Source organism: Choloepus didactylus, chromosome 4 (genome assembly GCF_015220235.1).
Source record: "Choloepus didactylus isolate mChoDid1 chromosome 4, mChoDid1.pri, whole genome shotgun sequence".
Classification (NCBI taxonomy): Eukaryota; Metazoa; Chordata; class Mammalia; order Pilosa; family Megalonychidae; genus Choloepus; species Choloepus didactylus.
In genome coordinates, this window is record NC_051310.1 from 109,690,524 (window position 1) to 109,762,612 (window position 72,089).

At 39.0% G+C, this 72,089-nt stretch overlaps 1 pseudogene; it reads right to left on the reverse strand.

Annotated features, from left to right (window-relative positions):
• Positions 1-22,042: 22,042 nt before the first annotated feature.
• LOC119532763 lies at positions 22,043-58,870 on the reverse strand (annotated as a pseudogene).
• Between the last annotated feature and the right edge of the window lie 13,219 nt (positions 58,871-72,089).

The following is a 72,089-nucleotide window of genomic DNA, read 5'->3' on the forward strand; positions in this document are numbered from 1 at the left end:
AAATGCCAAAACGGGGTTACAAAATTCATGGCATATTTGAAATGTTTACATTTAACAAGTTGTTCCTTTTAAAACATCCTCAGAATACATAATTCATCATAATCATCATATCTACAGGATATTTACAGGATTTATAAAAATAGTATCTCACCAGGCTCTATGGACAGTGTTTCCACTAATGGGACACAAGGTTAAAGCTGTAACTTGAACAGCCTCTTCCTCTATCCTTGTTGGTGTAGCTCAGTGACTAGAGATACAGAAGCTGTGTTGGTTGTAAGGTCCCAATTCTAAATCTAAGGCCTTCTATGAATTTGAGGCACATGATGCAGTAGGATCTGAATGGAGGAAAATATTGAAGGACAACCTATCATTAAGCAAGCCCATCAAAACTTTGATATCTTGGGAGAATTGTCCCAGGAAAGTTAGAGAAAGCCTCTGACAGTAACACTGGTCCTGGGAATAAAATCTGAACTAGAAGAGTTAATTTACCTTTGTAGATAGATATAACACAGATGCCATATACTAATTTGTCCTCCTACCAGAAGGTATAAGAAAATAAGTAAAACCAGCAGGCTCCTCTGTGAGCCTTCATAAATCATCCTAATCATTGTCAGGGCAGAACATGGACTTCAGAACCAACCAGAATTTAAATTGTGCCTTCTCTATCCCCCTTACTAGCTGTGAGACTCATTAAAGTTTTAAATCTCTCTTGGTTTGTCCCCTAAATTGTAAGGGAAAGGTAACTCCTATCTCATAGGGTTGTTATAAGGAGTAAGTGAAACAAGGATATAGGGAAACTTCTGGTAGATAGTAGGTACTCAGTAAATACTGGTGCCTTTTCTGAATAGTGATCATAATTTTCAAGTTTATTAATGAATATTAAAACTCTTTGTAAGAGAGGGATGTACCTATTTACTGTTGGTGGGGAAGTAGAATGGCATAGCCTATCTGGAGGACAATGTGGTGGTTCCACAAGAAGCTAACTTTGTGGGTGCCGTAAGGCCCTGCAACCTCATTAAGGGGCATATACTTGGAAGGTCTGTGATCAGGGACACAAATGGGCATATGCACACTGGTGTTTATGGTGGCAATACTCACAGTTTGCAATGGATGGATGCAGCTTAAGGGTACATCAGCTGATGAACAGCATGGTTAACTGGTGTATGCATACAGTAGAATATTGAGCAGCTGCAAGAAGGAATGAAGCTGTGAGACATGCAACTAGGTTGAATGGATCTTGAGGACAGCATTTTGAATGAAGTATGCCAAAAACGAAAAGACAAACAATATATCGTCTCACTAGTATGGAATAACTATAATGTGGAAACTCTGAGAATTGAATCTGAGAGCACAGGTTATCAGGGCAAGGCTTATTGCAATGGTCTCCAGATTGTAAGCTCTTACAGCGTCACATCTATTCCTGAGTTGTAATGGTTATCTCTAAATTCTGAGATACTGAGCTCTTTTTGTATAACCTGGTCAGTCTCTGGAACTTTGGGTATCTGTGTGACACCTGAAACTCAGGAGTAGAGCTCGGCAGCTATGAACGTCAGTATTACCTCATACAACAACTGTTTAAAAAGCTGAAAAAAGTTCAGACCTCAATTAGAGATATGAATGAGGCAGATCTTGTTAGGACTAAGGCAAATCAGGCCAAAGGGTAAAGGATGATATTGACTGTGTTTTAAAACTTCAACTTCTGTGTGAGACCAAGGGAAGAGATATTTATTTGGTGCGGGATCTATATTTTCTGCAGCACACTAAATAATTTAACTTGTGTGGTCAGTTTATTCAAACACCATAATTACATGGAACTTTGAATAGGAAGTGAGATCTGGTAGATTTGTACAGGTTAGTGTGAAATTCCGATACATTCCAAAGTAATTTGGACAGAGAATGAGGACATATTTGCAGGGGCACCATGGGGAACTGGGGAAAAATGTTGAAGTGTTGGACTTCCCCACCTGGTTTATTACTGATATTCTCACAAACATTGAGGACTAACAATTTGATGGGACAAGCCGTTGATCTTGAGGCATGCCCTTGTGAAGCTTGTGGCTACAAAGAAGAGCTGAGCCTACCTATAATTGTGCCTAAGAGTCTCCCCCAGAGAATCTGTTTGTTGCTCTGATGTGGCCTCTCTCTCTAAGCCAACTCAGCAGGTGAACTCACTGCTCTCCCCGCTACGTGGCACACGACTCCCAGGGATAAGCCTGGACCTGGCATCATGGGATTGAGAAAGACTTCTGGACCAAAAGGGGAAAGAGAAATGAAACAAAGTAAAGTTTCAGTTGCTGAGAGATTTCAAATGGAGTCGAGAGGTCACTCTGCAGGGCATTCTTATGCACTATATAGATATCCTTCTTTAGTTTTTACTGTTTTGGAATAGCTAGAAGGAAATACCTGAAACTATTGAACTTCAACCCAGCAGACTTGATTCTTGAAGATGATTGCATAACTATGTGGCTTACATTGTGTGACTGTGTGATTGTGAAAACCTCGTGGCTCGCACTTCCTTTGTCCAGTGTATGGACAGATGAGTAGAAAAATGGGGACAAAAACTAAATGAAAAATAGGATGGGATAGGGGGTGGAATGTTTTAGGTGTTCCTTTTTACTTTATCTATTTATTTCTTTATTTATTTAGAAGTAAAGAAAATGTTCAAAAGTTAATTCTGGTGATGAATGCACAACTATATTATGCTACCGTGAACAATTGACTGTACACTGTGGATGATTGTAGGGTATGTGAATATATCTCAATAAAACTGTATTTAAAAAAAAAAAAACTGTGTGTAGCCCAAATGTATAAAGGTTGGTGCCATAATCCCACAGAGAGAAACTATATCCCAAGTGACTTTAAACACAATTTATTTGACTATCCATCCTTGTTGGGATATCCTTAGTGTATAAGCAAAAATACAAAAGAAAGAAAGAGAGAGAGAGAGAGAGAGAGAGAGAGAGAGAGAGAGAGGGAGGGAGGGAGGGAGGGAGGGAGGGAGGGAGGAAGGAAGGAAGGAAGGAAGGAAGGAAGGAAGGAAGGAAGGAAGAAAAACTCTTTTCCATAACCATATTGTTGGTGGTGGTTTGGGTATTAATCTGACACTGTGTGTATGTGTGTGCATATACATGTTGTAGAATAAAGCAAATGAGTAATTGCATGTTCTGACACAACCATCTCTGGAGTCATAAGAAATGGGATTCTCACATGAAAGAAAGAGGATAGACATGTAAGTTAGAAGTGTCATAGCAACTAATAGCAATGTAGACCTCATTTGGATTGTGATTCAAACAAGCTGTAAAATAACAACACGTGAAGCAACTGTAAATGTGAACAGCGGCAAGATATTTGATGATATAAACGGATTTTTTATTTTAATGGGTATGATAAATAGTATTGTCACTGGCTTTAAAGGTTTTTGTGTTTTAGAGACAATATTGAAATAGTTACAGATGTAAAAATAAAACATATTTTATTTGTTTCCAAAAAATACAGAAAGAAAGAAGTGGTGGAATACAGAGAAGCACAATTGGCTTGAAACTTGTTGAAACTGAGTAGGGCATACCTGGAGGTTCAGTACCCAGCGTTTCTCCAAGTATCCATAGAGAACAACAAAAATCTGTGTTTGTTATTTTCAGTTTACAGCAGACTGATACTTTTTCAAAATACAATTTAAATGAGTTTTTAAAAAATCAAAGGAACCAGAAAGTAAGGAAATTCTCAAAAAACAATGAGAGTATAGCAAAGGTTTACAAGAGTCAACAGAAAGAGCACCCTTGAACAAAAATGGAACAAAGTGAGCAACTAAATAAAGAAAGTGGTATTGGATTATAACCCCAAAAATTAAAATAAATATTCATGAGTCCATACTGATATAAATAAGCAATTGAAAAAATAAATAATTGGAGGAAAAGAGACAAATGTGACATGCAGAAAAATTCCAAATAATTTGTATAGATCCTCCCACCTCAAGAAAGTAGAGCCTCCATCGTACTCCTTAAGCATGGGCTGCACAGAGTGGCTTCCTTCCAAAGAATGCGGTATGGAAAAGGAGGAAAAAAGGTAACTTCACAGTGAAGAAACTGGGCAAATCCTAACTCAGCCAGCTGATCCACGTCAGAGCAATAGTGACAAGTCATGTTGGTAGTACGTACTCTTGATGGATGTGATGAGAATGGCACTTTACCTGTGTGGTCTTCCTCCCCCAAACCCATAACCCCAGTCTAATCATGAGACAAACATCAGAGAAATCTCAATCAAGGGGTATTCTGTATTATCTGACCAGTACTCTTCAAAACTGTTGAAGTCATCAAAAGCAGGCAAAGTCTGAGAAACTGTCACAGCCAAGAGGAGACTATGGAGATGTGACAACTAAATGTAATATTTTGTCCCGGACGGGATTCTGGAACAGGAAAGGGGCATTAGATAAAAACTAAGGAAATCTGAGTAAAGCATGGACTTTAATAATAATGTATCAGTATTGGTTCATTAATTGTGGCAAATGTGCTATACTAATGTAAGGTATTAATAATAGGGGAAACTCAGTGTGGGCTGTACGGGAACTCTCTGTACTATCTTTGCAACTTTCTGTAAATATAAAACTGTTCTAAGATCAAGTTTATAAAAAAGAAAGGAAAAGAAACAGACATGCAAAATACAATCTCCAACTTTTATTAAATTCAATGGACAAACATATTTTAATAAACATAATCAGAACGAATAACGTGGAAAAAGAAAATGATTATAAAATTGTGCACATTATTAAAGGTATACATATGGACAATTCATATAGAGAATCATTATTACACTCATAACTTTTTGTCATTTCACCATTGTAACTATACAAAATTTATGAGAAATAAGAATTTCCTATATTTACCACCTGTAAGGACACTTTCAATGAACACTATGGATGTCAATATTTATAGTTTTTTAATGTGAGAAATGAGCTTGTTCTTGTTTATAAATGTACCCAAACTAGATTGAATTAGTGACCAACTCTATTCACAGAGGTTAACGTATATGTAAATTGTTTCTGTGTTTTGTTTTAATAACACTCATTTTAGAGGACCCAGACTCACAGAGGCATGTTATGGGGAAAGGAAGAAAAACCTTTTAAAGCAATTTCAGCAAGCTAAGGACATTCATTTTTTAATGTTATACAAAATAAATCTTTTCCTTCTACTTCCACTTAGGATGCAGAAAGCTGGAAATAATGTATGTCCTACCATAAGAAGAGAAAAAGCTAGACAAACTATAAAATCACAACTTTCCTTGAGTCCATCAGAGAGCTGAAGTTTACCAGCATTCCAGAGAGGGACAAGCCCCAACCAAGGAGCCAGGGCACAAAGCACAGGTCTTCAAGGAGATGGCTACCGTGCAAGCGGATGAGAAGAAATCAGCTAAAATTTTAGGAAACTATTAAAGGCCAAGTGTGAGCTAGTCTGTCTACTGCAACAGACAGTCAAAAGCTCTTTTTCACCAAGCGCTCACAAGAAAGGTTGGGGGGACAGGGGTGGGGGGTGGCCAGGAGGCAGGGCTGAGACTCCCCATTCCCCTAATTTCAGTTCACCACTCAGATAAATTTTGCTTGGGAGTGAAAGTCTTGAATGTTATTTGGGATCTGGACAGTCACACTATTAACGCCAAATACAAAAGAGTTTATTGGAGGAAATCGTGCATGTCTGGAAGGATCAGAGGTCCCTAGTCCCCTGAACTCTCATTATTCCATGAGAGATGGGCTTGGAGCAGGCCAGGCTGGATTGGACACTCTCTGGGCAGCCTCTTAGAAATGAGGGACCCTGCCTCATAACCCTCCACATACCCAGAGGGCCAAAGCAACAGGTAACGTCCACATCTCTATGGTACTGCAGAAGTTGCCCAGTTGAGGAAGAGGCTATGTTAGAAAGGGGGACCCCTTTCAGAGCACAATGACTGGGATCAGTCTGTTTTATCATTGAGCTAACTCAGACCCGTAGACTTCTTGCACTTTGCTAAGCTATGGAAAGGACAGGAAATGAATATCCATGATCACCCAAATTCATCCCTCCTCACATTATTCAGATATCACTTCAGAGACCTGCAACCCTGGGTGCTCTCCTCACTGTGATGTAGGGTGCAGGGCACTGTCCCAGCAACTGAGTTGTTTGTGCCATGGACACGGAAGATTACTCAAATAGGGAATGGTGTCTAGCTCTTGTTCTCATTCCTATTTGCTCACCTTAAAGAAGCTCTTTGGAAAATACTGCCCATCCCCAAATCTGGTTGAGGATGTGGCAATAAGATAACCTGACAGTTGCATGTATTTGCTTTAATGTTAACTTTTTTTCTATTCTGTTTCTAAGTCTTTTCACTCATCTAATTCTCATGATAGTAAAGTGTGACCCAGGTTGCAGCTCTGCCATTTTACAAATGGAATTTGAGGCACAGAGAGGTCAAGTGACTTGCCCAAGGTCATACAGTTAGAAATTAACTGTGCTGAAACTTAAACTTTGTTCTTCTAACTTGGATGGCAGTACTTTTCCCTATTTCAAAACCATCTCTCACCATCTGTTCTTGTTCAGCTTCCTAGTGTAATTCAAGTTTTGAAAGGTTTAGGTCTATAATTTCAGCTGCAACTTGGGAGGAAAGAATTCTTGGTTTAAAAGTCAAAATGGCTTTCATGTGTAAAAAATTATTTTGCACAGAAGTAGCTGGAGTGCTCCCAAATGTTTTCTTTTAATACTTCCAAGTATAAATCAATGTCTGAACCCCTCCTGACAGCTCCCTTATAAACTGTGAGGTCCCTCTGAAAGGCTATTCAGTGAGCACAGCCAAGGTTTTGTTGGGAGGTAGAGCAGAAGCAGCAAACTTCAGGACCTAGTGCCCAGTCCCTGCAGGCTCATGGGCACCAGAAATAATCCCAAGAGTTAACTGCAAGGGATGGGAAGAGACCTAATGCAGATATTTGAACACTTTGCACTGATGTTGCATATCTGCAGTGCACATCTGTAGGCCTGATTCCATCTAGGTCCAATATTTATATAGGCCCTGGGTATTGTTACAGAGTTGTCCATTGTGCTAATGACAATAATGGGTGGAGTTTCATATGTCAAATGCAGGGATCGGTTACTTCAAACCTCCTGTTTTCTTCCCAGGCTAACTTCTACCCTTTAGTGACAAGCCATACCAGTATCATGGAGCACATGTTAGCACTCTCTGCTTTCAAGGACCGCCTCCCCCAGAGGGGAGGGAACAGAGAATAGCATATCAATACAAATTTTTTATATTTGCTATAGAGCATTTTCAAAAAATAGATATAATTTCTTATAATAAACTACAATTTTTTTCTGATGCTGAAAATGTCACACCTTGACCATGGTGATTTAATTTAATAGCAACAAAAATTCCACCCAAATTCTTTATTAAATGTGATAAGTAATCAAAAACTCAATTGGAAATCAAATGTATACAAGAATGCCCAAGAGATTTTTTTTTAAGCAATGGGTAAAGACTTAACTTTTTAGAAAGCAAAAGGTACTATGAAGATATCAAAATTAAAAGCACGGTCACAAGAAAATTATAGCAATGGAAACACATGTATTATGCCAAGTATATATAGTAGCCTGCTTTCTACTTCTCATGTTGGGGCTTGCCAGAGCCCCATCTGCCTCAGACACTTCAAACTCCAGTGGATATATTGGGTCCAAAAAGGGTAGGTGCCATTAGGGAAATGCAAATCAAAGCCACAATGATGGCTATGATACCCCCTAGGGTGGTTTTTATTTTTTTAAAAAAACTGAAAATAACAAGTGCTGACAAGGATGTGGAGAAATTGAAACTCTCATGTATTGCCGGTGAAAATGAAATATGGTGCAGCAACTTTGGAAAAGTTTGGTGTTTTCTCAAAGAGTTAAACATAGAATTACCTCATAACCCAGCAATTCCACAATTAGGGATATACCCCAAAGAAGTGAAAGCAGAGACTCAAAAAGATACTTGTACATCAATGTTTTAGCAGCATTATTCACAATAGCCAAAAGGGGGGAAACAACCCAAATGTCCAACAATAGAAGAATGGATAAACAAAATGTGGTGTATCCATACTATGGAATACCATCCAGCCTTAAGAAGGAGTGGATCCGAGACATATTCTGTTCACACTGTCAAATATGGAAGAGAAGGAGCAAGTTCTGAAAGCAGCAAGAGAAAAGCAGTTCACCACATACAAAGGAAACAGCATAAGACTAAGTTGTGACTACTCAGTGGCCACCATGGAGGTAAGAAGGCAGTGGCATGACATATTTAAAAGTCTGAGAGAGAAAACTTGCCAACCAAGAATTCTTTATCCAGCAAAGCTCTCCTTCAAATTTGAGGGAGAGCTTAAATTTTTCACAAACAAATGCTGAGAGAATTTGCTAACAAGAGACCTGCCCTACTGGAGATGCTAAAGAGAGCTCTACCGACAGAGAAACAAAGAAAGGAGAGAGAGACATGGAGAAAGGTTCAGTACTAAAGAGATTCAGTATGGGTACATTAAAGGACATTAAGAGAGAGAGGGAAAAAATATATCTGACAAACATAAACCAAAGGATAAGTTGGCTGATTCAAGAAATGCCTTCACGGTTATAACGTTGAATGTAAATGGATTAAACTCCCCAATTAAAAGATAAGGATTTGGAGAATGGATCAAAGAAAAAAAAAAGAACCATCAATATGTTGCATACAAGAGACTCATCTTAGACACAGGGACACAAAGAAATTGAAAGTGAAAGGATGGAAAAAAATATTTCATGCAAGCTACAGCCAAAAGAAAGCAGGAGTAGCAACGTTAATCTCAGATAAAATAGACTTTAAATGCAAGGATGTTATGAGAGACAAAGAAGGCCACTACATACTAATAAAAGGGGCAATTCAACAAGAAGAAATAACAATCATAAATGTTCATGCACCTAATCAAGGTGCCGTGAAATACATGAGAGAAACACTGGCAAAACTAAAGGAAGCAATTGATGTTTCCACAATAATTGTGGGGGACTTCAACACATCACTCTCGCCTATAAATAGATCAACTAGACAGAAGACCAGTAAGGAAACTGAAAACCTAAACAATCTGATAAATGAATTGGATTTAACAGACATATATAGAACATTACATCCCAAATCACCAGGATACACATTCTTCTCTAGTGCTCACAGAACTTTCTCCAGAATAGATCATATGCTGGGACATAAAACAAGCCTCAGTAAATTTTAAAAAATTGAAATTATTCAAAGCACACTCTCTGACCACAATGGAATACAATTAGAAGTCAATAACCATCAGAGACTTAGAAAATTCACAAATACCTGGAGGTTAAACAACATGCTCCTAAACAATCAGTGGGTTACAGAAGAAATAGCAAGAGAAATTGCTAAATATATACAGACGAATGATAATGAGAACACAACATACCAAAACCTATGGGATGCAGCAAAAGCGGTACTGAGGGAGAAATTTGTAGCACTAAAAGCATATATTAAAAAGGAAGAAAGAGCCAAAATCAAAGGACTAATGGATCAACTGAAGAAGCTAGAAAATGAAGACCAAACCAATCCTAAACCAAGTAGAAGAAAAGAAGTAACAAGGATTAAAGCAGAAATAAATGACATAAAGAACAATAAAACAATAGAGAGGAAACACCAAAAGTTGTTTCTTTGAGAAGATCAACAAGATTGACAAGCCCCTAGCTAGACTGACAAAATCAAAAAGAGAGAAAACCCATATAAACAAAATAATGAATGAAAAAGGTGACATAACTGCAGATCCCTAAGAAACTAAAAAAATTATAAGAGGATACTCTGAACAACTGTATGCCAACAAACTGGATAATGTAGAGAAAATGGACAATTTCCTGGAAACACATGAACAACCTAGACTGACCATCAAAGAAACAGAGGACATCAACCAACCAATCACAAACAAAGAGATCCAATCAGTCATCAAAATCTTCCCACAAATAAATGCCCAGGGCCAGATGGCTTCACAGGGAAATTCTACCAAACTTTCCAAAAAGAACTGACACCAATCTTACTTAAACTCTTGCAAAACATCGAAGAAAATGGAACACTACCTAATTCATTTTATGAAGCTAACATCAATCTAATACCAAAACCAGACAAAGATGCTACAAAAAAGGAAAACTACAGGCTTATCTCCCTAATGAATATAGATGCAAAAATTCTCAACAAAATACTTGCAAATTGAATCCAAAGACACATTAAAAAAATCATATACCATGACCAAGTGGGGTCCATTCCAGGTACGCAAGGATGGTTAAATATAAGAAAATCAATCAATGTATTACAACACATTAACAAATCAAAAGAGAAAAATCAAATGATCATCTCACTAGATGCTTAAAAAGCATTTGACAAAATCCAACATCCCTTTTTGATAAAAACACTTCAAAAGGTAGGAATTGAAGGACACTTCCTCAATATGATAAAGAGCATCTATGAAAAACCCACAGCCAGCATAGTACTCAATGGTGAGAGACTGAAAGCCTTCTCTCTAATATCGGGAACAAGACAAGGATGCCCGCTATCACCACTGTTATTCAACATTGTGCTGGAAGTGCTAGCCAGGGCAATCCAGCAAGGCAAAGAAATAAAAGGCATCCAAATTGGAAAAGAAGAAGTAAAACTGTCATTGTTTGCAGATGATATGATCTTATATCTGGAAAACCCCAAGAAATCAACAATACAACTACTAGAGCTAATAAACAAATTTAGCAAAGTAGTAGGATACAAGATTAATGCACATAAGTCACTAATGTTTCTATATGCTAGAAATGAACAAACTGAAGAGATACTCAAGAAAAAGATACCATTTTCAATAGAAACTAAAAAAAAATCAAGTACCTAGGAATAAACTTAACCAAAGATGTAAAAGTTATGTAAAAGAAAACTACATAACTCTACTAAAAGAAATAGAAGGGGACCTTAAAAGACGGAAAAAATGTTCCATGTTCATGAATAGGAAGGCTAAATGTCATTAAGATGTCAATTCTACCCAAACTCATCTACAGATCTGATGCAATCCCAATCAAAATTCCAACAACCTACTTTGCAGACTTGGAAAAACTAGTAATCAAATTTATTTGGAAAGGGAAGATGCCTTGAATTGCTAAAGACACTCTAAAAAAGAAAAATGAAAAGGAGGACTTACACTCCCTGACTTTGAAGCTTATTATAAAGCCACAGTTGTCAAAACAGCATGGTACTGGCACAATGATAGACATATTGATCAATGGAATTGAATTGAGAATTCAGAGATAGACCCCCAGATCTATGGTTGACTGATCTTTGATAAGGCCCTCAAAGTCACTGAACTGAGTCATAATGGTCTTTTTAACAAATGGGGCTGGGAGAGTTTGATATCCATATCCAAAAGAATGAAAGAGGACACCTACCTCACACCCTACACAAGAATTAACTCAAAATGGATCAAAGATCTCAATATAAAAGACAATACCATAAAACTCCTAGAAGATAATGTAGGGAAACATCTTCAAGACCTTGTATTAGGCAGCCACTTCCTAGACTTTACACCCAAAGCACAAGCAACAAAAGAAAAAATAGATAAATGGGAACTCCTCAAGGTTGGAAGTTTCTGTACCTCAAAGGAATTTGTCAAAAATGTAAAGAGGCAGCCAACTCAATGGGAAAAAATTTTTGGAAACCATGTATCTGACAAAAGACTGATATCTTGCATATATAAAGAAATCCTACAACTCAATGACCATAATACAGACAGCCCAATTATAAAATGGGCAAAAGATATGAAAAGAGAGTTCTCTGAAGAGGAAATACAAATGGCCAAGAAACACATGAAAAAATGTTCAGCTTCACTAGCTATTAGACAGATACAAATTAAGTCCACAATGAGATACCATCTCACACCAATTAGAATGGCTGCCATTAAACAAACAGGAAATTACAAATGCTGGAGAGGATGTGGAGAAATTGGAACTCTTATCCATTGTGGTGGGACTGTATAATGGTTCAGCCACTCTGGAAGTCAGTCTGGCAGTTCCTTAGAAAACTAGATATAGAGTTACCCTTTGATCCAGCGATTGCACTTCTCGGTATATACCCAGAAGATCTGAAAGCAGTGACACGAACAGATATCTGCTCGCCAATGTTCATAGAAGCATTATTCACAATTGCCAAGAGATGGAAACAACCCAAATGTCCTTCAACAGATGAGTGGATAAATAAAATGTGGTATATACACACAATGGAATACTACACAGCAGTAAGAAGGAATGATCTCGTGAAACATATGACAACATGGATGAACTTTGAAGACATAACGCTGAGCGAAATAAGCCAGGCACAAAAAGAGAAATATTATATGCTACCACTAATGTGAACTTTGAAAAATGTAAAACAAATGGTTTAAAATGTAGAATGTTGGAGAACTAGTGATAGAGAGCAATTAAGGAAGGGGGAACGATAATCCAATAAGAACAGATAAGCTATCGTGGGTAAATTTAACGTTCTGGGAATGCCCAGGAATGACTATGGTCTGTTAATTTCTGATGGATATAGTAGGAACAAGTTCACAGAAATGTTGCTATATAAGGTTACTTTCTTGGGGTAGAAAAGGAACATGTTGGAAGTAAAGCAGTTAGGTTAGTTGTCTTTTTCTTACTCCCTTGTTATGGTCTCTTTGAAATGTTTTTTTATTGTATGTTTTTTAAATTTTATTTATTTTTTATTTTGTATACAGTTGATTTAAAAAAGTTAATTAAAAAACAAAACAAAACAAACAAACAAACAAAAACAAGGAAAAAAATATGCAAAGCACCCTTGAGGAGCTGGTGGAGAATACAGGGGTATTGGGCTTCCCACCTCGATGGTTGCTAATGTGCTCACAGACATAGGGGACTGGTGGTTTGATGGGCTGAGCCCTCTACCACAGGACTTGCCCTTGGGAAGACTGTTGCTGCAAAGGAGAGGCTAGGCCTCCCTAGAATTGTGCCTAAGAGCCTCCTCCTGAATGCCTCTTTGTTGCTCAGATGTGGCCCTCTCTCTCTAGCTAAGCCAACTTGAAAGGTGAAATCACTGCCCTCCCCACTACGTGGGATCAGACACCCAGGGGAGTGAATCTCCCTGGCAACATGGAATATGACTTCCGGGGAGGAATGTAGACCTGGCATCATGAGACGGAGAACATCTTCTTGACCAAAAGGGGGATGTGAAAGGAAATGAAATAAGCTTCAATAGCAGAGAGATTCCAAAAGGAGCTGAGAGGTCACTCTGGTGGGCACTCTTACGCACAATATAGACAACACTTTTTAGGTTCTAATGAACTGGGGTAGCTGGTGGTAGATACCTGAAACTATCAAACTACAACCCAGAACCCTTGAATCTTGAAGATGATTGTATAAAAATGTAGCTTATGAGGGGTGACAATGTGATTGGGAAAGCCATATGGATCACACTCCCCTTTGCCCAGTTTATCGGTGGATGAGTAGAAAAATGGGGGAAGGAAACAAACAAACAAAGAAACAAATAAAGGCACCCAGTGTTCTTTTTTATTTTAATTGCTCTTTTTCACTTTAATTATTATTCTTGTTATTTTTTTTGAGTGTGTGGTAATGAAGATGTCAGGGATTGTAATGGTACTGTGAACAATCGAATGTACAATTTGTTTTGTGTGACTGCATGGTATATGAATGTATCTCAATAAAATGAATTAAAAAAAAAGGAGTGAAGTTCTGATACATGCTACAACATGGATGAAACTTGAAAACATTATGTTGAGTGAAATAAGCCAGAAACAAAAGGACAAATTTTGTTTGATTCCACTTATATGAAATACCTAGAATAAACAAATTCATAGAAACAGAAAGTAGATTAGAGGTTACCAGGGACTAGTGGTAGGCAGAATGGGGAATTACTGCTTAATGGGCATTTTGGGTGATGAAAAAGTTTTAGTATTGGAAGGTGGTGATGATAGCACAATATTGTAAAAGTAATTAAAATGACTAAAATGGCAAATTCATCTTATGTGTGTGTGTGTGTTACAACAATTAAAAAAAAAAAAAGACAAGGTGGCAGATTGATTTCACTGCAGCATCACGTAGCTTGAGAAACTTTTTTTTTCCCCCTCTGGGATCACTGAAAGTTGGCCAGCATTTGCTTCTCCAAAGGTGCCTGTAAAGTACTGTATCCTTGTCTAGAGTGTAGGAGGGCACAAGATGAAGTAACTTGTCTTTCGTTTGGTACAAGTATCCAATATAGCCCAAACTACTGGGCCCAGGAACTTTATTGATGTGGTAGTCCCTTGAATTTTCTTGGGATGCAGCTCAGAATGCATGTGCCTTACTAAGTCAGCCAAGGGACCTGCTCCTCCCTCCTCATCAGGCCCTCTTAGCATGGTGACATCAGGGCAGGGGACTAGCACTGTGTTCCGGGAGTTTGTAAGATGGTCAAGTTTCCAAGTACAAAACTGAAGCACAAAACCATGGAGCTGATGCAAGCCTGAGGCAAGATGTTGAAAGCATTCTTCAGTCCCTGCTCTACGAAAGCAAACTACTTCTAGTATCAACTGCTGTTTGGAATAAAGGGAAAAAGCACTTGACAAATGTATAATGACATATCAGGGACAAGGAAAAGAGACAACTCCTATAAAAGGAGATGCAATTAAAGTCTGGTTCTCCAAGAATTCTACATTGCACATCAGTGATATTGTCAGGTTACTTACAGATTTGATAGAAATCATCACTCCTGCATCTTTCAAGTTTTTCGGTGGTGGCACTAATGTCTGTGATTCTTCCAGGAATGCATTATTGCTTTTTGATTTGGTATAAAGGAGAGGTCCAGGTCTTTCACACCATAATAGCTCTCACTCCACTCACTAGGGATCCAGTGTTCAATTCTGCCAGTTTTTAAGTATATCTAATCCAACACTCAGGAATTTGGGATGGGTTCAAACCATCTTACCCTAGGGGGTTCTATAATTCCATTATTTGAGTAAAATAGAAGTTTACCAGCTTCTCTCATTTTCTTCTCCTCTCTCTACATATCTGTGAGAGTAGTTCATGGAATAATTCCTATAATGGGATTGCTGAGTCAAAAAGAAAACACTGGTTTCCATCCCATCAACAATGTATTGATTTACCAAACAGCTTGGTAAAATAGGTATCTTGTTTTAATCTTCATTTCTTTCACTTTTTTAATGACACAGAGGGCTCTACCCAGCCCCCTTCTTCCCCATCCCATACATCCTCGAATGTCTTTAGAGTCACCATCACAATGAGCCCACAGTGAAGTAGATTCGAACCAAAGCACCATCTATTCCCCAGCCCACCACGAGCCCCACCCTCACTGATGGACACAGTGGCTTTCAGAGCCATAATCCAGTAATCCCCAAAGATTTTGATATTTATTTTTTCTCAGTGTATAGTTACTTAATCAATGACCACCAGTTCCTTTGGGGAAGGCTTGAAGTAAGATGCTCAGTTCACCCTTGTGGTGCCATTACTGGGTTTTTCTTCAAGGGTTCCCAGTTTCCCCTTTATTCTGGATCTGAGAATTAACTTAGACCCGGAATTGACTACGGGACTCTCCAGAGGGGTGGTTTAAGACTGGTCTTCACTCACTAAATCCAAAGTGGTTATTGTTATTGTTGTTGTACCAATGAAGTAGAACCTTAGTGAGGTGTCCATTGTATGGTTAATCAGATGGGAATCATTAAATACCTGAAATGCACCCAAACTACATACTACTAATGAGAAATAATGAGGTTTATCTAAATGTACTGATATGTAAAGATCCCTCAATATAATGGAGTTTCAAAAATAAGTTGAAGGAAATCTTCAGAATGTTGGCATATATGTAAAAGACATAGAGACAACAACAAAAAACTATTTATTCCTGAATGTTCGTATTTGTATGTAAATGCATACATAAAATTCTGGGAGGATCTCTGGGAATGATTCTCTCTGGGCAGGATGTGGGATTGGAGGACAGTTGGGGATGGCAAAGAGAGGCTTTGACTTTTTTACCCTTTTATACTTGAGTTTTTTGCCAAAGTGTTTTCAGGTTTGGTTCTTATAACATTATGAAACAATAAATGTTTTTAATCTGGAAGCCTGAGAAAAGGCTCCCTTTGCCCTCAGCAGGATTTTTTCTACTACCTAATTTGCTGCAAATATTTTGGGCAGCACCTCTGGCTTCTCCCTGGTTCCTGCTGTCAACTGACACCTGGTTACACAATGTAATTTAATATCATACAAACTTTTCTCCTTTGGGTGTGTTTTGTTTCCTTTCATAGAGGAAAGTTCTCATACTTCGTAGCACACATAGTATCTAGCAATGTGCTCAGTGGGTGCTCAGTATAACTTAATAAATAAAACCTCATGCTATTCTTTCCTTAAAGCAGAAGGGCCTTCTCCCCACCCATACCACAAATCTATCAAAAATTCAGTTAATTCTTCAGAATTTTGTTCAAATGTCATATCGTCTAGGTATCTCCCTCACACACACTTATTTAATCACTATTATTTAGCTTTTCCTTTCTTCTCATAATACTTTCTTATACCTAATATAATATTATTTATGTCATTATAATTACTGTATTTGCAGTTGTGTGTCAGCCTTCCTCTCTAGACCATGTTGCTGGAGGGCAGGGAGCCAGGTCTAACTAAACCCTCACTCATAATGCAGTTCTTCATTTCTGCTGAAACCTTGCAACAGCAGGTGCTCAACAAGTGTGCTGAATTCACTTGAAATTAAAAGGATGGAAGAGGTGTTATACAGAAAGTTTTCTACACATGAATCTGCTTTACACAGTCGCACAAGGAGAGATCAATGGTAATGCAGCCACTGAGACAACCTGCCATCCAATGCTGACACCTCCTCTCTCAAAAAGAAACCTCTCCTCCTGAAGGGGCTATGATCCCATTATTTAAGCCCAGTGTGTTCCCGTTCTCTTGACTCTCCACATACCTGAACACATAATTCTCTAGGGTAACTTCCTAAGAGTGAATTTACTGGGCCAGAGTCACCAGCACTGTGTATTATCTGCCTCTGCCAATGCACTTGGTAAAACATGGCACCTTCTTGTTCTAATCTACCTTTCTTTGATTTTTCAGTCTCCATCTTGTCCTCCTTCTCTACCCACCTCCTCCACTCACCTTTGACTGTCCCTAGAGCCATCCCTTCCCTGTTGTTAATGTTTTCTCATGTTAACCCAATGGAATGAATAAGTACTTGTCTATAGTCAGCCTGGGATATGCTTGCCCGCTTGGGGAAGAAACCAGTGGCATGTCACGGAAGGCCTGGCTCCACTTCTAGGGGCCACTTGTCAAGGAAGGACAAGGATGAGTGGGGCAATTAGTTGGCCAGTTCAGTACGTCATCTGGCCTAATTTACTCCAACTCACTCTGCAGATCTCACTTCAAAAGTCAATTCCTCGGGGAACCTTTCCATCATTCCCAGATGAGCTCAGGCTGCCCTCTTCTTAACTCTAATAATTATTAGAGAATTGTGCAATTGTTTTACTAATAGATACATGTCCTAATTTACATGAGGACAGGAACTGGTCTTTTTTGGTCATCAGCGCCTTTCAGAGTGCTTAGCACATAGTAGAAACTCAAATATTTGTGAAATGAATCAATAAAAGTAATCAGTAATTTTAAATGAAATCTCTGCAGCATAGTGGTTCCGAAGCCTGGCTTCATACGAGAACCACCTTTGGAGTGTTTGGTTCGTTTGTTTGTTTGCTTGTACAATACCAATGTCCATGCCCTCCACAGACCTTTTATATCAGATTTTGTTAACGTGCAGCCAGCTTTGAGAAACAAATGACAAAAAAAAGTTGTTGGCCACCAGGGGGCGCCCAAATAACACCTATGGCTCGAGGAAGCTATTTTATCTGAGAACTTTCCTTAGTTGAAAGGTTCAAGACGGTCATGTTTTGCTTTTGTAGGACACACACACATTAGTCCTTTGAATAACAAATGTATAAAAGATCATGATGGTTATATGAATAATGATTTCAAAATTAATAGTCCACATTCTCCAAGTGAGATTTGCGGCAGACCAGAATGTCTAGAAAGAACTTTTCTACTTGCTCTTTTCTGTTACTGCTTACCATCTGCAGCAAGGCTGAGAATGGTCTTGGGCTGAAATTGGTTTATAATATTAAAAAAACTGGATGTGAACAGCAGAGGCAGGGTGTCTTTTATGGGTGCTGCCCACCTGAGTGAGGCAATGTGGGTTTCACGTCCCCTACTGCAGAACGCTAAACTGGGTTCTGGGGGCCACATTATTTCATGGTAACACATGAATGGTAGACGGCAAGAAATTCTTGGCTAGGAGAGGATGCAGTGAACAAGAGCTAGCCTCACTTCACTTAGTACTGGTCAGGGAAGCAACTGCCATCTTTCCGCCTTCAGTCTTAGCTGTTCAGTCTCAAAGTTTAAAGCAAGTCAGTGCTCAATTTATCACTTTCAGATGACAACTCTGCACCCAAATGTCTGGGTCCCAAACACCAGCCATCACTTTGCCAGCAGAGTTACTGTGTCAGAATACTCAACTCTCGTACATTCGGGGTTTCTGTGTGCGGGGCCCTGTGCATTAACTCAGTAGGAGTGACCACAATTCTGCAAAAGAGCCATTACTATTTCATTTCACAGATGAAGCTCGAACACAGAGAGGTTACGTGATTTGCCCAAGGGCACACACATCTTCTGATTCTGAGGACGTGGACGTAGGGAAGTCAGACATGCCTGGGATCTCATCCCAACACCACCAAGAAGCCATACAAAATTGCACAAACTGTGTAATCTTCCCAAGGCTCCATTTCCTCATCCATAGGATGGATTGTTGTGAAAATTAAACAACATATGTGAAAGCAGCCAAGTTAAAATACCTGAGCTCAGTAAGCACATCATAAATGCGAGTGGCTGTCTCTCTGCTGTCTTTCCTTCCTCCTTCATTCTTTCCAGATGGAGCAAGGTGGGTCATCATAAGACATTATTAGCTCTGAGAGGGACCACAATCCATCGTTCCATCTGCTTCTGAATCCTTCAGCTCTGAGGCACTCACTGCTGCAAGGAGCCACCTCTTTCCTTATGGGCACATAAAGAAGATGATTATTTGGAAGGGTTCCCAGATGGTAAACTTTCTAGGATACTGAAGTATTTTTACTGAAGGAGGAAACTTCTTCCCAGAAAATTCATATTTCATCAAGAGTTCAGTTGGGTTTAAAGGTCCAAGTGCAGGAGGTGGACAAAGACAGCCCTAGGACAGAGGTCTTCGAATTGTTTTGCTCAAACATACCCTAAAATAATTTTACATTTTTTAAAAGTCAACCTCTAAAATTTTTCATTAGAAGTTATTTCTTGTATCTCATAGGAATTGGCATTTTTAAAGGAAACTGTTATGTTCTTTTAAATCTATACAATGGGAAATAAATACTATGCAGTATGATTCCCACTGCTTTACATTTAAAATATTCATGAACAGTTCATCTTTTTTTTTTAATTCAGTTTTATTGAAATATATTCATAAACCATACAGTCATCCATGGTATACAATCAACTGTGAACAGTTCATCTTTAACAGAAAATGTACATCATTCCTTTTTCTGCCTGAACTCAAAAGTTTACATAAAAATACATCTTTTTGTTCAAAAGGTTTTTTTTTAGTTATTGTATCATCCTTCTCTGCAACTAAAATATTGGAAAATTGATTTTAATCTCTTAATTTCATATGACCATGTTTAAAAAATTCTAGATTGATTTATCATTGCAATTATTGACATAAAATTAAAACATAATTTAAAAATTTTATATTTATTAAACATAAAATGTTAAAATATATTAAATATATTTAAATTGCATTGTTATAACACATATTTCTTAATGAGATGACAGGAGCTTTTGTTTTTCAATGTATCTTTGGTAAATATTACTGATATTTAGAATGAGTCAGGGTTCAGCATAAATTCTATTCCTGTTTTATTTCTATATATGTAAGTACTTAGAAAACATGTTTATATATATCAGTGTATAGAAATGAAAGGAGTTTTATTAGACAAAATCATTCAATTCTTTTTATCTTCTTCTGAGTTATATGCCAAAAATCCCAAAATGACCTAACACTATGCTGATCCCTTAACACATGAGTATCTAAGTCAATGAAAAACACCAAGCTTACCTTCAGCTGATGGTGTTTGGATTAATACTAATCATTAACATGCCAGAGTACTTTTCATTTGGCACTCCTGAGGATTTTTACACCCCAGGTAAAAGCAGCATAATAAGATGTGAACTGGGTGACTGCCATATCTCCCTTTTGTAGAGTGAGAGAAGCAGGATTATAAAAGGGGGACTAGAAGGAAGTGCCTCATGGCACCCAGGACGGTGGGTTCATCACCAGACAGACATGGAGCTTCCTGTCTCCTGGAATAGCACATGGGGTGAATAATGTGTTCCTGTAATATGTAAAGCAAAAAATGGACAGAGTTGACAAGATAAACCCACGAGTACAATGGTAGAGTTTAACATACTCCTCTCAGTACTAGTAGAAAAAGCAGACAGAAAAAACAAAAAGGGATACAGATTTGAACAGCACGAGGAGCACACTTGAAATAATGAAAAGAACATCTGCAAAACATACATGCTTTACAAACACACATGCAATTTTCACAAAAATTGACTGTAAACTAGGCCATTAATAAAATGTCAACAAATTTCAAAGAATTGGCTATAATGCAGTTAAGATAGAAATCAATAATAAAAATGTAATTGGTAAGTCCATTCTTCCCAGGGACATGTTGAGAAAGCATAGCTGTTCACCTCAGGGATGTTAAAGCTATAACTTCTTTCCATTGGACCATCCTGGGTATCTGTCCACTTAGCCTCGACCCCAAATTCTTAAGTAATATCAACCCAAATCAATAAGGAAAGCAAAACCCAATGGAGAGATGGACAAAAGTCGTGAGGAAGCACTTCACAAAAAAAAAAGGAAACTCAAAAGGCTAATGAACATAGCAAAAGGTGCTCAACATCAGGAAAATAAAAGTAAAACCACAACGAGATATCACAACACACTGGCTAGCCTGGCAAAAATCTAAATGTCTGTCAACACCAGTTGTCAGTGATAATATGGAGCACTCTCATACACTGATGGTGGGAAGGAGAATTGGAGCAACTGCTTCAAAAAACAATTTAGTGTTGTTAGTACGTTTGGAGATACCCATAGCCTAGTGCCCAGCTGTTCCACTCACAAAGAAATGTGTACGCATGTGACCCAATATAAGGATATGTGTACAATATGTAAAAGAATGTACATGCTATTCTTGTAAAGTACAAGAATACATGTTATTCATAGCAACATCATTTGCAACTTCTCCAAACTGAAAACAACCCAAATGTCCATCACTAGTAAAATGGACAACTAAATTGTGGTGCATACATATGGGGAAATGCAATGCTACATTCAAATATGTGAATGCATCTTACAAACACAAAGTTAAAATGAATCCAATTTATTTTTTGTTAACTCCTCACTGAATCTAACATGACTCCAGAAAAGTACACAAATCTTCATTGTACATCTTGACAGATTTTCAAAAACTGATCACACCCATGTAACCAGCACACAAGGATCTATTTTACTTCTGAAAAATAAATACATTTCCTCACTAGAAAGTGAGTTTCTTTAAGGCAGCATGATCACCATACCTTTTGTTCACATCTTTACACAATAGTTGGCACAGAGAGTACACTCTGTAGAGCTTGTCAGATGGTATTCAGAGCGCTTTTGATTGGTGCCACCAAATCAAAACAAAGGCTACCTTGGGTACAAGGGGCCTTGGTATCTCTGCATTTCATTTTCCTTATATGCTTAATAATAATTTCTTATATTTTCATTATCTTTTGGCTTTATTGAAACCTTTCACATCTTCTATCTCATTTCACCCTTATAACAATCCGAGAGGTAGACTAAGCAGGTGGTACTATCCCTTTGTCATATTTGCAGAAACTGAGTCTCACAAAAGCTAGAAGACCGAGCCTGCCAGCTGGATACTGGATGGGCCACGGTGCAGATGCCCCAAAGCCTTTCCCTGAGTGCAGCACCCTTTCTCCTGTCCCACCCTGAACTGCCCACCTGGGCTCATCGGCCTCCAAGGGGCTTCTTCCAAAATCCCTTTATGCTTTGGGATCACCGACTCCAAAAAAGGGTTAAAGATGGCATGTTTGGGACTAGAGGGAGGCTGCTGCAGCAGGGACTGTACCAAGCGGTCCTTGATTGAGATGCACAAGCAGGCACCTGAAAAAACTTGCTGAGCACCCTCCTTTTTAGTGTCAGTGTGCTCAATTTCCTGAAACAAAAGCTAAGGGTTTTTAATATGTTTTTTTTTTAGTTGAAATTGATGAAGAGGATACATTTTATTGTATGTAAATTACATCTCAATAATTTTTTTTAATGACATACCACTGTGGTCCCCTGGGGATGGGGGTGGGGAATCCAGTCTGGAGAAGTTCCGCAGTGGCCACCAGGGGGCAGACTGAACTCCAGGCCGAGAGCTACAGCAAGAGAACTTGACTCCTGAGGGACACAAAAAGGACTTAAACAAAAGAAAGTTTACACCACATTTATGGGAAGGATCAATTAACACGTCAAAGGTGTCGATTTTCCCTACTTTAATAGGTTTTTGTCTGCATATTTGTATCTACACAGACTGAATCTAATTTTTCTAACAGTAAAACAAACAAGCAGTAATATTCAGAATTCTGATAAATTCTGATAATGATGGACAACAGTCCTATCAGGTATTAAAACACTATTAGGAGAACCTAAGATGGTGGCTAGGTGAGACAGGGCAAAAAAACACCTCTGTGATAAATACTAGCTAAAACCCAGAAAGTGACCCAGAATACTGGTTCCAGCGATGCACCAGCTGGACAAGGTCTGCTAAACCCACAGGGACCGTGCACTTGGTGAAACCGGGAGTCTGCATTTGGAAACGAGTGAGTGAGCTGGCTGAATGTCCAGCAGCCGCACTGCGGTGTGGGGAAACCATGGGTTGGCGTTTGGAGGTGGACTAGTTCTTTTTTAAAAAAAACCCCAAAGCGGCTGCAGATATGACAGCAAGAACCACACAGTGAAGCACAGCAGTAATCAACTGTGTGAACACCGCAATATCTGGCATGGAAGATAGCCTTTCGCGCACCCGCTGCTAATTGTCTCAGAGCAAGGAAGATAGAGGTTAGCCAAAAGGGGAAAAAAACCATGCCCCTTGCAGCCATCTTCACAGCGAGCTGGGAACACTCCTGCCTGGTGCAGGCAACACAGCCCAGAGACGCGCCAAGGGACCCAGTGTGACAGAAAGTGTTTCCAGCAACACGAGCACCTGCCACAATATCGGGCGTGGACAGTTGCCTTTAGTGCACCCACAGCTAACTGTCCCAGAGCTGGGAAGGTGGAGCTGTACGAAAAGGGGGAAATTAACATGCCCCATTCAGCCATCCTTACAGCAGGCTGGGAACGCCCCTGCACGGCCTGGCAGCCCAGAACTTCCCTTGAGGAATGGCATACACTTGTGACGTAGCACAGCCGTCCCTCAGCAGAGGCCCTAAGAAGGGCATGGCTGGGCAGAGGGACCCACACGGAAATCCTAGGGACCATACGCCAATACCAAGGACTTCTGGGGCAGCAGCAGAGACAATCTGTGGTGAGACTGAACTGAAGGTTTAGACTCTTGGAATAGCCTTAAATCTCAAGGAACACCTCGGAGGTTTGATTATTAAAGCTGCCCTCCCTCCCTAACTGCTCAGACACACGCCCCACATTCAGGGTGGACAGCACCAACAACACACCCAAACTTGGTGCACCAACTGAACCCCACAAGAATCAGAACCCAACACACCACAAAGACAAAGTTGGGGAGAACTGACTGGAGGGGACTAGGTGACTCACAGACGCCATCTGCTGGTTAGTTAGAGAAAGTGTACTCCACCAAGCTGTAGATCTGACAAATTAGAGACTGGTGTTTCAAGAATCCTTCATATCCTAAAAGAACCCTATAAAGTAAAGCAAATGCCAAGAGGCCAAAAACAATGGAAAATTTTAAAGCATATGCTAAAACCAGATAATATGGATACCCAAACCCAAACACCCAAATCAAAAGATCCAAGAAGACACAGTACTTGGAGCAATTAATCAAAGAACTAAAGACAAACAATGAGAGCATGGCACAGAATATAAAGGACATGAAAAAGAGCATAGCACAGGATATAAAGTACATGAAGAAGACCCTAGAAGAGCATAAAGAAGAAATTGCAAGAGTAAATAAAAAAATAGATGACCTTATGGAAATAAAAGAAACTGTTGACCAAATAAAAAAGAGTCTGGATACTCATAGCACAAGACTAGAGGAAGCTGAACAACGACTCAGCAACCTTGAGAAACCCAGAATGGAAAATGAAAGAACAAAAGAAAGAATGGAGAAAAAAACTGAAATGGATCTCAGGGATATGATAGATAAAATAAAACATCCAAATTTAAGGCTCATTGGTGACCCAGAAGGAGAAGAGAAGGGTAAAGGTCTAGAAAGAGTATTCAAAGAAATTGTTGGGGAAAACTGCCCAAACCTTCTACACAATATAAATACACAAAGCATAAATGCCCAGCAAACTCCAAATAGAATAAATCCAAATAAACCCACTCCAAGACATATTCTGATCAGACTGTCAAATACCAAAGAGAAGGAGCAAGTTCTGAAAGCAGGAAGAGAAAAGCAATTGACCACATACAAAGGAAACAACGTAAGACTAAGTAGTGACTACTCAGTGGCCACCATGGAGGTGAGAAGGCAGTGATATGACATATTTAAAATTCTGAGAGAGAAAACTTTCCAAGCAAGAATACTTTATCCAGCAAAGCTCTCCTTCAAATTTGAGGGAGAGCTTAAATTTTTCACAGACAAACAAATGCTGAGAGATTTTGCTAATAAAAGACCTGCCCTACTTCAGATACTAAAGGGAGCCGTACCAACAGAGAAACAAAGAAAAGAGAGAGCGATATAGAGAAATTTAACAGACATATATAGAACATTACACCCCAAATCACCAGGATACACATTCTTCTCAATAGAGAAGATCGTGGATCTTTCTCCAGAATAGACCATATGCTGGGACATAAAACAAGCCTCAATAAATTTAAAAAAATTGAATCTATTCAAAGCACATTCTCTGACCACAATGGAATACAAATAGAAGTCAATAACCATCAGAGACTTAGAAAATTCACAAACACCTGGAGGTTAAAAATGAGGGGGAGATGAAAACATTCCCAGATAATCAAAAGCTGAGGGACTTCATCACCAGTAGATCAGTCCTATAAGAAATGCTAAAGGGACTTGTGTAGGCTGAAAGGAAGGGACACTAAACAATTGACTGAAACCACATGAAGAAATAAGGATTTCCAGTAAAGATCACATGGTAAATATAAATACCAATACTACCATATTTTTGATTTGTAACTCCACTGTTTACTTCCTACAGGATCTAAAAGATGTAAAGTATAATGATAAATCAGTGGTTTTGGACTCAATATAAAATATGTAATTTTTGACAAGAACTACATAATGGTGGGGGAATGGAGGAAAATAGGAACATAGTTTATGTGTCCTATTGAAATTAAGTTGATATCAAAGAAAACAAGATTGTTATAGATTTAAGATGTTAAATTTAAGCCCCACAGTAAACACAAAGAAAGTATCAGAGAATAAGACCATAGAGATGAAAAGTAGAGTATGGGTTATGAGAAGTGGGGGAAGGGGCATTGGGGAATTAATAAGAAATGAGTGTAGGGTTTCTGTTTGGGGTGAGGGGAAATTTGTAATAATGGATGGTAGGAAGATGATGGCATTGCAACATTGTGAACATGATTAATCCCACTAAAGGAATGCTTGGGAGGGGGTGGAATGGGAAGATTTATGCTGTATATATGTTTCCACATTTGAAAAAATAAAAAAAAGACAGTCTAAATAGATGACAATCAAATGCCAAGAATGATCCTGGATGGGATCTGAGGATGGAGGAGAGGAAGCTCAAAGGGACACAGTTGGGACATAAGAATAAAATGAAATATAGAACGTAAGGTTTGTATCAATGTTGAATTTCTTGAACTTCTTAGCTGCGCTTAACATGATTGCAAAGATGAATGTTCTTATTCATGGGAAATGTATACGTGAATTATATTGTTTGTTCAAGGATGTGTGCAGCTTGCTCTCGTATGTTCAGAAGACAGAGCTATAGATGATGGATGATAGGGAAGGAGGGAGGGAGGGAGGGAAAGAAAGAAATGGTAAAGTGACAGGATGTTAAAGTTGGTGGATCTAGGGTATAGGTGGAGGGGGGTTGGTGTATGCTGGAATTCTGTGTATGGGGTTTGTATTGTTTTTGCAACTGTTCCTGTAAGTTTGAAATTATTTCAAAATAAAATTCAACAACAACAAAAAACAAACAGGAAAAAAAAAACCACTATTACACTACAGTACGAAAAATGTGGTACAGATGTGGGGTAGAGAAATCAATGGAAATTAACAGTAGATCCAGAAATAGAAATAGAATTAAATACAAACAAAATATGGTTGGTTTTTAAAGGTGGCATTTCAAATTAGAGGGGAAAGATGGATTATTTATTAAGTGGGGAAAGAAGGGTTATTTGATAAATAGTATTGGGACACCCGGGTAACCATTTGGGCACAATGAAGTAACACCCATGCCTTATGAGTTACATCAGGAAAAATACCAAGAAAATCAAAATTTATATGGAAGAAGTCCAAGAAACCATAAAAATACTGGAATAAATAAAAGGAAAAAAATTAATATAAGATCAAGCCCTTTTGAACTATGACAATAAAATCCAAAAGGCATTAAAAAATATGTACATATATGCCTGTGTGTATGTATATCATATATAAGACAAATTTGACTACACATACACACACAAAATCCCATGAGAAAAAAGTCAAAAGACAAATATCAGGAAAACTCAAAGTTCATCACAAAGGGGAATAGAAATCAATAACTCAATAGAAAAATGGACAAAGGATTTGAACAGACTGTTCACAGAAAAGAAATAAAAATGCATCTTAAACATAGGAAAACATGCTCAACTTTACTTTTAGTAAGGAAATACGAATAAAAACCCCAGCAAGATATCATTTTTAAACTTCAGATTGGCAAAAAATAAAAAAAATTCTAACACATCAGGATGGCAGTGTTTGTGATGTTGGAGAATGCAATCTGCAGCAATTCTGTTGGACTGCTGAGTTAGACCAGGGCTATCCCGGGAAGGGGCAGCCCTTGTTGTGTCTCCTGTAAGGGGTAAACTGAGGCGGTTCAGTCCTAGCATAAATGAGTGAGCCCCTGAGACTGGGCCATTGGAAGATTACTCAGAGATCAAGTGGGTGGGAGTCTCCCAAGGCTGTCCCCTCCCCTTTCTCCCATGCTCCCTTCTCTACAAATTGGTACAACTCCTGTGGTAGGCAATTTAGCAGTATCTCTCAAAATCAGAAATACACAAACTGTTTGAACTAAGGGTTTTCTCTTCTTGGAATTAATCCTAAAAATATTCTAATATGTGGGAATTACATGGTACCAGGTTATTTATTCCATGCAACATTGTTTGTGACATCAAAAGATTGGAAACCATCAAAACATCTATTAAAAAGTGACAGGTTAAATAAATTATAAGACATATGTACCCAGAAAATCATGCAATTGTTAAAAATAGTGACAAAGCTCTTTATGTACTCATATGGAAACACCTCCAAGATAAATTGTTAGGTGAGAAAGTATGGAATCATGTGTATATATGTATAGGTTGGTACCATTTGTGAACAAAGGACAGGAAAAGATGTATATGCTTGTTGAGATACACACACAAACATACATATTAAATCTCTGAAACTAACACAATCAACTCATAACACCAGAGAGAACTGTCTGGGTGGCCAGATGGAAGGAGAGCATTTTCACTGTATATTTCCTTTTACTGTTTTTGAATTCTGAAATATGTAATTGTAACACCTATTCATAAAGTATAGGAAAATAAATGGAAACAAAAGGTCAAAGGACCCGAGGCTACCTTGGTAGTGTAGAGAAGGGAGCACGGGAGAAAGGGGAGGGGACAGCCTTGGGAGGCTCCCACCCACTTGATCCCTGAGTAATCTTCCAATGGCCCAGTCTCAGGGGCTCACTCATTGATGCTAGGTCTGAGCTGCCTCAGTTTATCCCTTACAGGAGACACAAGAAGGGCTGCCCCTTCCCAGGATAGCCCTGGTCTAACTCAGCAGTCCAAGATAATTGCTGCAGATTGCATTCTCCAACATCACAACCACTGCCTTCTCTGATAGAATATAACAGAATCCATCTGTACATGCTGCTAACAAATACTTGCCTCAGATTTCACCTACCTCACTGGGTCCCAAAATCATTTTTTTCCCTTTTTCTATTCAATCTCATATTACAAAATTAGATTAACTGTAATAGTTCATATTGCACCCATGTACGGCCCTGTTTTATTTTATTCATTCATTCCTTCATATAGTAACTAGAACTTCATCAGTTATTTATAGCTACCTATATATGCTCCTTCCCTATTTGACCCCTGCTCCTTTCCCCTAACCCAACTATCCTGAATTATATATTTGTCATCTCTCTACATTTTTAGTAGTTTATCACATAAATATGTATGTCTGTATGATATGTTCTTTGTTAATCTTTAAAAAAACATCATCATAGATTTCCAAAACCCTTTTTTACTCCAAATTATGTTAATAAAATGTATCCATGTTATTGATGTCACTGTAGTACATTCATTTTCTCTGCTTTTTGGTCTCTTCAAAATTATTGAGGACCTTAAGAATTTTTATTTACATATATTACATGTGTTGATACTTGCTGTATTAGAAATTAAATCTGAAAACTTTTTAAAAATCTATATTAATTCCTTTTAAAATAATTGCATGTTGCATGTTAACATAAATAGCATATTTTTATGAACATAACTATAATTTCTAAAACAGAAAAAAATTAATGAGAAAACTCACCATTACTTTATGTTTTTCCACATCTTCTAAATGTCTGGCTTACCAAAAGACAGCAAGAGTCTCGCATATGCTTCTGCATTTAATCTGATGTAATATGTTGTTTGGTAGAAGTGTATGAAGATATTCTGACCTCATACAGATATGTAATTGGAAAAGGGAAAAATATTTTAATAGCATTGTTGGATCATTGTGGTCATTTTTTTTAGAATCTGAAACTAAATCAAGAAACTTTTCATAAGCTGTTATGTTAAAATCTATCGGCCTACCTTGCAGTTTGAATGTATTTTCACCCATGCATGATTTTGCAATCATAAGATTGACATTAGTCTCCTAACCCCAACATTTATAGCCATACATTACCCATGGGCAGCCCAAGTTGCCAAAAGGCAAGCAGGGACTCCACCACCTGGTCAGGCTGACAGCAGTGCCATCAAGATCCCCTTCTTCTAGCTCACTACAGTGCACTGAAATTTATGGGCACTGGGTTACGCGGATTTACTAACAAAGCAAGCGTAAGTGAGCAACAAGAAAATGGCAAGCTTGATGCATCTCCTGCCAATTTACAAGGTTAAAAACAGCAATGATCAAATAATCAGGTCTGACAGGAAGTCAGCCAAAAAGACTTCAAATTATCAAGACTATATATCACGAGTATATACATCCAGTATTGTTACCATTAACATCACCTCAAGTATACATTACACTTTAAAATATCCACTATGAGAGTGTAAGGCAAGGCCTTTAAATAGCTGTGTGTGTGTGTATGTGTGTGTGTTGAGTGTGTGTGTTAGTTTAGGAAGGAGTTATCAGAAGAATTCCTTTTTCATAAAGAAAGTCCAAAATCATCTTTACTGTCAATAGGAAAATATAAATTATTCAGTCTTGATCATATTTGACCTAAGCGTTCACAAGACACTGTACAAATAATTGTTCTCCCAAGCTGCTAAACATTCCCCTACTTTATTTCCAAGAAGGCATCTAGTTAAAGCAAAATAAAATAAAAGAAAACAAATAAACCTACTCCAAGACATATACTGATTAGATTGTCAAATGCTGAGGAGAAGGAGAAACTTCTGAAAGCAGCGAGAGAGAAGCGATTCCCCACATTCAAAGGAAACAACATAAGACCAAGTACTGACTACTCAGCGGGCACCTGGAGGCAAGAAGGCAGTGGTATGACATATTTAAGATTCTGAAAGAGAAAAATTACCAGTCAAGAATTCTTCATCCAGCAAAGCTCTCCTTCAAAATTGACAGAGTTTAAAATTTTCACAAACAAATGCTGAGAGAATTTGTCAACAAGAGACCTGTCTTTCAACAAATACTAAAGGGAGCTCTACCAGCTGAGTAAAAAAGAAAGGAGAGAGAGGTCTGGAGAAGAGCACAGAACTGAAGAGTATTAGTAAGGGTAACTTAAAGGAAAAAGGAGAGAGAGAGAAGGAAAAAAACAGATCTAACAAATAAAAACCAAAGGATGAGGCGGGGCAAGATGGAAGACTGGTGAGCTGTATGTTTTAGTTACTCCTCCAGGAAAGTAGGTAGAAAGCCAGGAATTGCGTGGACTGGACACCACAGAGCAATCTGTCTTTGGGCATACTTCATACAACACTCATGAAAATGTCGAACTGCTGAGATCAGCGAAATCTGTAAGTTTTTGCGGCCAGGGGACCCGCGCCCCTCCCTGCCAGGCTCAGTCCCGTGGGAGGAGGGGCTGTCAGCTCCGGGAAGGAGAAGGGAGAACTGCAGTGGCTGCTCTTATCGGAAACTCATTCTACTGATCCAGACTCCAACCATAGATAGACAGAGACCAGACACCAGAGAATCTGTGAGCAGCCAGCCCAGCAGAGAGGAGACAGGCATAGAAAAAAAAAAACAACACGAAAAACTCCAAAATAAAAGCAGAGGATTTTTAGAGTTCTGGTGAACACAGAAAGGGGAAGGGCGGAGCTCAGGCCCTAAGGCGCATATGCAAATCCCGAAGAAAAGCCGATCTCTCTGCCCTGTGGACCTTTCCTTAATGGCCCTGGTTGCTTTGTCTCTTAGCATTTCAATAACCCATTAGATCTCTGAGGAGGACCCTTTTTTTTTTTTTTTTTTTAATCCTTTTTTCTTTTTCTAAAACAATTACTCTAAGAAGCCAAATACAGAAAGCTTCAAAGACTTTCAATTTGGGCACGTCAAGTCAAGAGCAGAACTAAGAGAGCTCTGAGACAAAAGGCAATAATTCAGTGGCTGAGAAAATTCACTAAACACCACAACTTCCCAAGAAAACGGGGGTGTCCGCTCACAGCCACCATCCTGGTGGACAGGAAACACTCCTGCCCATTGCCATCCCCATAGCCCAGAGCTGCCCCACACAACCCAGTGTGACGGAAGGGCTTCAAATAACAGGCACACACCACAAAACTGGGCGTGGACATTAGCCTTCCCTGCAACCTCAGCTGATTGTCCCAGAGTTGGGAAAGTGGAGCAGTGTGAATTAACAAAGCCCCATTCAGCCATCATTTGAGCAGACTGGGAGCCTCCCTACACAGCCCAGCAGCCCAGAACTGCCTGAGGGGACGGCACTCATCTGTGACATAGCACAGTCATCCCTCAACAGAGGACCCAGGGTGCACAGCCTGGAAGAGGAGCCCACTTGCAAGTCTCAGGAGCCATACGCCAATACCAAGGACTTGTGGGTCAGTGGCAGAGACAAACTGTGGCAGAACTGAACTGAAGGATTAGACTATTGCACCAGCTTTAAAACTCTAGGATCACCAGGGAGATTTGATTGTTAGGGCCACCCCCCCTCCCCGACTGCCCAGAAACACGCCCCACATACAGGGCAGGCAACACCAACTACACACGCAAGCTTGGTACACCAATTGGGCCCCACAAGACTCACTCCCCCACTCACCAAAAAGGCTAAGCAGGGGAGAACTGGCTTGTGGAGAACAGGTGGCTCGTGGACGCCACCTGCTGGTTAGTTAGAGAAAGTGAACTCCACGAAGCTGTAGATCTGATAAATTAGAGATAAGGACTTCAATAGGTCTACAAACCCTAAAAGAACCCTATCAAGTTCAGCAAATGCCACGAGGCCAAAAACAACAGAAAATTATAAAGCATATGAAAAAACCAGACGATATGGATAACCCAAGCCCAACCACCCAAATCAAAAGACCAGAAGAGACACAGCACCTAGAACAGCTACTCAAAGAACTAAAGATGAACAATGAGACCATAGTACGGGATATGAAGGAAATCAAGAAGACTCTAGAAGAGCATAAAGAAGACATTGCAAGACTAAATAAAAAAATGGATGATCTTATGGAAATTAAAGAAACTGTTGACCAAATTAAAAAGATTCTGGACACTCATAGTACAAGACTAGAGGAAGTTGAACAACGAATCAGTGACCTGGAAGATGACAGAATGGAAAATGAAAGCATAAAAGAAAGAATGGGGAAAAAAATTGAAAAAATCGAAATGGACCTCAGGGATATGATAGATAATATGAAACGTCCAAATATAAGACTCATTGGTGTCCCAGAAGGGGAAGAAAAGGGTAAAGGTCTAGGAAGAGTATTCAAAGAAATTGTTGGGGAAAACTTCCCAAATCTTCTAAACAACATAAATACACAAATCATAAATACTCAGCGAACTCCAAATAGAATAAATCCAAATAAACCCACTCCGAGACATATACTGATCACACTGTCAAACACAGAAGAGAAGGAGCAAGTTCTGAAAGCAGCAAGAGAAAAGCAATTCACCACATACAAAGGAAACAGCATAAGACTAAGTAGTGACTACTCAGCAGCCACCATGGAGGCAAGAAGGCAGTGGCACGATATATTTAAAATTCTGAGTGAGAAAAATTTTCAGCCAAGAATACTTTATCCAGCAAAGCTCTCCTTCAAATTTGAGGGAGAGCTTAAATTTTTCACAGACAAACAAATGCTGAGAGAATTTGCTAACAAGAGACCTGCCCTACTGGAGATACTAAAGGGAGCCCTACAGACAGAGAAACAAAGACAGGACAGAGAGACTTGGAGAAAGGTTCAGTACTAAAGAGATTCGGTATGGGTACAATAAAGGATATTAATAGAGAGAGGGGAAAAATATGGCAAACATAAACCAAAGGAAAAGATGGCTGATTCAAGAAATGCCTTCACGGTTATAACGTTGAATGTAAATGGATTAAACTCCCCAATTAAAAGATATAGATTCGCAGAATGGATCAAAAAAAATGAACCATCAATATGTTGCATACAAGAGACTCATCTTAGACATAGGGACACAAAGAAACTGAAAGTGAAAGGATGGAAAAAATATTTCATGCAAGCTACAGCCAAAAGAAAGCAGGTGTAGCAATATTAATCTCAGATAAAATAGACTTCAAATGCAGGGATGTTTTGAGAGACAAAGAAGGCCACTACATACTAATAAAAGGGGCAATTCAGCAAGAAGAAATAACAATCGTAAATGTCTATGCACCCAATCAAGGTGCCACAAAATACATGAGAGAAACACTGGCAAAACTAAAGGAAGCAATTGATGTTTCCACAATAATTGTGGGAGACTTCAACACATCACTCTCTCCTATAGACAGATCAACCAGACAGAAGACCAATAAGGAAATTGAAAACCTAAACAATCTGATAAATGAATTAGATTTAACAGACATCTACAGGACATTACATCCCAAATCAACAGGATACACATACTTTTCTAGTGCTCACGGAACTTTCTCCAGAATAGATCATATGCTGGGACATAAAACAAGCCTCAATAAATTTAAAAAGATTGAAATTATTCAAAGCACATTCTCTGACCACAATGGAATACAATTAGAAGTCAATAACCATCAGAGACTTAGAAAATTCACAAATACCTGGAGGTTAAACAACACACTCCTAAACAATCAGTGGGTTAAAGAAGAAATAGCAAGAGAAATTGTTAAATATATAGAGACGAACGAAAATGAGAACACAACATACCAAAACCTATGGGATGCAGCAAAAGCAGTGCTAAGGGGGAAATTTATAGCACTAAATGCATATATTAAAAAGGAAGAAAGAGCCAAAATCAAAGAACTAATGGATCAAGTGAAGAAGCTAGAAAATGAACAGCAAACCAATCCTAAACCAAGTAGAAGAAAAGAAATAACAAGGATTAAAGCAGAAATAAATGACATAGAGAACAAAAAAACAATAGAGAGGATAAATATCACCAAAAGTTGGTTCTTTGAGAAGATCAACAAGATTGACAAGCCCCTAGCTAGACTGACAAAATCAAAAAGAGAGAAGACCCATATCAACAAAATAATGAATGAAAAAGGTGACATAACTGTAGATCCTGAAGAAATTAAAAAAATTATAAGAGGATATTATGAACAACTGTATGGCAATAAACTGGACAATGTAGAAGAAATGGACAATTTCCTGGAAACATATGAACAACCTAGACTGACCAGAGAAGAAATAGAAGACCTCAACCAACCCATCACAAGCAAAGAGATCCAATCAGTCATCAAAAATCTTCCCACAAATAAATGCCCAGGGCCAGATGGCTTCACAGGGGAATTCTACCAAACTTTCCAGAAAGAACTGACACCAATCTTACTCAAACTCTTTCAAAACATTGAAGAAAATGGAACACTACCTAACTCATTTTATGAAGCTAACATCAATCTAATACCAAAACCAGGCAAAGATGCTACAAAAAAGGAAAACTACCGGCCAATCTCCCTAATGAATATAGATGCAAAAATCCTCAACAAAATACTTGCAAGTCGAATCCAAAGACACATTAAAAAAATCATACACCATGACCAAGTGGGGTTCATTCCAGGCATGCAAGGATGGTTCAACATAAGAAAAACAATCAATGTATTACAACACATTAAAAACTCGAAAGGGAAAAATCAATTGATCATCTCAATAGATGCTGAAAAAGCATTTGACAAAATCCAACATCCCTTTTTGATAAAAACACTTCAAAAGGTAGGAATTGAAGGAAACTTCCTCAACATGATAAAGAGCATATATGAAAAACCCACAGCCAGCATAGTACTCAATGGTGAGAGACTGAAAGCCTTCCCTCTAAGATCAGGAACAAGACAAGGATGCCCGCTGTCACCACTGTTATTCAACATTGTGCTGGAAGTGCTAGCCAGGGCAATCCGGCAAGACAAAGAAATAAAAGGCATCCAAATTGGAAAAGAAGAAGTAAAACTGTCATTGTTTGCAGACGATATGATCTTATATCTAGAAAACCCTGAGAAATCGACAATACAGCTACTAGAGCTAATAAACAAATTTAGCAAAGTAGCGGGATACAAGATTAATGCACATAAGTCAGTAATGTTTCTATATGCTAGAAATGAACAAACTGAAGAGACACTCAAGAAAAAGATACCATTTTCAATAGCAACTAAAAAAATCAAGTACCTAGGAATAAACTTAACCAAAGATGTAAAAGACCTATACAAAGAAAACTACATAACTCTACTAAAAGAAATAGAAGGGGACCTTAAAAGATGGAAAAATATTCCATGTTCATAGATAGGAAGGCTAAATGTCATTAAGATGTCAATTCTACCCAAACTCATCTACAGATTCAATGCAATCCCAATCAAAATTCCAACAACCTACTTTGCAGACTTGGGAAAGCTAGTTATCAAATTTATTTGGAAAGGGAAGATGCCTCGAATTGCTAAAGACACTCTAAAAAAGAAAAAACGAAGTGGGAGGACTTACACTCCCTGACTTTGAAGCTTATTATAAAGCCCCAGTTGCCAAAACAGCATGGTACTGGCACAAAGATAGACATATAGATCAATGGAATCGAATTGAGAATTCAGAGATAGACCCTCAGATCTATGGCCGACTGATCTTTGATAAGGCCCCCAAAGTCACTGAACTGAGTCATAATGGTCTTTTCAACAAATGGGGCTGGGAGAGTTGGATATCCATATCCAAAAGAATGAAAGAGGACCCCTACCTCACCCCCTACACAAAAATTAACTCAAAATGGACCAAAGATCTCAATATAAAAGAAAGTACCATAAAACTCCTAGAAGATAATGTAGGAAAACATCTTCAAGACCTTGTATTAGGCGGCCACTTCCTAGACTTTACACCAAAAGCACAAGCAACAAAAGAGAAAATAGATAAATGGGAACTCCTCAAGCTTAGAAGTTTCTGCACCTCAAAGGAATTTCTCAAAAAGGTAAAGAGGCAGCCAACTCAATGGGAAAAAATTTTTGGAAACCATGTATCTGACAAAAGACTGATATCTTGCATATACAAAGAAATCCTACAACTCAATGACAATAGTACAGACAGCCCAATTATAAAATGGGCAAAAGATATGAAAAGACAGTTCTCTGAAGAGGAAATACAAATGGCCAAGAAACACATGAAAAAATGTTCAGCTTCACTAGCTATTAGAGAGATGCAAATTAAAACCACAACGAGATACCATCTAACACCGGTTAGAATGGCTGCCATTAAACAAACAGGAAACTACAAATGCTGGAGGGGATGTGGAGAAATTGGAACTCTTATTCACTGTTGGTGGGACTGTATAATGGTTCAGCCACTCTGGAAGTCAGTCTGGCAGTTCCTTAGAAAACTAGATATAGAGCTACCATTCGATCCGGCGATTGCACTTCTCGGTATATACCCGGAAGATCGGAAAGCAGTGACACGAACAGATATCTGTACGCCAATGTTCATAGCAGCATTATCCACAATTGCCAAGAGATGGAAACAAGCCAAATGTCCTTCAACAGATGAGTGGATAAATAAAATGTGGTATATACACACGATGGAATACTACGCGTCAGTAAGAAGGAACGATCTCGTGAAACATATGACAACATGGATGAACCTTGAAGACATAATGCTGAGTGAAATAAGCCAGACACAAAAAGAGAAATATTATATGCTACCACTAATGTGAACTTTCAAAAATGTAAAACAAATGGTTTATAATGTAAAATGTAGGGGAACTAGCAGTAGAGAGTAATTAAGGAAGGGGGAACAATAATCCAAGAAGAACAGATAAGCTTTTTAACATTCTGGGGATGCCCAGAAATGACTATGGTCTGTTAATTTCTGATGGATATAGTAGGAACAAGTTCACAGAAATGTTGCTATATTATGTAACTTTCTTGGGGTAAAGTAGGAACATGTTGGAAGTTAAGCAGTTATCTTAGGTTAGTTGTCTTTTTCTTACTCCCTTGTTATGGTCTCTTTGAAATGTTCTTTTATTGTATGTTTGTTTTCTTTTTAACTTTTTTTTTTCATACAGTTGATTTAAAAAAGATGGGAAAGTTAAAAAAAAAAAAAAAAGAAAGAAAGAAAAACAAGGAAAAAAAAATGATGTAGTGCCCCCTTGAGGAGCCTGTGGAGAATGCAGGGGTATTCGCCTACCCCACCTCCATGGTTGCTAACATGACCACAGACATAGGGGACTGGTGGTTTGATGGGTTGAGCCCTCTACCATAAGTTTTACCCTTGGGAAGACGGTTGCTGCAAAGGAGAGGCTAGGCCTCCCTATATTTGTGCCTAAGAGTCTCCTCCTGAATGCCTCTTTGTTGCTCAGATGTGGCCCTCTCTCTCTGGCTAAGCCAACTTGAAAGGTGAAATCACTGCCCTCCCCCCTACGTGGGATCAGACACCCAGGGGAGTGAATCTCCCTGGCAACGTGGAATATGACTCCCGGGGAGGAATGTAGACCCGGCATCGTGGGACGGAGAACATCTTCTTGACCAAAAGGGGGATGTGAAAGGAAATGAAATAAGCTTCAGTGGCAGAGAGATTCCAAAAGGAGCTGAGAGGTCACTCTGGTGGGCACTCTTACGCACACTTTAGACAACCCTTTTTAGGTTCTAAAGAATTGGGGTAGCTGGTGGTGGATACCTGAAACTATCAAACTACAACCCAGAACCCATGAATCTCGAAGACAGATGTATAAAAATGTATCTTATGAGGGGTGACAATGGGATTGGGAAAGCCATAAGGACCACACTCCACTTTGTCTAGTTTATGGATGGATGAGTAGAAAAATAGGGGAAGGAAACAAACAGACAAAGGTACCCAGTGTTCTTTTTTACTTCAATTGCTCTTTTTCACTCTAATTATTATTCTTGTTATTTTTGTGTGTGTGCTAATGAAGGTGTCAGGGATTGATTTAGGTGATGAATGTACAACTATGTAATGGTACTGTAAACAATCGAAAGTACGATTTGTTTTGTATGACTGCGTGGTATGTGAATATATCTCAATAAAATGATTAAAAAAAAAAAAAAGAAAAAAAAACCAAAGGATAAGATGGCTGGTTCAAGAACTCCCTTCACAGTAGTAACTTCGAACGAGAATGGAACTTTCATTCAACTCTCCAATTAAAAGATACCCAGAAGCAGGAGGCCCAATAGAAGAGAAAATGACCTGCTGAAGACTTTTTGTGGCATCTTCTGGGAGACAACACCTGCAAGGTTGAAGTACTGCCCAACTGAATGCATTTCTATGCTCTGAACCAGCAGCACTAAATGATGCTAATTCTCTCTTAAACAGAATACATGGGTCCAGGAGCCAAGGGGTAAAGTTGGGAGTGGCCCCTCTCATTGTTATACCTGATAAATCACTGGAAAAACTCTTGCCTCCCATGTGCAAACCTTGGGTTCTCCTGGCGTTATGTCAAGGTTCTCAAGGGAGGGATTATTACTTCAGGAGATACAATAATGGTCCCATTAAACTGGAAGTTGAGCCTGCCACTTGACCATTTAGGATTCCTCATGCCACTGAATTGACAGGCTGAGAAAGAATAATTGCACTTTATGGGGTGATTGGTATTAATTATCAGGAGAGCATTGTCTAATATTAAAGGCCCATTAAAGACTAAAGCAATCAAACACAGAGCACTAAGGACTCAGACCATTCAGGTATGAAAGTGTTTTTCACTGAGTAAATAACCCTGACCAGCCAAGGTGCTGGTTGAGGGCCAGGGTAATATGGAATGGATGGTGGAAGAAAGAAGTGATAAATATCAACATGCTCTTGTGACCAGTTACAGAAATGAGAACTGTAGGAGTTATACATATTTTTATATACATATTAACCATTGATATCTTTGTCCCCTTTTCTTCCCCTGGTGTTTTATGTGAGTGCTGCTGGTATTCAACCTTGCAACAAGGTCAATGGACCAAGAAGCCACATCCAGACTTGACGGGGAGGACTGAAATTCACCTGGCGATCTTGGACCTGAGATGGATATGATGAGCAATGGGATTTGTGCCTCTTCCTGTTGAAGGGACAAAGGAGAAACACCTTCATGTGTTCATGTGATTAACTATTAGTGGAAAATTAATGCTAAATAGTAAAAGGGGTGAACTATGTTGACTCTGGAGCTGTTTCCATCAGACCCATTACTTACTTTTCCCCTACTCTATTCTGTATCTCGGGGAGGCTGCTCCCTGGAGAATCCCTTTCCCAGGCTCCTGGATGGGTTTGGGAGTCAGTGGAAGGTTCTTGAGAGAGATTACAGGGTGGGAGGAAGGGAGAATCCAGGGTACCTCCACCCCCGCCCCTTTACCTCAGGAGGCATCTCCAGAAGTAGCTGGTTTTCCTCCATGGTTCTACTCCCGCAGGAAAGGTCTGCCGAGATTCTCACTTCCCTGGACCTGGGCTCTGGTTAACCTCCTTTCCTATATCTCCTCAGCCTAATGGTGGTGGTGCCTTCTTGCTGTTGTTAACCTTTTGGTTGTTTAATTGTCTCCTGTTTTATTTCTAAGCTTCCCTTTCACCTTTGTAATCAATCCCTGCATTAAATTCCTTCCATTCCAAGTACTTAGGTGGTTCCTATTTCTTTTTTTCCCTTCTATTCACTTATACTCCATATCAACCTCCCTACCCCCATCATCCCTCCTCCCATAACTTCTAATCCTCTAGTCTCTGAGGATTTGCTATTTCTAGAAATCTCTTATAAGTGACATCATATAATACTTGTTCTTATATGTCTTGCTTATTTCACTTGCTTATTTCTTGATTAGACCCTAACAAATTAAATGCCAAAAAGAGTTTGTCTGAGTAATAATATCACAAGAGTTTAAGAACTTCCTATGATCCAGGGTTTGTGCTAGAGATTTTATATGCATTAACTAATTTAATCCTCCTAATAGCTCTAAAAGGTAAATCCTCCATTTATCTCCATTTTAACAAGAGTTGGCACAACTTGCCTGAAGTGACTTTGCTAGTCAGTGGCTCAATGAGAGTTAAATACAGGTCTATTTAACATCAAATTCATACTCATCAGTCATTTGTCACCATAAAGCATATTATACAGCCATCAGAACAATATTTTCAAGAAATAAATTTACAGAAAAGTGCTCAGATATAATATTAGTTTTTTAAAAGTAGGATACAAGACTCAATGAATAGGATTCTAAGAATTATTTTTTCTTCAATCTAATAAGTATCTATTTATCTTATAAGTGATATTTGGTATGTCAAAACAAGCAATTTCCAGGTGATGGTATTAAAGTTCATTTTTAATTTTTTTCTATGCATCTATATATTTTTTACGAATTTTTCTAATTAAAAGAAAATGGTTGTGTATGATCATGTATCAGATAAGATTGGATGTGACAGTTACTTCCTCAGAGACCCAGGCTCATGCTCTCTTGTTGCTCTGTCAGCCTCAGTGTGCCACCTCAGGCCCTCACATTCTCAAAACAGTCAGCAGGAAGGAGGAAGGGAAGAAGTACATACCCATCTATTTCAATGGAGGGAAACGTCAGACACTTCTGTTTCCATTGCATCAGCTAGAACTTAGTCAAAGGGTCATTCCAGGATGCGAGGGAGGCTGGTAAATGTAGTCATTTAGCTGGGTGGCAATGTACCCACTGAAACTGGAGTTCTGTTAGTAAAGAATGAATATAGGCAGGCAATTGTCATTCCCTCCCACAGATCATTATAATCAGAATACAATAAAAATAATTGACTTTGCTTTGTTCACTTTTTTATTCAATTCTACAACAGAGTATCTAACTGGATTCCATCTACATCCTGCGGAGCAAGTTGCTATATGGTGCATTGTGGTACACAGGCTCAGACACAATAGAGATTTTCAGCAAATGACTGCTTTATTACTTACTCAGCACAAAAAGGTCCATCATGGCCAGTTCCCCAGAGAGATCAACCACTCAGATCATGAGCATCAGAGATGAGGGAAACTTGTGCTGCCCGAGTATTGGGTTTTTATACACCCAGGGGGAAGAGGCCCTACCAGTGAGCAAAAGGCATTTATCAAACAACCTGTGGCAAAGAGCTAGGGCTGTTTGAGATTTACTGTCTCCCTCGGACTGCTTGCAGTCTCTTGCAGAATGGAAACATATCAAACACTTGAACACAAACAGGCAAAAATAGAAACATACTGAACACCTGGACACTAACAAGCCAAAATGGAAACATACCAAACATCTGTGCACAAACAAGCAAGAGGGGAAAAGGAGGGGGTAGGCAAGGACTGGGAGATTGCAGCTGAGTGTGTTCATCACTTCCCCAACACATCCAAACAGAGATGTTTGATCTTTTGGGCTTTTCATAGGGTGTAGTATATAAGGAAGTGATTTTTAAAAATAAGCTTTTTATTTTGGAATAATTTTAGATTTTCAGAAAAGTTGCAAATATAGTACAGAGAGCTCCTTGTATATACAGTATCAGTTTCTCCTAAGATTATAATCTTAAATTACCGTGGTGCATTTGGCAAAACTAAAAAGCCAACATTGGTACATTATTATTCACTAAACTCTGGAATTTACTCAAATGTCACCAGTTTTTCCACTGATGTCGTTTTTCTGTTCAGGATCCATCCAGGATTCCACATTACATTTAGTGTCTCGTTAAGTTTCCTCTCATCTGTGACAGTGTCTCAGTTGTTCCTTGTTTTTTTCTTTTTTACGACCTCAACAGTTTTGGGGAATACTGCTCAAGTAGTTGGAAGAATGTCCCTTAATTTGGGCTTCTCTGGTGTTTTGGGGGTGATGAAACATTTTGGTAGTAGATGATGGTGATGGTAGCACAATACTGTGAATTTAGTTAATATCACTGAATTGTACACATCAAAGTGGTTAAACTGGGAAATCTTGTGTTATATATATGCTACCACAATAAAATTTTAAAAAGTAATTCAACATCCATTCATGATATAAACTCTCACCAAACTAGGAATAACTGGAAACTTCTTCAACTTCATTAAGAGCATCTACAAAACACCTACATCTAACATTATATTTATCAGCGAAAGGTAGAATGTTTTCCCCTTAAGATCAGGAACAAAGCAAGGATGTCTATTCTCACCACTCTTATTCATCATAGTACGGGAAATTCTAGACAGAGCAATAAAGCAAGATAAAGAAATAAAAAGTATCTGGATTGGAAAGGACGAAATAAGCTGTCCTTACTTGTAGGTCACATGAATGTCCACATAGAAATTCTCATGGAATCTACCAAAATAAAATAAAATAAAATACAAACAAAAAACACACACACACACTCCAAACTCACAAGATTATATTGTATTTCTATATAAAAAAGACAAACATGCAGAAACCAAAATTTAAAACTTAATACTATTCACAATCGTTTCCCTCAAAATGAAATACCCACATATAAGTATAACAAAATATGTACAGGATCTGTGTGCTGAAAATAAAATAGTTTCTCACATCCTTGACTTTCATGGCTTTGACGCTTCAAAATATTACAGGGAAGGTATTTTGTGGAAAGTCAGTCAGATTTGTCTGATGTGTCCTCATGTAGATTCAGGTTTTACATGTTTAGCAGGAATATTACAAAATTGACACTGTGTTCTTGTTGCCTTCTCTCAGGTGGCACACGATTTTGGTTTGTCCCAGTATTGTGATGTTCACCTGATTTTCTGAATAAAGTGGCATCCGTCAGGTTTTTCCAGTGAAATAAAGTAACTCCTTTTAATTTCTTAACTTATTTTTTACTTTATATACAGAAAAATTATCTCCTTTACCACCATCACAATAAAGATACAGAACAGTCCCATCACTCCAGAAAACATCCCCTCATGCTGTCCCTTTGTAGTCAAACCCTTTCCCCATCCCTAAAGTTTGGCCACTGGAAGTCCCTTCAAGTTGGCTTCTACATCCTTTTGACACATCCACCATCATTTTTTGAGCATGTCCTGGCTTTCTGGAACAACAAGATGTCCCAAGCTTACCTTGTACTCTTCATTATTGAGATGTTCCTTCTCCCAGACCCTTTTAGTAGACAGACCAAGGTAGAATGTACGTATGTTTGTATGTGTGTGTGTATGTATGCGTGTACATATAGTATAGTACACACATATATATGGTATATCTCACACACATATATACGTGTATATATCTATATTTACATATATGTATATACCTATATTTCTGTCTCCATGTATTGAAAACCCCGAGTCATACTGATATCTTGAATTCCAGTCCATTATCACGCAGTTAATTCTAGTTTTATCCCTTTCCATGTTTGTAACTCCCTTCTCCGATAGTGAGAAACCTAGTTCTAGTCATCCTTAAAATATGTATAGTTATTTGATTTGTAGCCAATTCTGCATCATTGCCACCATCCACTCCCTTATGCAAAACTCCCATCCAGACTTGGACTTCTCACGTCAGCTAGCCTCCTGCATGAACACCCTCTTCACCTGCTCGGGCTGCAACCCCAAATGCCAGGCTGGCCTTCCACATGGATGCCCTCCTTGCCCTGCATGGGCTCTGAACCCCACTCTGGGCTTCACACACTCCCAGATGGATGCTTTTCTCATCCTGCTCTGGCTCTGACACCCCACAACAGCCCACTTCCCCCACACAGGGACACCCTCCTCATCCTGCTTCTCCTCCAAATCCCCAGGATGGGCCACCTGACTTTTGGGTGCACTCCCTTTGCTGACATCCCTGAAAATGTTCTCCTTACCCTGGACACCCTCCTTACCCCACACTAGGCAGCCCTGCTACGCAATACTGTCCTCATGCTGTTCCGGCTCTGACTTGTGCCTCGGACCACTCTCTTGCATGGTGCCTTCTCATGCTGGCAGGCAGAGAAACCAAAGCAGATCACCTCTGTCCAGTTGGGGCTGGTCTATGTCCAGTGTGCCTGTAGTCCTAGGACCTGGTCTGTTCATGGTCTCAACTGAAGGTGTACCTTGTGAATAGAGATAACCTCATACAGATATAACATCCATGTTCTAAATGTGAATGTTATGCTGTGAAATGTGAGCCACTGGCCAGGACAGACACTAAGTGGGAGAACCGTCCCAAAGAAACAGAGATGAGAAGGTCCTCACCGTGAACTTATCCTTGGGCAGAAACTCTGAAGGGAAAGATTTAAGGTACAAAAAAATTACCAGCTTTAAAACATTTTAATAGGCAGTCCTCACACCAGAAGACATAAAGGAATTAAGTTAACATCTATGTCCCATTACGAACCATCCCAATCATTGCAGGACGGTGTCGTCTAGTGGGCAGGCATGGCCTCTGAGTAGGATGGGGTCTAAATCCCAGATCCACCCACATTCACTAACTATGTGACCTAGGGGAGGTTGTATAACCTACATGGGTTTGTTTTCCCAACTGTAAAGAGAAATTAATGTCTATCTTCCAGGTTTGTTGTGAGAATTAAATGAGACAATGGTACATGGAAACACCTGGCAAATAGTAGTCACAATATCATGACTATTTTCAAGGATGGTTGAAGATTTTATTAATGATAGCTAAAACTATGTGAATACTGTGTTTGGGTTATCTGTTCCACATACAGAATATTCTCATTTTTCCTCAATGGCTGGCAAATAATTCAATAGTCCCTTGGGGTAAGAATGGCCATATGCAACATACACATATTAACAGTTTTCTTAAACATGAAATGATAAGGATTAAGAAGAGACTTGAGGATTTTCCTGGCTGAATCTCTTCATTTCACAGATGAGGAATCCAAGGCCTAGGAGGTGAGGTGCCTGCTCAAGGTCACCTCACTGGATACCCGCCTAGCCAGACTGACATGTGGGGACCCAGTCTCAGGATTTCCTCCCACTGTGTTCCACCGCTCACAACTGGCACTTGGAGGCCTAGTCTCATAACTGGCACTTTGTTTCCTTCTGTCTCATTTTAATGGCCAAGCAAGTCACAAGAGCAGCCCAGATTCAAGGCTGGGGAAATGGACCCCACCTCCTTGGGGAAGAAGCTACAAAGTCACGTTGCAAAGGTCATGGATCCACAAAAGGATGAAGAATTGAGGACATTTTTGCAACTGATATAACAAAAGTTAAATGTCTTCCATGGTCCTAATCTATCCTCTGGACAAAAGTAACTATGGGTTTCACACAACAAGCATTATGCATGCCTTTTGACTTTCTAGTCGTCTCCTGTATAAACTGTGGAGAAGCCTTGGGAACACAGCTCAGTGAGTGCCTACTTAGTCTTTTGTGAGCTCAGCACTGGGTAGGGTGCTAAGGATCTGCAGGAATCAATGACCTGGCCCTGCAGACTCCAGAGTAAGATAACCCACATGGCGACAGTCATGAGACAGTGAATGGCGGTGATTGGCAAATGACCCAACTTGGGCAGGAGGAAGTCGAGCCGCCTGAAAACAGACAACAGCACCTGAAAGGAGATAACATTTACTCCAAACAGGGAAAGATGGATAGGACTTAACCAGCCAGAGTGAGGGAGGGGAGAATGTATTACCTATGGGAAATAGTACTACAGAAAGTGCAAAATCAGTGAGTGAGTCTGAGTTGCTAGGGGAAGGTAAACGGCATTCAAGGTAGAGCGACAGGGAGAAGACAGATAATAGAAACCTTCCATCCAGGATGGCTGGGACATACGAGTTGCTGGAGTTGTTGCCAGGTGAGTGTCTGTGAGGCAGGAAAGAGGAAAAAAGACAAATCTGCTGATACCTGTGAGGTGGGGCTAGAGAACTTCAGAAGCAGAGAGACCAGTGAGAAGCTTCTCTACCATCCAGTGTGGGAGCCAAAGGGTTTGGGTTAAGGTCTGGGCAGTGGGAAATCTAAAAAGAAAAATGCAAAGGCTGGTTTGAAGGAAGAATTGACAGGATGTGGAAACTTTATGTTTCTTGCATTCTGAAACTGAAGGCAAACTATAAATACTATGAGCTAATCCATAGTTAATGATTTTGAACAATGTAAAACTGGAGGTTCTTTTCTTCTAGTTATCTCCACTCTTTTACCCTAAAGGCAACTACGTTAAGCACTTGTTGGTACACAAACAAAATTTTTCAGGTTATTTTGTCTTCTCTGAAAAACTTCCAGAGCAAAAGTAGATAAAAAATATACATGAGCAAAGTTCACTCTTGAAATCTTTGTATTTGTTACTGTTCAGCTATAGCACTTAAAGCTAATTCTATTTCAATCTAATATTTATATTCTAGACTCATGCTGTCCAATATTTAAGTCACTATGAAGTACCTGAAATGTGGCTACTCCAAATTGAGATGTGCTGAAAGTGTAAAATATATACAGGATTTCAAAGACTTAGAGAAAAAGAATGTAAAATATCTCTTTAATAATTTTTATATTGATTATTTGTTGAAATGATAATGTTTTGGATATACTGGATGAAATAAAATATACAACTAAATTGATTTTACCTTTTTCTTTTTTCTTTTTCAAAGTGGCTACTAGAAAATTTGAAATTACATATGGGACTAATATTTGTGTCTCACCTTATATTTCTATTGGGAGTGCCATTCTAAATGCTGCATTTTGGCCAGAAATGTGTTATGGTGTGATCCACACTGCAGTTAATAACTTTAACAAGTGGAGAGATTTTGCATGCCCAATGAAAGGAAAAGTTGTTTCATGCATTTCTATTTTCTTACCAGGCTAAATCTGTGCCTGAGTGATAAATCATTAGAATATCTTGAAGCACATGACATATTATTTGCTTTCGAAGACAGGCATTTATGTGATTATCATTTTTTTCCAAGAGGGGAAGAAACACAGCAGGAAATTGCAATAAAATTTTCCATTTATTAAAAATTTTTAATAAATATTTTAGATCATCACCAAAGCATGCTATATCTGCATTGTGTCAGCATTATTTACAAAATCTAAATGCAGCTAGCAATAGGAGTTTACTGTTGTGTTTTGTTGTTGTTGTTGCTTAATTGTCTTTAATCTTCAGGAGTCCCTTTACTGCCGATGATTCTTTTTTTCTAAGACATTTACTCTTTGAAGAATTTTGGCTAATTGCCTTGTAGAATACCATACATGAATTCCTTTAACTTACCCCATGATCCCCTGAATTTTTGGAAAAGGGAGGTCGGGTTTGGAGAAGCTTGATTATCTTTAGGCCACATATTTAGTAAGAATACTTAATGGGTGATGTTGTGTACTTCATATAGCATCACATTAGGAAGCACAATATCAAGTTTTTCTGTAATTAATGATGCTAAATATGATCACCTATTTAAGGTGGTCATTACCAGACTTCTCCATTGCAAAGGTATATATTTCTATTTGCAATTAAATTAATAAGTAATCTGTTTGGGGAATATTTGGGTTCATAAAACATCTTTCACCTAATAGTTGTAGCATCCATTGCCAAGCCTTGCCTGAATCAATTATTTCATTAAGAGTTGCAAAATGGTGATTTTCTAATTCTATAATTCTTTTTATATCTAGTAGCTGGCACTCTTCTGTAAAGAATCACTTTTTTATCTTTTTCTCTCTTGTTTATGGATTTTAATTTACTCAGTATATTACAATCAATTGCAGTAGTTATTCTTTTTGATGCTCAAGTTGTCCCAAATTTGGTCAGTGTCCTTTAGACATGTCCCCTCATTCTTTGAGTACTTCCTTGTCTCAGGCACAATGAACTGTCCCAGGCTCACCTTGTACTTTCTTTGCTTCAGACTGGATCCCATTTAGTGAAGAAATATATTTAGAAGCCATGATCTGGACACCAATTGAACTCAGTGCTAATAGGATTACTCAGTAATCATTTTTTTTATTAAATTCAGTTTTGCTAAAATACATTCACACACCATACAATCATCCATGGTATACAATCCACTGTCCACAGTATGATAACATAGTTATGTGTTCATCACCACAATCTATCTCTGAACATTTTCCTTACATCAGAAAGAACCAGAACAAGAATAAAAAAATAAAAGTGAAAAAAGAACACCCAAATCATCCCCCCCATCCCACCTCATTTGTCCTTTAGTTTTTATCCCCATTTTTCTACTCATCCATACACTAGATAAAGGGGGTGTGATCCACAAGGTCTTCACAATCACACTGTCACCCCTTGTAATCTACATTATTATATAATTGTCTTCAGGAGTCCAGACTGCTGGGTTGGAGTTTGGTAGTTTTAGGTATTTACTTCTAGCTATTCCAATACATTAAAACCTAAGACGTGTTATCTATATAGTGCATAAGAATGTCCACCAGAGTGACCTCTCGACTCCATTTGAAATCTCTCAGCCACTGAAACTATTTCATCTCATTTTGCATCCCCCTTTTGTCAGTAACCATTTTTTAAAAAAGAATTTAAATATAATTCAATTATAAAAACAAAAAGCAAAACACTTCACCCTTTAAAAGCGTGCAATTCAATGGTCTTTAGTATGTTCTCAGAGTTGTGTGACCATCACCAGTACCTAATTCCAGAACATTTTCATCACCCCAAATAAAAATCTGCATCCATTAGCAATCACCTCCCATTCCCTCCTCTCCCCAGCCCCTGGCAACCACTAATCTACTTTCTGTCTCTCTTGCCTATCCTAGGCATTCCATAGGAGTGGAATCCCATGCTATGTGGCCTTCTGTGTCTTTTACCTAGTATAATATGTTCAAGGTTTATCCATGTATTAGTATGTATCAGTACCTACTTTTTAATTGCAAAGAGTATTCCATTGAATGGACATATCACATTTTTTTTATCCATTCATCAGTTGCATTTTTATCCATTCATCAGTTGGATTGTTTCCATTTTTTGGTGATTTGTTTCCATTTTTTGGTGATTATGAATAATGCTTCATGTACAAGTTTTTATGTGAACATATGTTTTCAGTTTGGGAGAGTATGTAGCTAAGAGTGGAACTGCTGGGTCCAATGGTCTATGTTTAACTTTTTGAGGAATTGTCAAACTGTTTTCCATGCCAAGTGCACCATTTTACATTCCCATCAGCAATGTAACACATTTATTTTGTTTTGATTTGCAAATTTGTATTCACATAAACTGCGGATGCCAGACATGAAAAACGAAACGATTTTAGCAACGAAATATATAGCACAATGTCTGATATGTATAATCCAGATTATTTTGCTACTGAACCCTAACACCTGTGGCCTCCTGACTACTTACCTGGCTCTGACAGGTAGGGACCCGGTGAAACTCAGACCCGCATGTTCTTTTGGATAGTCTGTTGTAGCGCTCGGCATCACTCTCGCGCCTGCGCAATTCCAAGCAGCAGGAAACTACATTTCCCAGAATCCACCCGCTTTCCAGGTTAGGCCGGTGCGAGGAACTTGGGGGAAATTCAGAAGGCGAAGGGAAGAGGAAGGTATTACTCTCCAGAGCTGGTGACCGCCGGACGCTGAACAGATGTTTTGTCCAGGCTTTCCAGCAAGCTTTCAAGAGCCATCCGCTTCAGTCTGAGACCTTCCGCGCTCACTGCTCCCACTTTCACCACAGCTGCCTTGAGCTCGCCCCCCTCTGCTCTTTCAATGATCCTGTGAGCCCCTGATTCTATATATATATATATTTTTATCTTCATTTTATTGAGATATATTCACATACCACGCAGTCATACAAAACAAATCGTACATTCGATTGTTCACAGTACCATTACATAGTTGTACATTCATCACCTAAATCAATCCCTGACACTTTCATTAGCACACACACAAAAATAACAAGAATAATAATTAAAGTGAAAAAGAGCAATTGAAGTAAACAAGAACACTGGGTACCTTTGTCTGTTTGTTTGTTTGTTTCCTTCCCCTATTTTTCTACTCATCCATCCATAAACTAGACAAAGTGGAGTGTGGTCCTTATGGCTTTCCCAATCCCATTGTCACCCCTCATAAGCTACATTTTTATACAATTGTCTTCGAGATTCATGGGTTCTGGGTTGTAGTTTGATAGTTTCAGGTATCCACCACCAGCTACCCCAATTCTTTAGAACCTAAAAAGGGTTGTCTAAATTGTGCGTAAGAGTGCCCACCAGAGTGACCTCTCGGCTCCTTTTGGAATCTCTCTGCCACTGAAGCTTATTTCATTTCCTTTCACATCCCCCTTTTGGTCAAGAAGATGTTCTCCGGCCCACGATGCCAGGTCTACATTCCTCCCCGGGAGTCATATTCCACGTTGCCAGGGAGATTCACTCCCCTGGGTGTCTGATCCCACGTAGGGGGGAGGGCAGTGATTTCACCTTTCAAGTTGGCTTAGCTAGAGAGAGAGGGCCACATCTGAGCAACAAAGAGGCATTCGGGAGGAGGCTCTTAGGCACAATTCTAGGGAGGCCTAGACTCTCCTTTGCAGCAACCGTCTTCCCAAGGGTAAAACCTGTGGTAGAGGGCTCAACCCATCAAACCAGCAGTCCCCTATGTCTGTGGTCATCTTAGCAACCATTGAGGTGGGGTAGGCCAATACCCCTGCATTCTCCACAGGCTCCTCAAGGGGGCACTACATATTTTTTTCCTCGTTTTTTTTTTTTTTTCTTTCTTTCTTTTTTTAACCTTTTTTTCCTTTTTAAATCAACTGTATGGGAAAAAAAAATTAAAAAACAAAAACAAAAACAAAAAAACATACAATAAAAGAACATTTCAAGGAGACCATAACAAGAGAGTAAGAAAAAGACAACTAACCTAAGATAACTGCTTTACTTCCAACCTGTTCCTACTTTACCCCAAGAAAGTTACATAATATAGCAACATTTCTGTGAACTTGCTCCTCCTATATCTATCAGAAATTAACAGACCATAGTCATTCCTGGGCATCCCCAGAACGTTAAATAGCTTATCTATTCTTCTTGGATTATTGTTTCCCCTTCCTTAATTGCTCTCTATTGCTAGTTCCCCTACATTCTACATTATAAACCATTTGTTTTACATTTTTCAAAGTTCACATTAGTGGTAGCATATAATATTTCTCTTTTTGTGCCTGGCTTATTTCGCTCAACATTATGTCTTCAAGGTTCATCCATAATGTCATATGTTTCACAAGGTTGTTCCTTCTTACTGCCGTGTAGTATTCCATCGTGTGTATATACCACATTTTATTTATCCACTCATCTGTTGAAGGATATTTGGGTTGTTTCCATCACTTGGCAATTGTGAATAATGCTGCTATGAACATCGGCGTGCAGATGTCTGTTCGTGTCACCGCTTTCCGATCTTCCGGGTATATACCGAGAAGAGCAATCGCTGTATCGAATGGTAACTCTATATCTAGTTTTCTAAGGAACTGCCAGACTGACTTCCAGAGTGCCTGAACCATTATACAGTCCCACCAACAATGAATAAGAGTTCCAATTTCTCCACATCCCCTCCAGCATTTGTAGTTTCCTGTTTGTTTAATGGCAGCCACTGTAATAGGTGTTAGATGGTATCTCATTGTGGTCTTAATTTGCATCTCCCTAATAGCTAGTGAAGCTGAACATTTTTTCATGTGTTTCTTGGCCATTTGTATTTCCTCTTCAGAGAACTGTCTTTTCATATCTTTTGCCCATTTTATAATTGGGCTCTCTGTCCTACATTGAGTTGTAGGATTTCTTTATATATGCAAGATATCAGTCTTTTGTCAGATACATGGTTTCCAAAAATTTTTTCCCATTGAGTTGGCTGCCTCTTTACATTTTTGAGAAATTCCTTTGAGGTGCAGAAACTTCTAAGCTTGAGGAGTTCCCATTCATCTATTTTTTCTTTTGTTGCTTGTGCTTTGGGTGTAAAGTCTAGGAAGTGGCCGCCTAATACAAGGTCTTGAAGATGTTTTCCTACATTATCTTCTAGGAGTATTATGGTACTTTCTTTTATATTCAGATCTTTTGTCCATTTTGAGTTAATTTTTGTGTAGGGTGTGAGGTAGGGGTCCTCTTTCATTCTTTTGGATATGGATATCCAACTCTCCCAGCCCCATTTGTTGAATAGACCATTATGACTCAGTTCAGTGACTTTGGGGGCCTTATCAAAGATCAGTCGGCCATAGATCTGAGGGTCTATCTCTGAATTCTCAATTTGATTCCATTGATCTATATGTCTATCTTTGTGCCAGTACCATGCTGTTTCGGCAACTGTGGCTTTATAACAAGCTTCAAAGTCAGGGAGTGTAAGTCCTCCCACTTACACTCTTTAGTTCATCTTTAGTTCTTTGAGTAGCTGCTCTAGGTGCTGTGTCTCTTCTGACCTTTTGATTTGGGTGCTTGGGCTTGGGTTATCCATATCGTCTGGTTTTTTCATATGCTTTATAATTTTCTGTTGTTTTTGGCCTCTTGGCATTTGCTGAACTTGATAGGGTTCTTTTAGGATTTGTAGACCAATTGAAGTCCTTATCTCTAATTTATCAGATCTACAGCTTCGTGGAGTACACTTTCTCTAACTAACCCACAGGTGGCAGCATCCACGAGCCACCTGTTCTCCACAAGCCAGTTCTCCCCTTCTTAGCCTTTGTGGTGAGTGGGGGAGTGAGTCTTGTGGGGTCCAATTGGTGTACCAAGCTTGCGTGTGTATTTGGTGTTGCCCACCCTGTATATGGGGCGTGTTTCTGGGTAGTCAGGTAGGGGGGTGGCTCTAACAATCAAATCTCCCTGGTGATCCTGAAGTTTTAAAGCTGCTGCAATAGTCTAATCCTTCAGTTCAGTCCTGCCACAGTTTGTCTCTGCCACTGACCCACAAGTCCTTGGTATTGGCGTATGGCTCCTGAGACTTGCAAGTGGGCCCCTCTTCCAGGCCGTGCACCCCCTGGTCCTCTGTTGAGGGATGACTGTGCTATGTCACAGGTGAGTGCCATCCCCCCAGGGTGGTTCTGGGCTGCTGGGCTGTGTAGGGAGGCTCCCAGTCTGCTGAAATGATGGCTGAATGGGGCTTTGTTAATTCACACTACTCCACCTTCCCAACTCTGGGACAACCAGCTGAGGGTGCAGGGAAGGCTAATGTCCATGCCCAGTTTTGTGGAGTGTGCCTGTTATTTGAAGCACTTCCGTCACACTGGGTTTTGTGGGGCAGCTCTGGGCTATGGGGCTGGCAATGGGCAGGAGTGTTTCCTGTCCACCAGGATGATGGCTGTGAGTGGACACCCCCCTTTTCTTGAGAAGTTGTGGTGTTTAGTGAATTTTCTCAGCCACTGGAGTATTGCCTTTTGTCTCAGAGCTCCTCTTATTTCTGCTCTTGTCTTGACCTGCCCAAACTGCAAGTCTTTGAAGCTTTCTGTACTGGGCTTCTTAGAGTAATTGTTTTAGAAAAAGAAAAAAGGATTAAAAAAAAAAAAAAGGGCCCTCCTCACAGATCTAATGGGTTATTGAAATGCTAAGAGACAAACAATTAGGGCCATTAAGGAAAGGTCCACAGGGCAGAGAGATCAGCTTTTCTTTGGGATTTGCATATGAGCCTGAGGGCCTGAGCTCTGCCCTTCCCCTTTCTATGTTCACCAGAACTCCAAAAATCCTCCGCTTTTATTTTGGAGTTTTTCATGCTGTTTTTTTCTATGTCTGTCTCCTCTCTGCTGTGCTGGCTGCTCTCAGATTCTCTGGTGTCTGGTCTCAGTCTATGTATGGTTGGAGTTTGGATCAGTAGAATGAGTTTCCAATAAGGGCTGCCACTGCAGTTCTCCCTTCTCCTTCCCGGAGCTGACAGCCCCTCCTCCCACGGGACTGAGCCTGGCAGGGAGGGGTGCGGGTCCCCTGGCCACAAAAACTTACAGATTTCGCTGATCTCAGCAGTTCCACATTTTCGTGAGTGTTGTATGAAGTATGCCCAAAGTCAGATTGCTCTGTGGTGTCCAGTCCACGCAGTTCCTGGCTTTCTACCTACTTTCCTGGAGGAGTAACTAAAACATACAGCTCACCAGTCCGCCATCTTGCCCCACCTCCTCCCTGATTCTATATTAAACGCTTTATAACCAGAACACATAGAGTGGCTTCTGTTTTCCTGAACTAAGCTTGAATAATGCACATGTATTTGGGTGAGTGGGGGCACCATTTAATATTTACTATATTTAAAATACAATAAAGGAGGGAAAAATGTGGTGTGTCTAAAAGCATATAGTGTTTTTTCACTATCTGGAATTTTCTGTTTTAGCAGCCAAACTGCCTGCCTGGCTATCCTGACTTCATCACCAGCATTAAAAAAAGAAGAAGAAAAGAAGGAGAAGAAGGAGAAGGAGAAGAAGAAGAGAAGGAGAAAGAAAAAACAAAGAAAAAGAAAAATGGAAACATGTCATTAAAAACTCTTAGCAAATACCATTTAATAGTAGAATAATCCATGGAATGGATACACCTTAATTAATTAATTATTCCCATAATGTTGACATTTTGGATTTTAAAAATCATTTTGCCTATTATGAATACTCCTGAAAAGAGCGACTTTTGTGATTATTTCCTTTAGAGAGATTCCAAAAAGTGATATTTGAGGTTGAAAGAATATAAACATATTAAGTTATTGATACATATTGCTAGATTGGTAAATGTAGCCATTTACATTCCCACTTATTATAAATACAATTTTGTCTTGCAACTCCATGATTGCCATCAAATGCTATCATGTTCACTAATTTGGTAGAAAAAATTCAGGATTACTTTTTTTTTAACTTAAATTTTTATTACACAAGGTTTGTCACATAATTGGATATTTCTCTACTTTGTACATAGCTTTTCTTACTCTCCTCAGAAAGGCTGTTTCTTAACTTCTCATGTAGTGATGGCAAGCACTAAAATCCTGATTTTAACAGAATCAGTAAAAATGCCTCAGTGATATAACTTGAAAGCAGTACACCAGTACATGGATCTTGTACCCATTATCAAAAATGTACAAATGTCTTTTAATTCAAAAATACAAAATAAGTTTTCTGTAGGCATGAACAATGACAGCAGTAAACCATTATATATCGTCAACTGAAACTAGTAACTGATGGTTAAAGTGATTTTCTTACATCAGCCAGCCTTTTCTGTCATTTTCTTCAAATGACTTTCTTAAGCTATTTGTGAAAAACACTGCCTTGAGCTTCCTATCACAGTTCATTAATTATGGTAAAGCCCTATTCTAGAAATTAGAACATGCTACCTCCCATACTACCCATTCCACCCATTCGGCCCACTGCAGGGTCCTTGTCTTCTTTAGGAATTTCTATGACTACTACTTCTGTGGTACAGAAATTATTAAAAGAATACTCAAAATTCCTGCTTGAAGATTTTGTGAATATTGTGAAAAAAGAAATCATTGATCCAGCTAAGGTTGTAAGAACTGCTTTATTGGATGCTGCTGGAATTTTCTGTTCTAGCAGCCAAACTGTCTGCCTGGCTATCCTGACTTCATCTATATCAATTTTTTGATCTTCATTAGTTGGAGTTAGTGAGTCCAAGGTTGGAATGCATTGAAGCAGAGCTCAACCACCTCCCAGAACGCCTTCTTCAAGAGCAGCTCGTATAGCATTGAGTGCATCTGTAACTCTGTCTTTCTTTTCATTCACTTCCACATCACTTATTCCACCAACCTTCAGCACAGCTATTCCATCTGAAAGTTTTGCTAGATGTTCATTTAGTTTTTCCTTGTCATATTCACTAGTTGTGACATCTAACTGCTGAATGATTTCTTGAATATGTTTTTCAATTTGAGTCTTGTCACATTTTCCTTTCAAGAGCATGGCATCAACTCCATTAGTGGGTATATACTTGGAAGAACTGAGAGCAGGACACGAATGGACATTTGCACACTGGTGTTTATGGTGGTAGTATTCACAATTTGCAATAGATGGAGGTACATCGAATGGTGAACCAAATGGTGAACTGTGGTGTATATATATATATATACACACATACAATGGAATATTGAGTGGCTGCAAGAAGAAATGAAGTTGTCAGGTATGCAACATGCAACAAGGTAAATGGACCTTGAGGACAGTATGTTTTGAAATAAGCCAGAAATGAAAAGATGATATTATAATGCCTCACTAACATGGACTATAATGTACAAAGTCTGAGAATTGGATCTGGGAGCATAGGTTATGAGGGAAAGGCTTATTGTAATGGTTCCTAGACTGTAAGCTCTTATAGCAGTCACAACTATTCCTGAGTTGTAATGGTTATTTCTAAATTCTGAGATGCTGAGTTCTTGTGTATAACCTGGTTGGTCTCTAGAATTTCAGGCATCTGTATGACACCTGAGACTCAGAGCTAGAGTTCGGTAGCTATGAATTTCAACATTACCCCATACAGCAAATGTTAAAGAAGCTGAAAAAGAGATGAGACTTCAATTAGAGATATGAACGAAATGGCCTTGGTTAAGAATAAGATAAATCAGACTAATCATACTAAAGAGTAAAGGATGATACTGATTGTGTTTTAAAACTTCAATTTCTGTGACAGACCAAAAGTAGAGATGTTTATTTGGTCGAAAATCTTTATTTTCTGTAGCATACTATATAATTTAACTTGTATGGTCAGTTTATTCAAACATCATAATTACATGGAAGCTTGTATAGGGAGTGAGATTGGGTTGGTTTGTACAGGTTAGTGTGAAGCCAAAATACATCCCAGAGTAATTTGAGCAGAGGACAAAAAAGTATTTGAAAAGCCCCCTGAGGGACTGGGAAAAGAATATGGAAATATTACATTTATCCACCTGAGGAGTTCCTTATATTCTTGCAAACATTGGGGACTACCAATTTAGTAGGCCAAGATCTTGATCTTGGAGCTTTCCCTTATGAAGCCTGGTCCTGCAAAGGAGAGACTAAGCCTACTTATAATTGTGCCTTTGTCACCCCCAGAGAAACTTTTTTGTTGTTCAGATGTGGCCTCTCTCTCTCAGCCAACTTGGCAGGTGGACTAGCTGCCCTCCCCACTATGTGGGACATGACTCCCAGGGGTGTAACTCTTCCTGGCAACATGGTATGAGTCTGGTCCTGGTATTGTGCTATTGAGAAAATCTTCTGGACCAAAAGAGGGAAGAGAAATGAAACAAAGTAAAGTTTCAGTGGCTGAGAGATTTCAAATGGAGTCAAGAGGTCATTCTGGAGGTTATTCTTATGCATTATGTATATCTCTTTTTAGTTTTTAGTGTATTAGAATAGCTAGAAGGAAATACCTGAAACTGTTGAACTACAAACCAGCAGCCTTGATTCTTGAAAACAAGTGTATAATTATATAACTTATACTGTTTAAACATGTGATTGTGAAAACATTGTGGCTCACATTCCCTTTATCCAGTGTATGGACAGATGAGTAGAAAAATGGGAACAAAAAAGTAAATGAATAATAGAAGAAGGGGGATGGGATATTTGGGGTATTTTTAAATTTATTTTTATTCTTATTCATATTTTAATTTTTATTATTTTTTGAAGTAATGACAATGTTCAAAAATTGAATGTGATGAATGCACAACTATATGATGGTACTGTGAACAACTGATTGTACACTTTGGATGATTGTATGGTATGTGACTATATCTCAATAAAATTACAAGGAAAAAAAAAAAGAGCATGGCATTATCTTTGGGCACTATGACCTCTCCAACTTTTCCCAAATCATGAGGCTGAACATCTTCAAGGTTTAGAATCAACCCCTCTTCTCCAAACACTGCACCACTAGAACAATAAAAAACACATCTTTAAGCCGGTTCTTCCTATTGTCAACAAAACCTGGAGCTTTGACTGCTACAACCTGAGGGCCAACTTTCAGCCTATTCAAAACAAGTGTACTTAGAGCTTCTTCATCAACTTCTTCAGCAATTATGACCAAGGGCTTCTGGTGAGCATTGGCAATTTCAAGAGCAGGTACAATGGATTGGATGCTAGGAATTTTCTTTTCATGCAAAAAAACCTAGGCATCCTGGAATTCACATTTCTGACCTTTTGATGTATTAATAAAGTATGGAGAACTATAACCCCAATGAAACTTCATGCCTTCAATAATTTCTCATTCATCATTCAATGTTTTCCCATCCTTTACCCTTTCTTCCAACCTTTTTCATTGCATCAGAAATGATGTTGCCAATTTCTTTGTCTCCACTTGCAGCAATTATAGCAACCTGAGCAATTTCTTCAGGGACATCACAGGTTTCCACTGCTTCTTAAATTCAGCAATTATAGTCTCAACAACTAACATCACACCTCTCCAGATTTCCACCAGATTGGCACATTTGCTAGTATTCTCCAAGCCACTGTACTAGTAGCCGTAGTGATGCCATCCCCAGCCTCTTTGTTTGTGTTATCGGCAACAGCCTTTAAAGTTTAGCGCCAATATTTTTATATTTACCTTTCAAGTCTACTGACTTTGCATGGGTCACATCATCTTTTGTTACTTTGGGACTTCCCCAACTCACGTCAATAATCATAGTTCTTCCCTTTGGCCCCATAGCAAGGGCTCCCGCATCAGCTAAAAGGTCTGTACCTTGAAGCGTTAAGGTTCGGGCATCTGTACCGAATTTTACTTCTTTGGCAGAAGCCCGAGTGAGACGAGGGGCCAATGCCCTGGACACTGGCCTCACCTGGCGAAGGACTGGGGGTAATGGAAGCATTTCCACGGCGTGGTGGTCAGGCGTGCAGGCGGAGAGGCAGGCTGTCAGCAGCGATTTTAATTCACCTATTGATTAGCCAGTTGTGTTCTCTCTTTCCCTCTTTCCCTCCCTCCCTTCCTTTTCTTCTTTTCTTCTCCTTTTCTCCCTCCCTGTTTTTTCTTCTCCCTTTCTTTTCTCCTCCCTTCCTTCCTATAATTCAATTTTTTTGCTTATAAAACTGTCAAATATTATGTTTTTGTAATTTTCCCCTCCAACTTCCTGTTGTATTTGTTTTTACATTTTATTATATATTCTAATATGTTTATGTAGTAAAATCCATGGCTACATTCCTTTACAGATCCTGACATTGTTTTTAAATGTAGAAAGTTTCTTTGTTATTCAAAAATCAGAAAAAGATTAACCTTTATTTTTGATTATGGCTTGATTTATACCTTGATACCGTCATTATATTTTAAGATCTTAAACATGACTTTTTAATAATTAAGACATGCTTGTTGAAAAAAGTCCAAATCAACAGAAATACATAATGTGGAAAGTGAAAGAATCCTACCCATTAGAGATAACCACTGCTGATGAATAAAAAAAATTAGCTTTTTAAATTGAGGTATAATTTAAAAATAATATGCATGGATTTCAAGTGTATGGATTTGATGAGTTTTGTCAAAATATATACAATCAGGAGGCGGGGCAAGATGGCAGACTGGTGAGCTGTATGTTTTAGTTACTCCTCCAGGAAAGTAGGTAAAAAGCCAGGAACTGCATGGACTGGACACCACAGAGCAATCTGTCTTTGGGCATACTTCATACAACACTCATGAAAACGTGGAACTGCTGAGATCAGCGAAATCTGTAAGTTTTTGCGGCCAGGGGACCCGCGCCCCTCCCTGCCAGGCTCAGTCCCGGGGGAGGAGGGGCTGTCAGCTCCAGGAAGGAGAAGGGAGAATTGCAGTGGCTGCTCTTATCGGAAACTCATTCTACTGATTCAAACTCCAACCATAGATAGACTGAGGCCAGACACCAGAGACTCTGAGAGCAGCCAGCCCAGCAGAGAGGAGACAGGCATAGAAAAAAAACAACACGAAAAACTCCAAAATAAAAGCAGAGGATTTTTGGAGTTCTGGTGAACACAGAAAGGGGAAGGGCGGAGATCAGGCCTTGAGGCGCATATGCAAATCCCGAAGCAAGGCTGATCTCTCTGCCCTGGGCACCTTTCCTTAATGGCCCTGGTTGCTTTGTCTATTAGCATTTCAATAACCCATTAGATCTCTGAGGAGGGCCGTTTTTTTTTTTTGTTTTTTTTTTTAAATCCTTTTTGCTTTTTCTAAAACAATTACTCTAAGAAGCTCAATACAGAAAGCTTCAAAGAATTGAAATTTGGGCACGTCAAGTCAAGAGCAGAACTAAGAGAGCTCTGAGACAAAAGGCAATAATCCAGTGGCTGAGAAAATTCACTAAACAACACAACTTCCCAAGAAAAGGGGGGTGTCCGCTCACAGCCACCATCCTGGTGGACAGGAAACACTCCTGCCCATCGCCAGCCCCATAGCCCAGAGCTGCCCCAGACAACCCAGTGTGACGGAAGTGCTTCAAATAACAGGCACACACCACAAAACTGGGCGTGGACATTAGCCTTCCCTGCAACCTCAGCTGAATGTCCCAGAGCTGGGAAGGGGGAGCAGTGTGAATTAACAGAGCCCCATTCAGCCATCATTTGAGCAGACGGGGAGCCTCCCAACACAGCCCAGCAGCCCAGAACTGCCCTGGGGGGACGGCACTCACCTGTGACATAGCACAGTCATCCCTCAACAGAGGACCCGGGGTGCACAGCCTGGAAGAGGGGCCCACTTGCAAGTCTCAGGAGCCATACGCCAATACCAAAGACTTGTGGGTCAGTGGCAGAGACAAACTGTGGCAGGACTGAACTGAAGGATTAGACTATTGCAGTAGCTTTAAAACTCTAGGATCATCAGGGAGATTTGATTGTTAGGGCCACCCCCCCTCCCCGACTGCCCAGAAACACGCCCCACATACAGGGCAGGCAACACCAAATACACGCAAGCTTGGGACACCAATTGGGCCCCACAAGACTCACTCCCCCACTCACCAAAAAGGCTAAGCAGGGGAGATCTGGCTTGTGGAGAACAGGTGGCTCGTGGACGCCACCTGCTGGTTAGTTAGAGAAAGTGTACTCCACGAAGCTGTAGATCTGATAAATTAGAGATAAGGACTTCAACTGGTCTACAAACCCTAAAAGAACCCTATCAAGGTCAGCAAATGCCACGAGGCCAAAAACAACAGAAAATTATAAAGCATATGAAAAAACCAGACGATATGGATAACCCAAGCCCAAGCACCCAATTCAAAAGACCAGAAGAGACACACCTAGAGCAGCTACTCAAAGAACTAAAGATGAACAATGAGACCCTAGTACGGGATATGAAGGAAATCAAGAAGACCCTAGAAGAGCATAAAGAAGACATTGCAAGACTAAATAAAAAAATGGATGATCTTATGGAAATTAAAGAAACTGTTGACCAAATTAAAAAGATTCTGGACACTCATAGTACAAGACTAGAGGAAGTTGAACAACGAATCAGTGACCTGGAAGATGACAGAATGGAAAGTGAAAGCATAAAAGAAAGAATGGGGAAAAAAATTGAAAAACTCGAAATGGACCTCAGGGATATGATAGATAATATGAAACGTCCGAATATAAGACTCATTGGTGTCCCAGAAGGGGAAGAAAAGGGTAAAGGTCTAGGAAGAGTATTCAAAGAAATTGTTGGGGAAAACTTCCCAAATCTTCTAAACAACATAAATACACAAATCATAAATGCTCAGCGAACTCCAAATAGAATAAATCCAAAAAAACCCACTCCGAGACATATACTGATCACACTGTCAAACATAGAAGAGAAGGAGCAAGTTCTGAAAGCAGCAAGAGAAAAGCAATTCACCACATACAAAGGAAACAGCATAAGACTAAGTAGTGACTACTCAGCAGCCACCATGGAGGCGAGAAGGCAGTGGCACGATATATTTAAAATTCTGAGTGAGAGGAATTTCCAGCCAAGAATACTTTATCCAGCAAAGCTCTCCTTCAAATTTGAGGGAGAGCTTAAATTTTTCACAGACAAACAAATGCTGAGAGAATTTGCTAACAAGAGACCTGCCCTACTGGAGATACTAAAGGGAGCCCTACAGACAGAGAAACAAAGACAGGACAGAGAGACTTGGAGAAAGGTTCAGTACTAAAGAGATTCGGTATGGGTACAATAAAGGATATTAATAGAGAGAGGGAAAAATATGGCAAACATAATCCAAAGGATAAGATGGCCGATTCAAGAAATGCCTTCACGGTTTTAACGTTGAATGTAAATGGATTAAACTCCCCAATTAAAAGATATAGATTCGCAGAATGGATCAAAAAAAATGAACCATCAATATGTTGCATACAAGAGACTCATCTTAGACACAGGGACACAAAGAAACTGAAAGTGAAAGGATGGAAAAAAATATTTCATGCAAGCTACAGCCAAAAGAAAGCAGGTGTAGCAATATTAATCTCAGATAAAATAGACTTCAAATGCAGGGATGTTTTGAGAGACAAAGAAGGCCACTACATACTAATAAAAGGGGCAATTCAGCAAGAAGAAATAACAATCGTAAATGTCTATGCACCCAATCAAGGTGCCACAAAATACATGAGAGAAACATTGACAAAACTAAAGGAAGCAATTGATGTTTCCACAATAATTGTGGGAGACTTCAACACATCACTCTCTCCTATAGATAGATCAACCAGACAGAAGACCAATAAGGAAATTGAAAACATAAACAATCTGATAAATGAATTAGATTTAACAGACATCTACAGGACATTACATCCCAAATCAACAGGATACACATACTTTTCTAGTGCTCACGGAACTTTCTCCAGAATAGATCATATGCTGGGACATAAAACAAGCCTCAATAAATTTAAAAAGATTGAAATTATTCAAAGCACATTCTCTGACCACAATGGAATACAATTAGAAGTCAATAACCATCAGAGACTTAGAAAATTCACAAATACCTGGAGGTTAAACAACACACTCCTAAACAATCAGTGGGTTAAAGAAGAAATAGCAAGAGAAATTGCTAAATATATAGAGACGAATGAAAATGAGAACACAACATACCAAAACCTATGGGATGCAGCAAAAGCAGTGCTAAGGGGAAAATTTATAGCACTAAACGCATATATTAAAAAGGAAGAAAGAGCCAAAATCAAAGAACTAATGGATCAACTGAAGAAGCTAGAAAATGAACAGCAAACCAATCCTAAACCAAGTACAAGAAAAGAAATAACAAGGATTAAAGCAGAAATAAATGACATAGAGAACAAAAAAACAATAGAAAGGATAAATATCACCAAAAGTTGGTTCTTTGAGAAGATCAACAAGATTGACAAGCCCCTAGCTAGACTGACAAAATCAAAAAGAGAGAAGACCCATATAAACAAAATAATGAATGAAAAAGGTGACATAACTGCAGATCCTGAAGAAATTAAAAAAATTATAAGAGGATATTATGAACAACTGTATGGCAACAAACTGGATAATGTAGAAGAAATGGACAATTTCCTGGAAACATATGAACAACCTAGACTGACCAGAGAAGAAATAGAAGACCTCAACCAACCCATCACAAGCAAAGAGATCCAATCAGTCATCAAAAATCTTCCCACAAATAAATGCCCAGGGCCAGATGGCTTCACAGGGGAATTCTACCAAACTTTCCAGAAAGAACTGACACCAATCTTACTCAAACTCTTTCAAAACATTGAAAAAAATGGAACACTACCTAACTCATTTTATGAAGCTAACATCAATCTAATACCAAAACCAGGCAAAGATGCTACAAAAAAGGAAAACTACCGGCCAATCTCCCTAATGAATATAGATGCAAAAATCCTCAACAAAATACTTGCAAATCGAATCCAAAGACACATTAAAAAAATCATACACCATGACCAAGTGGGGTTCATTCCAGGCATGCAAGGATGGTTCAACATAAGAAAAACAATCAATGTATTACAACACATTAAAAACTCGAAAGGGAAAAATCAATTGATCATCTCAATAGATGCTGAAAAAGCATTTGACAAAATCCAACATCCGTTTTTGATAAAAACACTTCAAAAGGTAGGAATTGAAGGAAACTTCCTCAACATGATAAAGAGCATATATGAAAAACCCACAGCCAGCATAGTACTCAATGGTGAGAGACTGAAAGCCTTCCCTCTAAGATCAGGAACAAGACAAGGATGCCCGCTGTCACCACTGTTATTCAACATTGTGCTGGAAGTGCTAGCCAGGGCAATCCGGCAAGACAAAGAAATAAAAGGCATCCAAATTGGAAAAGAAGAAGTAAAACTGTCATTGTTTGCAGACGATATGATCTTATATCTAGAAAACCCTGAGAAATCAACGATACACCTACTAGAGCTAATAAACAAATTTAGCAAAGTAGCGGGATACAAGATTAATGCACATAAGTCAGTAATGTTTCTATATGCTAGAAATGAACAAACTGAAGAGACACTCAAGAAAAAGATACCATTTTCAATAGCAACTAAAAAAATCAAGTACCTAGGAATAAACTTAACCAAAGATGTAAAAGACCTATACAAAGAAAACTACATAACTCTACTAAAAGAAATAGAAGGGGACCTTAAAAGATGGAAAAATATTCCATGTTCATGGATAGGAAGGCTAAATGTCATTAAGATGTCAATTCTACCCAAACTCATCTACAGATTCAATGCAATCCCAATCAAAATTCCAACAACCTACTTTGCAGACTTGGAAAAGCTAGTTATCAAATTTATTTGGAAAGGGAAGATGCCTCAAATTGCTAAAGACACTCTAAAAAAGAAAAACGAAGTGGGAGGACTTACACTCCCTGACTTTGAAGCCTATTATAAAGCCACAGTTGCCAAAACAGCATGGTACTGGCACAAAGATAGACATATAGATCAATGGAATCGAATTGAGAATTCAGAGATAGACCCTCAGATCTATGGCCGACTGATCTTTGATAAGGCCCCCAAAGTCACCGAACTGAGCCATAATGGTCTTTTCAACAAATGGGGCTGGGAGAGTTGGATATCCATATCCAAAAGAATGAAAGAGGACCCCTACCTCACCCCCTACACAAAAATTAACTCAAAATGGACCAAAGATCTCAATATAAAAGAAAGTACAACTATGTAATGGTACTGTAAACAATCGAAAGTACAATTTGTTTTGTATGACTGCGTGGTATGTGAATATATCTCAATAAAATGATGATTAAAAAAAAAAAAAAAGAAAGTACCATAAAACTCCTAGAAGATAATGTAGGAAAACATCTTCAAGACCTTGTATTAGGAGGACACTTCCTAGACTTTACACCCAAAGCACAAGCAACAAAAGAGAAAATAGATAAATGGGAACTCCTCAAGCTTAGAAGTTTCTGCACCTCAAAGGAATTTCTCAAAAAGGTAAAGAGGCAGCCAACTCAATGGGAAAAAGTTTTTGGAAACCATGTATCTGACAAAAGACTGATATCTTGCATATACAAAGAAATCCTACAACTCAATGACAATAGTACAGACAGCCCAATTATAAAATGGGCAAAAGATATGAAAAGACAGTTCTCTGAAGAGGAAATACAAATGGCCAAGAAACACATGAAAAAATGTTCAGCTTCACTAGCTATTAGAGAGATGCAAATTAAGACCACAATGAGATACCATCTAACACCGGTTAGAATGGCTGCCATTAAACAAACAGGAAACTACAAATGCTGGAGGGGATGTGGAGAAATTGGAACTCTTATTCATTGTTGGTGGGACTGTATAATGGTTCAGCCACTCTGGAAGTCAGTCTGGCAGTTCCTTAGAAAACTAGAGATAGAGCTACCATTCGATCCAGCGATTGAACTTCTCGGGATATACCCGGAAGATCGGAAAGCAGTGACATGAACAGATATCTGCACGCCAATGTTCATAGCAGCATTATTCACAATTGCCAAGAGATGGAAACAACCCAAATGTCCTTCAACAGATGAGTGGATAAATAAAATGTGGTATATACACACGATGGAATACTACGCGGCAGTAAGAAGGAACGATCTCGTGAAACATATGACAACATGGATGAACCTTGAAGACATAATGCTGAGCGAAATAAGCCAGGCACAAAAAGAGAAATATTATATGCTACCACTAATGTGAACTTTGAAAAATGTAAAACAAATGGTTTATAATGTAGAATGTAGGGGAACTAGCAGTAGAGAGCAATTAAGGAAGGGGGAACAATAATCCAAGAAGAACAGATAAGCTATTTAACGTTCTGGGGATGCCCAGAAATGACTATGGTCTGTTAATTTCTGATGGATGTAGTAGGAACAAGTTCACTGAAATGTTGCTATAGTATGTAACTTTCTTGGGGTAAAGTAGGAACATGTTGGAAGTTAAGCAGTTATCTTAGGTTAGTTGTCTTTTTCTTACTCCCTTGCTATGGTCTCTTTGAAATGTTCTTTTATTGTATGTTTGCTTTCTTTTTAACTTTTTTTTTCATACAGTTGATTTGAAAAAAGAAGGGAAAGTTAAAAAAAAAAAAAAAAAAAAAAAGAAAAAAAAGGAAAAAAAAAAAAAAAAAGATGTAGTGCCCCCTTGAGGAGCCTGTGGAGAATGCAGGGGTATTCGCCTACCCCACCTCCATGGTTGCTAACATGACCACAGACATAGGGGACTGGTGGTTTGATGGGTTGAGCCCTCTACCATAAGTTTTACCCTTGGGAAGACGGTTGCTGCAAAGGAGAGGCTAGGCCTCCCTGTATTTGTGCCTAAGAGTCTCCTCCTGAGTGCCTCTTTGTTGCTCAGATGTGGCCCTCTCTCTCTAGCTAAGCCAACTTGAAAGGTGAAATCACTGCCCTCCCCCCTACGTGGGATCAGACACCCAGGGAAGTGAATCTCCCTGGCAACGTGGAATATGACTCCCGGGGAGGAATGTAGACCCGGCATCGTGGGATGGAGAACATCTTCTTGACCAAAAGGGGGATGTGAAAGGAAATGAAATAAGCTTCAGTGGCAGAGAGATTCCAAAACGAGCCGAGAGATCACTCTGGTGGGCACTCTTACGCACACTTTAGACAACCTTTTTTAGGTTCTAAAGAATTGGGGTAGCTGGTGGTGGATACCTGAAACTATTAAACTACAACCCAGAACCCATGAATCTCGAAGACAGTTGTATAAAAATGTAGCTTATGAGGGGTGACAGTGGGATTGGGAATGCCATAAGGACCAAACTCCACTTTGTCTAGTTTATGGATCGATGTGTAGAAAAGTAGGGGAAGCAAACAAACAGACAAAGGTACCTAGTGTTCTTTTTTACTTCAATTGCTCTTTTTCACTCTAATTATTATTCTTGTTATTTTTGTGTGTGTGCTAATGAAGGTGTCAGGGATTGATTTAGGTGATGAATGTACAACTATGTAATGGTACTGTAAACAATCGAAAGTACAATTTGTTTTGTATGACTGCGTGGTATGTGAATATATCTCAATAAAATGATGATTAAAAAAAAAAAAAAAAAAAAAAAAAAAAAAAAAAAGAACTGGAAACTCTTAAGCAAGAATCTCCCATGTCTTGTTCAACCACATGTTTGAATGGTATATGTTGGCAACTATTATCTCTTGGAAATAATAAATTGTTTAGCAGTTTTTAAAAAAAAAAAAAATATATATATACAATCATAAAACCACCATCCAATCAAGATATAAAACTTTTCTGCAGCCCAGAAAGTTCCCTTCTGCCTGTTCCAGCTGATCTCCATCCCTCTCAAAGCAACTTACAACTATTCTAATTTCAATCTTTATAGTTTATTTTTGACAGTTCTTTAACTTCACATAAATGGAATCATAAGTATAAACTCAGTTGTGTCTGGCTTCTTTTGCTCAGCACAATGCTTTTGAGCTTCAACCAAGTTGTTCTATGTATTAGCAATTCATTCCTATTTATTGCTCAATGGTATCCCAGGGTATAGATAAACCAAAATTTATCCATTCACCTATTGATGGGCATTTGGATTTTTCCCAGTTTGGGGCTATATCAAATAAATCTGCTGCGAACATTCTGGCACATGCCCGTTTGTGAACATTTCCAGGAGTGGACTTATTGGGTGATAGGATAGATGTAATTTTAACTTTATAAGAAACTGACACATAATTTTCCAAAGTGGTTGTACTAATTAGCTGCCTACCAAGGCTGTGGGAGAGTTCCAGCTGCTCCACGTCCTTACCAACACTTGGTATTATCTGTTTTATTGTGTGATTATACATTTTAATAGTTTAAAAAATTTTTTGGATTTATCACAAACTTAGAGAAAGTTTCTCAAGTACAGTACAAATAACTCGTTTTTTCCTGAAGCATTTTAGAATAATTTATTAACCTGATGCCCCATCTCTCTCAGATTCTTTAGTGTGTATTTCATACAAACAAGGACATTCTTTTAAGTAACCACAATACAACAATCAAAATTAGGAAATTAACATTGGTACAATGCTACAATCTAATCCTATTAAAGCATCGGCAATTATTCCAATAATGTTACTAAAAGTGAAAGACTCTAGCTCAAAAATCATATGTTGCATTTAATTGTAAACTTGTCAGGATTATCACAGAAAGAGCATGACTTTAATTTGTCCCATCACTGATGTTTACTTTGATCAACTGAATAAGGCAGTGTCAGGCTACTCCACTATAAAATTACTCTTTTTTCCCTTTGGAATTAATAGTTATTTTACGAAGAGGTACTCCATCCCATTACTTTCCAATCTTTTAATTTGTTCATTTATTAATTTATATCTTATGAACTCATGGTTTCTTTTTTTTTCCTATCCCACAATGCCCCTTTATTATTCATTTAATTTTTGACCACATTTTTCTATTCATCTGTCCTATGCTGTATAAACAGAGTGTGAGCCACAGGGCTTTCACAATCACACAGTCACACTTCTAAAAACACAACCAATGCAAACTAGAGTAACAGTTAGCAGTAACATTGTAATACATGATAAGTTTTGAAATTAGGACTTATGAGTCATCCAACATTATCTTATTGTTCAAGATTTCTTGGGTAATTAGGGACTTTTGCAATTCCATATGAATTTTTTTTTAATTTTATTTTGAAGTAAATTCAAAGTTATAGGAACAGTTGCAAAAACAATACAAACCCCATACACAGAACTCCAGCATACCGACCCCCCTCCCCCGATACCCCGATCCACCAACTTTAACATCCTGTCACACCACCATTTCTTTCTTTCCCTCCCTCCCTCCCTATCTATCATCCATCATCTATTGCTGTCTTCTGAACATATGAGAGCAAGCTGCACACATCCTTCAACAAACAATATAATTCACATATACCTTTCCCATGGACAAGAACATTCTTTTATACAATCCCATTAAGCACAGGTAAGAAGTTCAAGAAAGTCAACATTGATACAAAGCTTACATTCTATATTTCCTTTTTTTTTTTCTTGTGTCTCAACTGTGCCCCTTTGAGCCTCCTGTCCTCCATCCTCAGATCCCATCCAGGATCATCCTTGGCATTCAATTGTCATCTATTTAGACTGTCTTTTTTTTTTTTTTCAATTGTGGAAACATATATACAGCCTAAATCTTCCCATTCCACCCCCTCCCTAGCATTCCATTAGTGGGATTAATCACATTTAGAATGCTGTAATGCTATCATTTTCCCACCTTCCATTACTAGAAATTTCCCTTCACCTCAAACAGCAACCCTACACTCATTTCTTAACTCCCCATTGCCCTTTCCCCCACTTCTCATAACCCATACTCTACTTTTCATCTCTATGGTCATATTCTCTGATAATTTCTTGGTGTTTACTGTGGAGCTTAAATTTAACCTCTTAAATACATAACAATCTTGTTTTTCTTCAATACCAACTTAACTTCAATAGGACACGTAAACTATGTTCCTATACTCCTCCATTCCCCCACCTTTATATAGTTCTTGTCAAAAATTACATATTTTACATTGAGTCCAAAACCACTGATTTGTCATTACAGTTTGTGTATTTTATATCATGTAGGAAGTAAATAGTGGAGCTACAAATAAAAAATTATCGACTTCTATTTGTATTCCATTGTGGTCAGAGAATGTGCTTTGAATAGATACGATTTTTTTTTTTTAATTTATTGAGGCTTGTTTTATGCCCCAGCATATGGTCTATTCTGGAGAAAGATCCATAATCACTAGAGAAAAATGTGTGTCCTGGTGATTTGGGATGTAAGGTTCTATATATGTCTGTTAAAATTCTCTATATTTCTCTCTCATTTCTTTGATTCTCTGTCAGTAGGGCTTCCTTTAGTATCTGAAGTAGGGCAGGTCTTCTATTGGCAAAATCTCTCAGCATTTGTTTGTCTGTGAAAAATTTAAGCTCTCCCTCAAATTTGAAGGAGAATTTGCTGGATAAAGTAGTCTTGGTTGGAAATTTTTCTCTCTCAGAATTTCAAATATGTTATGCCACTGCCTTCTCACCTCCATGGTGGCCACTGAGTAGTCACTACTTAGTCTTATGTTGTTTCCTTTGTATATGGTGAATTGCTTTTCTCTTGCTGCTTTCAGAACTTGCTCCTTCTCTTCAGTATTTGAGAGTCTGATCAGAATATGTCTCGGAGTGGGTTTATTTGGATTTATTCTATTTGGCATTCACTGGGCATTTATGCTTTGTGTATTTATATTGTGTAGAAGGTTTGGGAAGTTTTCCCCAACAATTTCTTTGAATACTCTTTCTAGACCTTTACCCTTCTCTTCCCCTTCTGGGACACCAATGAGTCTTAAGTTTGGATGTTTTATTTTATCTATCATATCCCTGAGATCCATTTTGATTTTTTCGATTTTTTCTCCATTCTTTCTTTTGTTCTTTCTTTTTCTGTTCTGTGGACTTCTGGGACACTGAGACGTTGTTCACCTTTCTCTAATCTTGTATTGTGAATATCCAGAGTCTTTTTAATTTGGCAGCAGTTTCTTTTATTTCCATAAGATCTTCTATTTTTTTATTTACTCTTGCAATGTCTTGTTTATGCTCTTCTAGGGTCTTCTTGATGTCACTTACATCCTGGGCCATGGTCTTCTTGATGTCCTTTAAATCCTTTGCCATGCTTTCATTCCTTGATTGTAGTTCTTTGATTAATTCTGCCAAGTACTGAGTCTCTTCCGATATCTTGATTTGTGTGTTTGGAGTTGGATTCTCCATATCGTCTGGTTTTATCATATGCATTGAGATTTTCTGTTGTTTTTGGCCTCTTGGCATTTGCTCTGCTCAAGAGGGTTATTTCAAGTTGAAAAAAAAAAGGATATTGATCTAATTTTTTAGAAACACAGTTTGGTGACGTACACTTTCTCTAACTAATCAGCAGATGGTGTCTGTGAGTCACCTATACCCCTCAAGTCAGTTCTCAACCTTGTTCCCGCGGTGTGTGGGGAAATGATTCTTGTGGGGTTCAGTTGGAGAACTCAGTTTGGGTGTGTTGCTGGATCCGTCTGCCCTGAATGTGGGGCATGTGTACGGTTGGCCAGGGAGGAAGGGCAGCTATAATATTCAAATCCCCTAGGTTCCTGGAGATTCAAGGCCGCCGCAAGAGTCTAAGCCTTCATTTCAGTTCAGCCCAGACCCTCTCTCTCACTGTCCCACAAACCACCGGACTTGGCATAGCGTCCCTGGGTTCTCTGAGCGGGTTCCCCCTCCCAGCCGCGATCCTCCAGGAGCTCAGCTGAGGGAATGCCATGCTACATCACCAGTGCACGCCGTCCCTCAAGGGAAGCCCCAGGCCACCGGGCCATGCAGTGGCGTTCTCAGCCTGAAGCAAAAATGGCCGAATGGGGAGTCTCAACCCCCTCCTCCTCGCACAGTTCCTCCTTCCCAGCTCCATGACAACTGGCGTGGCTCTGGGCTGTGGGCACGGCCCCGGGCAGGAGTTTATCCAGCCCTCCGGGGAGCCAGCTGCAAGCCACGAGGTTTCTTTCAGCTCCCAGCTCTCCCCTCCATTCCCCAGGCCTGGAGGGTATCTGCAGTGGACTATCCTCCAGGCCAGACACCGAGCGGCCAGCCCAGCCGCCTCTTGTTGTGTTTTACTGCGTGGTTCCCACTCCCACAA